Below are 72,089 nucleotides of genomic sequence, written 5' to 3' on the forward strand. Positions count from 1 at the left end.
GTGTTTTATCTTAATTTCTTGCCTGGAAGATCAAACCCACAGTCTTGTATGTCACTGCTGTAAATTTCCATCCATGGTTGTCCTGACGATTGAACCATAGTGCTCCATACCAGTTGTTGTAATTGTCCTTCCATCCTTACCCTGAAGATCTAACCACACCACGCCATTGTTAGTGTTCACACCTCTCAATCTCTTAGTGCAAACAATATTTGTGATGCACCACCACTGGACCAGTAATCAAGAAGCCTCAATCCTCAACACTGGCAACAGTGGGGGGCATACACACTGGGAGGATGACAAGTACACACACAGTATTTCCAGATGCAGCTCTCTGCATCAAGTGCAATTTCCCTTAAGAGCACACAGAGACCACAGTCAGTCCAGTGCTGGTTTCTCCCTCTTTCTTCAGATCCCCAGTAAGACTCCCCAGTGGCACAGCTATAGAGTTGAGATCTCAGCTAAGTGACCAAGCCAAGACCACCAGCACCCTCTCTGTCCAATCAGTGCTTTGTGTCCCTGCCCAACTGGCTAACACCCACAGACTTTGAGGTTTGATTTGCACACACACACCTGGGAAAGGCTTATTTGGCTTTTTCTGTCTTACAGTACCCCTGATACTCTGTACCAATTGGCTGCAGCCCCTCTGATTTTAGCTTTGACCTCTTCATTCAGACTTCCCTCCCAGTTACTTGAAGCTTTTAACTTGTTACACTATTTTACCTTCATATCAGTTCTCTGCTTCTACTGATTTCCCCAATTTGCTGCCAGTATAACTTTCTTATCTGTACTCAAGTTCACCCCATCTGCCTTTAGTTTTGCATTCCATTCTCCTATCCTTTGCTGAAGTTCTTGCTCAGACTGTACTTTGTTGGTGTGTCCCCTCCAACCTGTTTGCTTATGTAGTCCATTACCAGTATGAACAGTAGTGGACTCTGATGCACACCAACTCCTACTAGAAACCCTCTGTGAGGCCAAACAGTGTTCGTACTTGAGTCGTTGAGCTCTTCTATATAACCTGCACTCATTCTACTAATGTTTCTGGGATTTTGAACTACCACAAAACTTTCCAAATCAGCTTTCTTAGGACCTTGTTACATGCTTTTTCCCAAGTCTAGGAATGCCCAGTCAGACTCTATCCTCATGTCTAGCTTCTTCTCAATTATCACTGCAAGCACTGAATCATTTGTGCTGCATTCTGATCTGAATCGCAACTACTCATCTCCTATCTTACTTTCTACTGTACTACTTATTTATCAATCACCCTCTCCAGCACTTTCATGCAGTGTGACAGGAGTTTAATACCTCTGTACTGTCCACAGTTTTGGATGCCCCCTTTGTTCTAGTATACTGGGATACCTCTCTACTACCCACAGTTATGGATGCCCCCTTTGTTCTAGTACTTTGGGATACCTCTGTACTGCCCAGAGTAATGGATGTCCCCTTTGTTCTAGTACACTGGGATACTTCTGTACTGCCCACAGTTATGGATGTCCCCTTTGTTCTAGTACACTGGGATACTTCTGTACTGCCCATAGTTGTCGATGTCCCCTTTGTTCTAGTACACTGGGATACCTCTGTGCTGCCTATAGTTGTGGATGTCCCCTTTGTTCTAGTACACTGGAATACTTCTGTACTGCCCACAGTTGTGGATGCCCCCTTTGTTGTAGTACTCTGGGATACTCCTATACTGCCCAGAGTTATGGATGTCCCCTTTGTTCTAGTACACTGGGATACTTCTGTACTGTCCACAGTCATGGCTGTCCCCTTTGTTCAGGTGCAGTGGGACTAGTGCGCTTATACTCCAGTCATCTGGGACATGCCTTTCTCTCCATACTGCTATAAGTACCATCAGGAGCCCTTTCTCCCCTAACTCACCTAACATTTTTTAAACATCTTTATTGATTTATCACTTAAGACATAGGCAAACATAAATTTATATAAAAGGAAGCAACATATTCTTATTTGCAAACATTATACATCACATGTATTCTTTTGTATAGTTATCATCAATTCAACATTAGATAACTTGATCAAGTCCTGCCTTCATTTAAACCTCACTCCTCCTCTAAACATTATTCTGCATGTATTGCTCACACAATTTCCATTTGTTCCTATGTAATTTGCTCCTTCCCTTTTCTAAAGATCCCACTTGATGTTCTTTTATTGGTGTTACAACATTTAATACTTCCGATACACCTGGCTTAGACTTAGATTTCCATTTTCTAGTAATTGCCACCACAATTAAACTTAACAAGGCCTTACTATGTCTAGGCAACTCAGATCCTGTATCCCATCTAAAAAAATAAAGTAATTTTCTTATTTACACCTATTTAGTAACCCAATATGTCTGACAGAGCACTCTCTGCAGGGAGTCTGCCAACTCATTTCACTCACAAGCTATATGTTCCCAATTACGTGTTTCTTTCCCATCACCCCTTCAACATTTGCTATCTACATGAGGAAAATTATTTGGAGTCTGTTTGGGGTATACAGATACCAATGCAAACACTTTCAAGGAAAAATACTAAATATTCTAGACTTTGTTGCATATTTGGGAGCCATGCATATGTATTCCCATTGTTTCCTTGTGAATTGCTTATCCAGTCTCTCTTCCCGATCTTTTCTAACCTTCTGTGGTTCATTCGTATAGTTATCATGCAATCATTTATATGCCCTTCTAATTACACCGTTTTAACGGCAGCTTCTGTTCTAAATTCAACTAAAAATTCTACCAGAGCAGATCTTTTCCTTTGGATTCTCCTATCCCCTTCTCTTTTCCTATACTCTGATATCAATCCCTGATTAAGGAGGGCCATCTCTAGCCTGCAGGTCAAGTGTCTTCTTTGGTATTTTCCCATTCTTTTACCTATCCCTGTCTAATTATTTGCTCCCAAGACCTTTGTTTCTTTGCCAGTTTCTCCTGTATATTCCAGCCCTCTTGCCAATTGTCCGTACTCCTAATTGTGGTCATCCCTACTGGCAAAATCTCCTTTCTCTCACTTTCATGTTGGCTTAGTTCTTAGAATACATTCTGCTACTTTAGGAATATAATTTTATGTATGGCTGCTGTTATTTTTAAGGATCTGTATCCAAAATACCACTTACTCCTTATTTCTTGAATTTCCCCCCTTTCATCATCATCCCTTTCTAATTTGAATTATAGCCTTCTGCTTGTGTTTTGTATATGAGCCTTAACTATGTAGCTCTAAAATATCCATTCAAACCAGGTAATCCTAAATGTCCTTGTTCTCTTGGAAAGATCTTTTTATCCCACTTGACCTTTGCTTTTTTCCCTCCCAGATAAAATTTTTCAATTCTTTGTTACTGTCCACAACTTCTTCTCTGGTTGATAAAATTGTGCATGACCTGTAAACAAAACTAAAGGGACTAAAAACATTTTCACTGCTTGTTTCATGCTATCCATATCCAAAAACAAGAGCTTCCAGTTTGTCAGTGTTGCATTACATTTTGTTTAATATCTTCTTATATATCCTTAGCTACCCTAACGGGATACTTTTTAATCCATGCTTCTAAATACTTCATTTTATCATGTCCCCATAAATATTGGCATAGTTGAACCAACTCAAGTGTGGTCACATACTTTACAGCTATAGGCTTTGTATCATCTTCATTAATGTTATATCCTGGAAAGACTTGAAACTGTCTCAAAATGTTTCACAATACTGAGATGTCCTTTTCTAGTTTTATCAGATACAAAATAATATTGGCTGCAAATAAAGACAACTTCTTGATTACCATACCAATTATAACCTTGAATTTCTGAATCCCTTATTTTCTCTGCCAGTGGTATTCAATATTACACAAATAACAAAGGGGAAATAGGGCTTGCTTGGTTCCTCTCTTCAAACCCAACTTAGAAAGGAAACGTCCCACTTAAATTCTTCCGTCTGTACCCTCATATCTCCTGCTAATTAACTTTCTTGTTGTATCAGGGAATGCAAATGTTTCCATTACCCTATTAATTAAATCCATGCATACTCTGTTAAATGCTTTCTCTACATCAAGACCCACCAACAATAGTGATATTTTCTTACATTCTGCTTCTCTCCGGATCATCATTCTTCTGTTAATGTTGTTAAATGTTTGTCTCCCCTCCACAAAACCACATTGATCATCCATATCTATCAATTTTGAAAACTTGTTTGCTACTCTTTTAGCTACTATGGACATAAACACTTTAAAACTGAAATGGGCTTATGTGAAGTTGGATCTGATGGGTCCTTTCCACCTTACAGCCACCATAGCTTTCTTCCAGGATGTTCTTGCTTCACCTCCTTTTAAAATACTATAAAAAAAAAAGCTTCCAGATCTTTTATCACTTTCTTCCCTCTTAGCTTCCACATGATTACCGTCTATTCCTGGAGACTTTTCTTCTGATTGATTATACATCACTATTTTTATCTTATCTCCACCTATCTTAACTGTTAATTTTTGAGCCTCGTCTACCTCTATCCTGAGCATACTTAAGTGTTCCATAAATATTTTCGTTTGTGCTCTTTCCGGATTTCCACATTTCTCTGCTTTATACAAATTTTCATAAAATTTCTGAAATATCTCGAGTACCTCTATGGACTCTTGTTTTTTTTTCTTGTTATAGGCTCCCTGTGTTTGGCAACAACCCTGTTTACTTTCTGTTATCTAAGGCAATGTACTAGAAGTTTTTGTGCTCTGAAATTGTAAAAAAAAAAAAAAAAAAAAGAGAGAGTTGCTTAACAGCAATCTTTCTAAACTCATGCGTATTATCCAGGTTCTCCCTTATTTTCTCTTTAACAGTCTGCAATTGTGCCTCTTCTTGTTCTAGGAGACTCCCCTTATTCTGCAATATGTTAGCCTTTATCAGTCTCTTTATATACTTCTTAACCATATCCCCTTTTCTTTTATTTCTATCCTTTTTTTAAACTCCATTTTCATTTTATTATACTCACTAGCTAAAACTTCTGAAGAAATCTCTGGCTTCCATAATAACTCTCAAATAATTTTCAATACTCATTCCTTAAATGTTTCTCTTTTTAACATATAGGTGGGGAAGCACCAGTGTCTCACTTTTACTTCATTAACATGCATTTTTATATTAATTGTTTGTTACACGATCTGAAATAGTTATTGGATGTTTGTCAAAACTTTCAATAAAATCCACGTTCCTGTGAAATATAATTTCTGTCTAGTCTAGTCCAGTTACTGTACCTTGGGATATAATATGTACATTCTCTCAGAATTACTACTACTAAATTCACTTCTTCTATGTTAAAGATTTTCATAAATTTCTTCAGAAATCTGCCCTCTTTTCTTATATATTTTCCCTTCTAAATCAAATTCTAGTCTCTACTTATAAGTAATATTACCTGCTGAAAACTGTTTATTTCTCCCAATTGTTTTAATCCCAATAACAGCAGTTTTAGGTGGAATATAAATACATGCCAGAACAATCCTCCTCCCTTGCCCAGTAGTCCATTGCCACCACAAATCTACCATTATTATCTTTTTCTTCTTCAATCACTATTGGAGCGCCTCTAGCAAATTACTATAAGTAGCATTTATATCACGTTATCAAAAGATGAAAATAGCGAACCCTATTTCACCGGCCCCAAAACATCTAAACATGAAAATATCGAACATTCAGTACAGCAATTTTTTTCCCATGGAAAAAAAATCGCTGCTCCGAAACACATACACACAACACAAGCACATCAAATAAACAGCAACCACACACATACACTTAAATTCCTACATCTAATGCTACACTAAACTAAACATACACTACTATCTACCCACTTACCTTAACCAAACAACTAACCCTAAGGTCTGTCACTATCGCACACTCACCTAACCCGCGCCCTAACCCTAACTCACTTAAACCACCCCTAACCCTAAAGTCTGTCACTATCGCACACATGCCTAACCCACGCCCTAACCTTAACTCACTTAAACCGCCCCCTAACTCTAAAGTCTGTCACTGTCGCACACATGCCTAACCCACACCCTAACCCTAACTCACTTAACCCACCCCTAACCCTAACATACAAAAATCGCACACTTACCTGAACCCAACCCATAACTTTCCACCACAGCGCTAAGGATAGCAAAGCCACAGAAACGGCCAACCAAATTCTTTCCCGAGGAAATAATTTGCTGTTCTGCAGCTTCGCTGTTCTTAGTGTTCGCTGAATAGTGTTCGATATCAGAACATTCAAAGTTTTAATACTTTGATGTTCTGATATAGACCCATATAAGTACTCCCCTTTTCTTTTGTTCCTGATATTCTGCTGAATATCCACCTGAAATCCTTTCTTTATCAAATTCACATGTTCACTTCTTTTCAGATGTGTCTCCCGTAGCATTGCTATCTGCACTCTGCATTTCTTAATATAATTTAATGCTCTTTCCTTTTTTGTGTATACCTGTGAGAACATTCACATTCCAAAATAATATGGATAGTGTAGCCATTTTGGTAGGACATTATTATACCTACCTGTTATGTCAGTTTTTCTTTAATATCTGTTTCCAGCTTTGTGTTACATGCATCCACTAATGTTTGGCAGGTTGATCCTTTATACATTTTTTTTCAACTCCATTTGAACCTATATCATATTTTACAAGGTATTTTCTATTAATAAAAGCCCACAAAATACACCCCCAGTACACCCCCGTAACCTGTTAACTTAAAGCAAACACACAAAATTGTATACCTCTTCAAACAATGAAGCTTAACCCTCCTGATAGGAACAGTTGTCCTAAATCAACAACTGCAGCTACAGGCATTATCTAACCTTAAAATTAAGGTTATCCATGCTAAAGTGCATGTTGTAGCCTGTGATTCTACTTACACTAAGTGCTGACTCTTATTGCCTTATCTTTAGTCCCCTCCCAGATATGAAAAACAGCTTGTGTATGTTCAGAAAAAATAAACATTTAGCTGTAAGAAAAAGCATCCAGACAGTATGTAAATAAAACTAAATTATACACTGTTCTAGTAAATGCATTGAAGTGTTTAGGTGTTAGGAAAACTGCTTTTATTCACTTCCAATAATTTCAAACTTTATTTTTGAATAAGCTGTTTGCACTTGTACCTTTTATGTTTGTTTACATTTTTCTTGGCAAACAATGTCCAGAGCTCTTAAAATTTATTGCCTATAATCAGCCAACCAGTATTTCTGCTTGGCATGGTTTGCTTTTCTATCTCCCACTTTTTTCCTGCACTCTTTCTTTCTTTTGATGACTTTCAGGACTCCTGCATTCCATCACCAAGTTTCCTTATATGCCATATGTGAAGACTGGCAGAGAAGGGTGAAGGCTGCCCGCCAAGTCAAATAGAATTTGATACATTTGTTAATATAAATGTAAAATACAGGCTTGTTTCTTAAATGAAAGAAAACACTGTAAAATGTGAACTTCAAGATTGTAGCAACATTGCCATCTGCTGTAAGGAAAACTAAGCCAAGCATTTAAAATGTTGTTTGAAATTAAAATTATGTCTTGTGTGTTCTTTGATCTTTAGAGCTCGGAGTCATTTGGTCTGGGCTATCACATTCTTTTATTGTTTTAACTTAAGGAATAATTACTAGAATGTACATGTGAAATGTCTTTTATTGTTGTAGTTTCCTGAGCAGGTGTTAGCTTGCTAAAGAATGTAGCCTGTTAGTCTGGGAACTCCAGACTAAGTGTCATAATGATGTAATGTGTATACTGGGAAAACCTAAGTGTCAAAATGATGTTATCTGGGAGGGCCCAGCAAAGATGTTTGTGAGTGAGTTTAAAAACTATTGCTGAGAGAGAGACTGTAAGCATTTTGATCTTGATATCCAACTCTCAGCACTGCCTTATGCTTGCTCTATGAAAGTAAGTTACTTTAGAAGTATGTTTTCTTGTAGAAATAGCTTGGACTATAAAGATTAGACTTGTGTTTTTCTGTTATATCACAACTTTCCTACTGTATTGTTTTAAGTTTCTGTGTGATCTCTGAACTCTTGGATAGCACCATGGTGTAGTAGTATTGTCTTGTGTTTTAATTATTTATTATTAAATATTTTAAAAACCTTTTACCTGTGTCTGGTTTGTGTAGAGACAAGTTAAGCTCTAGAGTACATTGCATATTTATAGAGTTTATTGTACAAAGCCACTCTAATAAGCCTTAGACTGATTAGTCACACTTACCAATTAGATAACAATATTACACAGTAATAATTGGGCACCCTTTTTAGGGCCTTTGGGTAACTGATAAGTATTAGCTGGTAAAGGGGCACAGCTGGAGAATCTGTGTCAGCCTTTCCCAGGAGTTTCTGTGAAGTTGTATAAATACTTATCTCAAAGTATGTGTGTGTCAGCTACCTGGGCAGGGACATGAAGCACTGATGGGACAGATAGGGTACTGGAGGTTAGCTTGCCAGCTAGGCTGAGATCTGGACCCTATAGCTGTGCCAGTGGGAAGTCTTATTGGGGACTTGGGGAGCAACCAGCCCCAGACTGACTGTGATCTCTGTGTGCAATTAAGGGAAATTGTACTTTACTATGTGTATTAGCTATCCTTTCCTCTTATATGAGACGCCCTCCCTGGTGTTAGTGGTGAGGATTGAGGCTCCTTGATTGCTGGGCCAGGGCACAGTCATCACATTTGTGGTTTGCAGTGGTGGGTTCCACTTCACATACTAATTGGCATGTAGTGGTGTGGGTAGAGTGAATCCTGTAGCTTATGTACAATGATCTCTGAAGGTGTTTTGTACTCTAAAACAGCCACACAGTGAATACTCAGAGTTCAGATCACAATTGTTTTATTTCTTTTGTTAGCTTAGTTAGTCAGGGTGAGCAGGCAGCATGTCAGCAGAGGAGTATGGAAAGATGACAATGGGTCATCTAGTGGAGATGTGCCAAGCTAGGGGACTGGTGCATGGAAACCTGAATAAGGCAGACCTGATTGCAGCCTTAGTTACAGCTGCATCAGAAAACAGCATCCAGGAGGATGATCAGACTGGCATTGGAGATACAATATCCGCAGAGAATGGACAGCTCAACCTTTCTGCAGTGGACTTAAAAATACAGCTGGAGCTAATGAGACTTGAGTTGGAGGCCAGGCGTTTGGAGATAGAAGGCGAAGAAAAGGAGCGTCAGAGGAAGCATGAGAGGGAAATGCTGACTGTTTGCCAGAGTCATGGAGGTAATGGGGAAGGGAGTAACTGGACCCCAGAAGCACAACAGGTCAGTAAATTTCTTCTGCAATTTAAAGAGGGGGATAATTTTGATAGTTTCATTTATATGTTTGAGAGGGTATGCAAACAGTATAGTGTTAACCAAAGGCTCTGGGTACAGTTCCTGACCCCCTTACTCCATGGGAAGGCTGTAACTTGTATATCACAAATGCCTGACTCTGTCTGTTTTGATTATACTGCTGTAAAAAATGTATTTTAGAATGTCTTAAGCTAACACCTGAAATGTATAGGAAAAGGTTTCGTGAGCATAGATGCAAGGCAGATGAAAGTGTGTGTGAATATGTTGCTGAACTGAGCACTTATTTTCATAGCTGGGTGAGTGGATGTCAGTTCACCACTTTTGAAGGGCTGGCAGACCTTTTGGTGAGGGAACAAGCCCTTAGCACTTTGCCTGAGTACATGAGGATTTGGATAGCTGATAGACAATGTGCTACTTCAGATGAGTTGGGGAAGAAGGGAGACCTATACCTGGCCAGCAGGGCAGCCCTGCACAGGAAGGGGGCACCCAGTACTGCTGATGGGTCTAAAGGAACCCATGGTGGGTAGCACAGACTGCCCCAACAGAATCTGCCAGTAGTAGGGGAAGCCACTAGTCCAGGTACATATCCAGGACCTAGGGTGAAATGTTTTGAATGCAACCAGTGGGACCATATGGCATACATGTGTCCACGGAGCAAGGTGTGGAACCAAAGGTGAGGGAGCCAGTAAGTAGAAAAGACAAAATGCCAATAGTAGGTTGTCTTGAGACAACAGAGGTATGGAACTGTCATCTTGCAGATGCCCTGAGAGGGAAGGATTTGGATGAGGCAGTACCATGTACTTATGCAGTTACACACAGTGAGGCTAGGAGACAAGCATATGGGTCTGGTAGCCTGGAGGAGACCCAGACAGACTGCACACTTGCAGCCAGGACTGCTGAGGTGGTTACTTCAGGGAGGAAGCTACTCTGTAGCAGTGAGACTGAAGGTGAGCCACAGCTGCCTGTGGGTACTGATGGTCCCTTGGACAGAGTGAGTGCAAAGGTAGAGGTGAGTGTTAGTACCCAGGCTGACAGTGAGGCGCCACTATCAGAGGATGCCAGACTTCCTGTGGAAGGGGAGCTGGGAAGGGTTACAAGGACAGAGTTGAGACAGGCTCAGCTCTCAGACCCTACATTGCAAGGCCTGAGGCAGGTAGCTAGGGAGGCACCTTATTATTAAGGGAAGGGGAAATCTGTATACTGGGACAAAGGGGTTACTATATAGTGAATGGACCCCTGAGGGAGGGCTAGAAGGTGAGAGAGTACAGCAGTTGGTAGTGCCTAGTGCCTACCATCTGGCACTTCTAGCCATAGCCCATGATATTCCATTTGCCGGTCATATTAGCATAAAACGTACAAAGAGGCGTATTATTTAGAACTTCTATTGGCCTGGACTTTCCAGAGATGTAACAGGGTACTGCAGGACCTGTGAACAGCACCAAAAGGTAGGCAAGGCAGGAGACAAGGTGAGAGCTCCCTTGATGCCTTTGCCTGTGATTGAGGAGCCATTTCAGAGGGTAGCTATGGATATTGTGGGTCCTCTGAGTACCCCAAGTTCCACAGGGAAAAGGTATATCCTAGTGGTAGTGGATTATGCTACACGATACCCTGAGGCAGTGGCTTTGTCCTCCATTGAGGCAGAGAAGGTGGCAAATGCTTTGTTAGTGATTTTCAGCAGGGTAGGTTTTCCAAAAGAAATACTGACTGACCAAAGTGCCAGTTTCATGTCAGACCTGCTGGCTTGTCTATGGCAGTCCTGTGGGCTGAAGAACATGAAGACCACCCCCTACCATCCCCAGACTAATGGTCGTGTTGAGAGGTTAAACTCTGCAATTGAGTCCATGCTATGGGCATTTGCAGATCAGTTAAGTGTGAGTGGGACAAATATTTGCCCCATCTGTTGTTTGCTTAGAGAGGTTCCCCAGGAATCCACAGGTTTTTCACCCTTTGAGTTGCTGTATGGGCATAGAATGAGGGGGACCTCTAGATTTAATTCAAGATGAGTGGGAAGGTGAGTGTGAGACTCACAAGGAGTCTGTTGTGGCATATGTCCTAAAGCTCAGGACAATGCTCCGTGAACTCATGGGCTTGGCCCAGGAGAACCTGGCAGAAGCTCAGCAACAGAAAAAGGTGTGGTATGACAGGAATGCTTGAGCTAGAAAGTATGCTGTGGGGCAGCAGGTAATGGTTCTCATTCCTGTCAGACAAAACAAGTTGCAAGCAGCTTGGGAGGGACCCTACAAGGTGGTAAGAAAGGTAAGTGATGTTAACTATGTAGTGGAAGTGCTAGGCAGATGGCAGGGGCACAAATTGTACCATGTTAACAGGATGAAACCTTACCATGGCAAGGGAGGCCCTTGTTGCGAGCATTTGCAGTGGATTGCAGGAGGAGTCTGAGGGAGAGCCGGGGACTGATCTCCTCAGTGAGGCTCGGGCTGACACCTTGGTGGAAAGGGTAGCAATGTCCCAGCAGCTATCTCCTACTCAGGTTCGAGAAATCCAAGCAGAAGGATGGCAGCACCAGGTTCTGTGTGGATTACAGGAAATTAAATAGTCACACAGAGTTGGATGCTTACCCCATGCCTAGGACAGATGAGGCCCTAGAGCAGCTGGGTGGGGCTAAGTATCTTACAACCATTGATCATACCAAGGGTTACTGACAGGTGCCCTTGACTCCCAGTGCTAGAGAGAAGTCAGCCTTTGTGACTCCTTTTGGCTTATACGAGTTCTCAAAGATGCCCTTTGGGATGAAGAATGCCACAGCAACTTTCCAGAGGCTGGTGGATAATATCCTAGCAGGAGCAGGAGGATTTGCCCTTACTTACCTATATAATATTGCCATCTACAGCCATTCCTGGCCAGAGCACCTTCAGCATGTCAGAGAGGTGTTGGGCAGACTACAGAGGGCATGGTTGACCATTAAGTCGAGCAAATGTCAGGTGGGTATGGCAGAGGTCTCCTACCTAGGACATAGATTCGGGAGTGGTAAGATAAGGTTAGAACCTGCCAAAGTGGAAGCTATTCAGGTATGGCCAGCACCTGTTACTAAAAAGCAGGTGAGGGCATTCTTAGGGACAGCAGGGTACTACAGAAAGTTTGTCCCTAGTTATAGTACCATAACTGCTCCCCTCACAGACCTGACGAAGAACAGGCCAGATAAGGTAGTGTGGACCCCAGCATGTGAGCAGGCATTTCAGAAGTTTAAAAAGCTTTGGGAGGACCGCCTGTGTTAGCCAGTCCAGATTACAGCAAAGAATTTGTTGTGCAAGTGGATGCTTTGAACTATGGGATGGGGGTTGTACTTAGCCAGATTTCTTCAGAGGGAGAAGAGTACCCAATGGTTTATCTCAGTCGTAGGCTGCAACCCAGGGAGGAATGCTATGCAGCTGTAGAAAAGGAACGTTTAGCCATAGTGTGGGCACTGCAGAAACTTCAGCCTTATCTGTATGGAAGAAAATTAACTGTAATGACAGATCACAACCCCCAAATATGGAGCCAGTCAGCAAAATGCCAAGTTGATAAGATGGAGCCTGGGCTTGCAAACATATGATATGTCAGTGCAGCACCACAGTGGGATTAGCAATGGCAATGCAGATGGGCTTTCAAGAAAGGGAATGGGGTGAGGTACACTCAGATAGACCTAGCCCTCTCAAGCGGCGTTTCTCAAGGATCACTTGAAAAACTAGCTTGAGTTCTCCGGGGGGAGGGGGGATGTGAAGGCTGCCAGCCTAGTCAAATAGAATTTGATACATAATTCTATCCTTTGTAAATGTAAACTACAGGCTTGTTTCTTAAATGAAAGAAAATACTGTAAAATGTGAACTTCAAGATTGTAGCAACATTGCCATCTGCTGTAAGGAAAACTAAGGCAAGCATTTCAAATGTTCTTTGAAATTAAAATTATGTCTTGTATGTTCTTTGATCTGTAGAGCTTGGAGTCATTTGGTCTGGGCTATCACATTCTTTCTATTGTTTTAACGGGTCTATATTAGAACATCAAAGTTTCAAAACTTCGAATGTTCTAATATCGACCCCTATTCAGCAAAAGTTGAAAATATCAAAGCAACAGAAAACTTTTTCCTAGGGAAAGAATTCGGTTTTCCATTTCTGTTGCTTTGGTATTTTCAGCGCTGTGGTGGAAAGTTACAGGTCGGGTTCAGCTAAGTGTGCGATTGAGTGTGGGTTAGGTTAGTTAGGGTTAGGATGTGGGTTAGGCATGTGTGCGATTGTGTGTACTTGAGGGTTAGGACGGGTTAGGTTGGTTAGGGTGCAGGTTAGGTATGTGTGCGATTGTGTGGACATGAGGGTTAGGCGCGGGTCAGGTAAGTGTGTGATTGTGTGGATGTGAGGGTTAGAGTGGGGTAGGTGAGTTAGGGTTAGGGTGCTGGTGAGGTGAGTGTGGGATAGTGACGGATCTTAGGGTTAGGGTTTGGGTTAAGGTAAGTGGATAGTTAGTGGTGTGTGTATTGTTTAGTGTAGGGTTAGATGTAAGATTTTAGGTGTGTGTGTGTGTGTGGATTGCTGTTTGTTTGGTGTGCTTGTGTTGTGTGTATGTGTTTTGGAACAGCAAATTTTTTTCCTAGGAAAAAATTTGCTGTTCTGTATGTTCGATGTTTTCAGCTTTCGCTGAATAGGGGTCGATATTAGAACATTCGAAGTTTTGAAACTTCAGTGTTCTAATATAGACCCGTTTTAACTTAAGGAATAATTACTAGAGTGTACATGTGAAATGTCTTTTATTGTAGTAGTTTCCTGAGCAGGTGTTAGCTTGCTACATAATGTAGCCTGTTGACCTGGGAATTCCAGACTAAGTGTCAAAATGATGTAATGTGTATACTGGGAAAACCTAAGTGTCAAAATGATGCAATCTGGGAGGGCCCATCAGAGATGTTTGTGAGTGAGTTTAAAAACTATTGCTGAGAATGAGACTGTAAGCATTTTGATCTTGATATCCAACTTTCAGCAGTGCCTTATGCTTGCTCTATGAAAGTAAGTTACTTTAGAAGTATGTTTCCTTGTAGAAGTAGCTAGGACTATGAAAATTAGACTTAAGTGTTTTTCTGTTATATCACAACTTTCCTACTGTATTGTTTTAAGTTTCTGTGTGATCTCTGAAATCTTGGAGAGAACTGTGGTGTAGTAGTATTGTCTTGTGTTTTTAATTATTTATTATTAAATATTTTAAAAACTTTTACCTGTGTCTGTTTGTGTAGAGACAAGTTAAGCTCTAAAGTACATTGCATATTTATAGAGTTTATTGTGCAAAGCCACTCTAATAAGCCATAGACTGATTAGTCACACTTACCAATTGGATAATAATATTGCACAGTAATAATTGGGCACCCTTTTAAGGGCCTTTGGCTAGCTGATAAGTATTAGGTGGTGGTGGCAGTAATTACTACTGTATAGTCTGGGTAAAGGGGCACAGCTGGAGAATCTGTGTCAGCCTTTCCCAGGAGTGTCTGTGAAGTTGTATAAATACTTATGTCAAAGTGTGTGTGTGTGTGTGTGTGTGTGTGTGTGTGTGTGTGTGTGTGTGTGTGTGTGTGTGTGTGTGTGTGTCAGCTACCTGTGCAGGGACACGAAGCACTGGTGGTACAGAGAGGTTACTGGAGGTTAGCTTGCCAGCTAGGCTGAGATCTGGACCCTATAGCTGTGCCAGGGGGGAGTATTATTGGGGACCTGGGAAGCAAGAGAGCAACTAACCCCAGACTGGCTGTGATCTTTGTGTGCACTTAAGGGAAATTGTACTTTACTGTGTGTATTAGCTATCCTTTCCTCTTATATGAGACACCCTCCCTGGTGTTAGTGGTGAGGATTGAAGCTCCTTGATTGCTGGGCCAGGGCGCGGCCGTCATACCATATTTCCATGCCTTGCCCAGCCACATATCTGTTCTATGGTTCTCGCACATACGGTTTTGAAGCACTGTCATTCTTCTCCAGCTCCTCCTGTTTGCTGTTCTTCCTGATGTCCCAACCCCCTGAGTAATTTCTGGAATTTCTCTTCAGTCAACTTCCAGGTCTTCAGTCTAGTCTCTGTTGACCTTAGAGCTTTCTCTGACCACTGTTTGCAACTGATTGTGGCAACCAGTGGTTTATGCTGTGGGTCTACTGTTTCACTGTGGCTGATTTTGCAGTCACTTATTCTTTCCCAGTGCTCTTTCCTTACTAAGAGGAAGAGTCTGTCTGAGTTGCATGTTGGTCACTCTTGTAAGTCATCTTGTGATTGTCTCTCATGCAAAACCATGTGTTGGCCATCATCAGACCATTTGCCAAACAGAAGTCTAGAATGGTCTGTCCTCCTTTATTCCTCTTACCTCACCCGTGTGGACCCAGGCAGTCCTCCTATCCTGTTCTGTCAGTTTCTATATGTGCATTCAGGTCAACTATTATCAACACTAATTGACGCTGTGTTGCTTTATCAAGTAAGTCCTACAACTGCTGTTTTATTGCACTCTTTTTCTCAATATCACAATCCTGCTGTAGGGCATAGGCTGAAATTTGGAATAGTGCTCTGTCTTTACACTGTAGTCTGATTGCCATGAGTCTGTCACTAATTCTGATGACATCCCTCACTGTCTTCTGAAGCCTCTTCCTCACTGCAGTTTCTACAACATTACAAACAGCACCGAACATATGAAAGACTTCACCAGTATTATAAATAATTTAATGCGTAGCATATCTATACAAGACAAGTACATTTAATTGCTTAATTTCAACTTTAACAACTGTAGGTGGGTTAAATTGGAATTATTTAACAACTACATTAAAATGACTTTGAAAAAATTAAGTAAGAAATTTCTGAATATAAGGGGTATGTTATTTTTACCCTTTGTATGTTTTTTGGTTACACACCTGCTGACTATCAGCTTCTCTCAGAATCATTTCCTCTGAAGACAACATAATTTAAGCAAGTACCAAGTAGAAGAACCTGTCATCCAGGCACTTATAATGGTTTCTTGATTCTCTGTGCTCGTGAGGCAAGCCATCTGTTAATTTTTTTTTTTTTATCCCACAACCCTAACTTGACTATCACCTTAAAGCTCTACAGAATCTCCACAAACATAGTTGCTATTTCATGCTTCTCTGCCCTTGAAATTAACCCCGGTGGCAAAACACTTCATTGTGCCAACTGTCTCTATAAAGAAGCAAGCTGACTTACTACTTCTCTGCCCGATCCCACAAAACCCTATACATTGAATCATAACCCTCGCGGAGTAGCAAGCTAATCATACGAGGGAAACCTTATCCGCTATGGTCACAAGCTAATAATGCCCACGTTTACTAGCTAGCTAGACCTAGAATTATAATTTTTATTTCTTTCATAGAGCGTGCCTTTGCCATTCTTGTACAAAAAATATGGGAGTTACTGCTAGCTGATATTCATAACGTAACTAATTACACCTGGTTCAGGCACCTACTACTCTTCTGCCCACAGAACAGGTCTGTATATAAGTCCTTCAGTAACCCCAGACCACCCCCATAACATACATGAAGTCTTTGTGTGATCCGCCTGCCTCCCTCTCTTTACTTGGTCCTTAATTTTCATTCCCATTTTTCTCTTGCTACAGCTGACTGACTAGCATGCCTTTCCTGTCTTTTGCCCTCACACTTTTTCATTCTCTTTTCTGTATGTGTCTTAACTTTATTTTAATCCAGTTATGCATTGTTAAATTATGTATTTATATATATATATATATATATATATATATATATATATATATATATATATATATATATATATATGGGTGATGCAGTGGTGCAAAGGTTAAGATTGTCGCCTCAATACAAGAGGTTCTGTGGTTCAGTTCTCTGTGGGGTCTGCATGTCCTCCCTGTGTTCGCATGGGTTTCCTCCCACATTCCAAAGACATGCATCAGGTGCGTTTCTCCCCAGGTCTCTACAGAAAATGGGCTCTGGCCCAGTCAGACTTTCCCATTAAAAAAAATGTTAAATAAATATATATTAGTGTGTTCATTGTCTGCTTGTTTATATTAGTATATCCATGTCTTAATTGCTTAAATGTCTCCTTGTTATATTCACTATTCTCACTGAATATTTTTAGACCACCATTGTTTTGCAATTACATGTTGTGTTGTTTTATTATCATACATTGATGTATTGTGTGTGGCTGTTTGGTCCTTTGTGGATCAGTCCACTACCTCAACCAATAAACATAAATAAATATATAAAAATTCTGGTGGCTCAATTGGGAGGTTATTGTAAAGATAATGATTAGTACAGGACACAGAATGATGCCTTGTCGGGTGCCAGACATAAGAGCCATGAGGTGAAGAGTTGGTGCTACCAAAGTGAAAGATAATGATATGCCTTGTCGGGTACCAGACGTAAGAGCCGTGAAGTGAAGAGTTGGCGTGACCAAAGTGAAAGATAATGATTAGTGTGGGACACAGAATGATGCCTTGTCGGGTACCAGACGTAAGAGCCGTGAGGTGAAGAGATGGCGCTACCAAAGTGAAAGGTAATAATTAGTGTAGGACACAGAATGATGCCTTGTCGAGTACCAGACGTAAGAGTCATGAAGTGAAGAATTGGCGTTACCAAAGTGAAAGATAATGATTAGTGTAGGACACAGAATGATGCCTTGTCGTGTACCAAACGTAAGAGCCATGAGCTGAAGAGATGGCGCTACCAAAGTGAAAGATAATGATTAGTGTAGGACACAGAATGATGCCTTGTTGGGTACCAGATGTAAGAACCGTGAGGTGAAGAGATGGCGCTACCAAAGTAAAAGGTAATGATTAGTGTAGGACACAGAATGATGCCTTGTCGTGTACCAGACGTAAGAGCCATGAGCTGAAGAGATGGCGCTACCAAAGTGAAAGATAATGATTAGTGTAGGACACAGAATTGATGCCTTGTCGTGTACCAGACGTAAGAGCAGTGAAGTGAAGAGATGGCGCTACCAAAGTGAAAGATAATGATTAGTGTAGGACACAGAATGATGCCTTGTCGGGTACCAGACGTAAGAGCCATGAGCTGAAGAGATGGCGCTACCAAAGTGAAAGATAATGATTAGTGTAGGACACAGAATTGATGCCTTGTCGGGTACCAGATGTAAGAGCCATGAGCTGAAGAGATGGCGCTACCAAAGTGAAAGATAATGATTAGTGTAGGACACAGAATTGATGCCTTGTCGGGTACCAGACGTAAGAGTTGTGAAGTGAAGAGATGGCGCTACCAAAGTGAAAGATAATGATTAGTGTAGGACACAGAATTGATGCCTTGTCGTGTACCAGACGTAAGAGCCGTGAAGTGAAGAAATGGCGCTACCAAAGTGAAATATAATGATTAGTGTAGGACACAGAATTGATGCCTTGTCGGGTACCAGACGTAAGAGCCGTGAAGTGAAGAGATGGCGCTACCAAAGTGAAAGATAATGATTAGTGTAGGACACAGAATTGATGCCTTGTCGTGTACCAGATGTAAGAGCCGTGAAGTGAAGAGATGGCGCTACCAAAGTGAAAGATAATGATTAGTGTAGGACACAGAATTGATGCCTTGTCCGGTACCAGACATAAGTGCCATGAGCTGAAGAGATGGCGCTACCAAAATGAAAGATAATGATTAGTGTAGGACACAGAATTGATGCCTTGTTGGGTACCAGACGTAAGAGCCGTGAAGTGAAGAGATGGCACTACCAAAGTGAAAGATAATGATTAGTGTAGGACACAGAATTGATGCCTTGTCGGGTATCAGACGTAAGAGCCATGAGCTGAAGAGATGGCGCTACCAAAGTGAAAGATAATGATTAGTGTAGGACACAGAATTGATGCCTTGTCGGGTACCAGACGTAAGAGCCGTGAAGTGAAGAGTTAGTGCTACCAAAGTGAAAGATAATGATTAGTGTAGGACACAGAATGATGCCTTGTTGGGTACCAGATGTAAGAGCCGTGAAGTGAAGAGATGGCGCTACCAAAGTGTAGCCTCGTAGGGCTACTTATAGAATAGATTTGAACAAGACTAGAAGTTTTGAAGCAAAGCCAGTTCTAGTGATACAAGATAGAAGATGATTGAGATCAGCCAGATCAAAAGCTCCCTTTAGATGTACAAACATGTCTCCAGTGTGTAACCCATCACTGTTTTCACTCAATGTTTTTAGTATTAGCAATATTTCTGAAGTGGAGGAAGTCTAGCTGGGCAGGATATTTCATTGACTAGCAGGTGAGGTAGAGATGACCACATAAGAGCTGCTACAAGACTAAGTATGTGCCAGGACATTAGCTGTGGCTTCAGCAATTGAGTAACTAGCAAGGCTTAGTCTGGAGATCATTGCAGTGTTGGGTGTTGTCTCTAATATTTCTAATATAGTTGAAAAAGTTTTATTTTATAATTTTAAAATTTTGCACAAATTTTGGTTCTGCAAATACCCTAAAGCATTATGGTCAACTCTTTTCAAGAGAATTGAGTACACTATTCCTGAAACTAATATTTTTTTCTTTGGAGCTAGCCTTACTTCACATACTTTCTAATAACACACACAAAAATATTTATGCACTCTAATAACTTGCTTTTTCCTTTTCAAACTATATATTGTACAGAACTGGTTAGACTTCAAATCCTTAAACTGGGAACAATTTAGGAATATAGCATATAAGCATCTTAAGGCTTTTAAATTCAAATCCAGACTTTCTAAGCTTTTAAATTCATACCCAGACCTTCTAAGCATTATACTCAATATAACCATACTACTACTGTGAAATGATTCTTGCAAAGTTTAGGATAAATCAGCACTATCCTAACACCTATATATGCTAAAATGTTGCTTCCTATTTTTGATTTCTCTCTGTCACACTGTCACTGCAGTACCTCTGTCTACTTTTAACCTTTGCTTTTTCACACTGACTCATCCCATATTTCATAATTCCAAGTGATGCATTTTTCTTTGATATGTGTAGTGCGTAGAGGTTTTTATTGTTATAGTTATTTTGTGGTTAGGTTATTGGTATTTGTCAGTTGCTCAATGTCATCATTTTCTGCATACTTCTATTAATGTCTTATCATATGTCATGATTTTGTTGTTGGCTTATTCGAATGATAATTTCAGTACCCTGGTAGGCAGGAAGGGTTTGCTGTTAGTACACCGAAATCAAGTAATGACACTTACATTCAGTGCTTGAGTGATGAGAACGCCTTAAGACTGGGCATGTTTTTGACTCATAGCATTGAGCACTGATATCTTAAAGTAAGCCAGATGAAATTTGCTAGGTGGGAAAGTTCAAGAGACAGACTTTGCCGAAAAATAAAAAGGCGCTGTATGAGTAAAAAAGTGTTAGCCAGTATGTTAGAAGCCTTGAAGTGAGAAATGCTGGCCATCCCTGGTGAAACAGGCTGTCATTCATTACATCCCATGCTAACACAGATCAGATCCCCCTGAAATGACACAATTTAGTTAGCTACTTGTTGAAGTTTGTCAGTCATGATTTGCATATTCATCACAGCTCTGTTTAACTTAAGTGCCGTAATGTATTTTCAGTCTATTTTATACAAAATGCATAGTTAGTGTCTTTCTTAAAGCTGAGAGAACTTCTCATTAAGAATAAACCCACATAATTCTACTATATCCCTCACAGATGTCGCTTGAGGAATAGCATAGGTTACATCCATCCCTAGACTTTATTGGAGAGAAACCATTGCATGTGCTGTGGTGGGCCCATTGAAGTCTCTGGATGCACTCACATGCAGTGTCTATGTTGACATCACCAAGAGCAAAGATCTGTTAACTTTTGGTGATGTCACATAGGTGAAAATAAGAAGTTATGTACCTACCATAACGTTCCATGTTAGTTGTCTTCTTCTCGCCTTCTTTCTTGCTGGATGGGTTCGGAGCCGATCCTCGGCTCCGACTCGGCCAATACTAAAAAGCTCGAGAGCTAATTCCACCAGCTCGAGGCTCCTCTATATCCCACAATGCTAGGCGGTAACTACTCAGATCTCATTTGGTAGCTATACCAAGCAATATTAGTCTCCAAAAATGGAGTAACAAATTTCAGAAGAAGAAACACAAAGAAATCCGGTCGGTCTGTCCAGGCTTGGGGGAAGGAAGGAGGGACGCAAGAAAGAAGGCGAGAAGAAGACAACTAACATGGAACGTTATGGTAGGTACATAACTTCTTAATGTTAAGTTGTCAATCTCGCCTTCATTCTTGCTGGATGGGACCGCGTCCCTAGCACCTTATCTCGGGTGGCCTATCGGAACAGACTCTTGAGAACAGTGGAACCAAAATTGGCACGGCTTCTGGAAACCATGTCCAATTTGTAATGTGAAATGAATGTATGAGGAGAGGCCCATGTGGCTGCTGCACAGATTGAGTCTATTGGCAATCTGTCCTGAAAGGCTATGGATGTAGCTAATGCCCTGGTTGAATGAGCTCTAGGTCTTGAGGGTAATTTTTGATGTCTGATCTCATAGATGAAAGTAATTGTAGAAGTGAGCCATCTAGACAGAGATACTTTGGTAACTGGAAGGCCCATTCTTCCTTCTGCATATGACAGAAACAATTGATCAGATTTCCTGAGTTGTTTAGTTCTGTCTAAGTAATATCTCAGTTGGCGATGAACATCCAAAAATGCAGCTTTTGCTCTGATCTATTTGAATAGTTAGGGAAAAAAACGGGGAGATCAATAATCTGGTTTAGGTTAATTTGAGAAGAGATTTTTGGTAAAAAGGATGGGTTCGTCCGGAGAGATACTCTGTCTTTGTGAAAAACTAGGTAAGGAGGACGACTGCAGAGGGCTTGGAGTTCTGATACTCTTTTCGCTGAAGTTATAGCTACCAGAAAAAGTGTCTTCCAGGAAAGCAATTTCAGAGAACATGAAGCCGCTGGTTCGAAAGGGGGAAGAATTAAAGACGCCAGAACCAAGTTTAAATCCCATTGAGGCGGAGGGTCTTTGATTGGAGGTTTGAGAAGAAATATACCTCTTAAGAAGGCCTTACAAAGTTTGTGAGCCATAATGCTGGATTCTGAAACACCCACATGAAAATTTGAAATGGCAGCCAACTGAACTCTAATGGTTGATGCAGAAGATCCTAAATGAAATAGTTCCGCCAGGAAGTCTAAAATGGACTGGATAGGTGCAGTAAAAGGATCAATGTTTTTCGATGATGCCCAAAGGGAAAAACGTTTCCATTTACTAGTATAAATCTTCCGGGGTAGAGGATTTATGAGAGGCTATCAATATATCTCGGACCGAGCGAGATATTGAGGGAAGCCTGGCTAAGGTAGGAATTAGAGAAACCATGCTGTGAGGTTTAGGGAAGACAGAGATTGGTGCAGCTGACCCGACTGATGGGTAATGAGATCTGGTACTGGGTCCAGATGCCAAGGCTGCTCCAAAAGGTAACGATGAAGAAAGGGGAACCATATCTGTCGAGACCAGTAAGGGGCAATGAGGATCATAGTCACTCTCAAGGCGATGGCTTTCTGAATTAGTTGAGGTATAAGTGGAAAGGGGAAAGGCATACAGAAGTCCCCGGGGCCAATCGTGGACTAGAGCGTCTCTGGTGGGAAGGCCTGGTAACGGGAAGAGCATGAAGAAGTCTTGACACTTGCTGTTTTGGGGAGTAGCAAAAAGATCGCAGCAAGGATGGCCCCATCTTAGAAATACCTCTTCTAGAACTGATGTCTTTAGAGACCACTCGTGTGGCATGAGAATTGCTCTGCTCAACCTGTCTGCAATGACGTTGGATTTCCCGGGGATATGCGTCGCTGTCAGAAAACGTTGAGAAGAGATCGCCCATTGCCAAAGTCTGAGTGCTTCTCGACATAAAGGGTATGATCTGGTTCCGCCTTGTTTGTTGATGTACCACACCACGGACATGTTGTCCGTTTGGATTGCAATAGTCCCTTTGGGAAGAGAGTCGTGAAAGGCTTGCAACGCTAAAAGCACTGCTCTCATCTCTAGGACATTTATGTGCAAGTGGCACTCGAAGGGTTGCCACGTGCCCTGGACTGTCCTGCCCTGATAATGCCCCCCCCCACCCGATCAGGGAGGCATCTGTTGTCAACGTGGCAACTGGAGGGGGGAGAGTGAAGGGTCTTCCTTGGAGAAGTTGAGGTGACGTGACCCACCAAGATAGATGATTTTTGCATACTTGAGTTATCAGTATGGTATGGGACATTGGGAGTCGTTGAAAGGACCATTGGATAAAGAGCATCCACTGGAGGATCCTCATGTAAAAGTGAGCTAAGGGGAGAAGGGGAATAGCTGCTGCCATGAGTCCTAGTACCTTTAACACTAATCTGGCTTTGACTTTGACCAATTGCAACAGAAGGGATACTTGGTTCCGAATGTCTAAAACCCTCTGCTCTGTGAGTGTTGCTGAAAGAGTCTGTGTATCTAATTTGGCGCCTATGAAAGTAATAGACTGACAAGGCGACAAGGCAGATTTTTCGAAATTTATTGAGATGCCTAGAGCTTGACAGGTTTGCATGGTGAAATTACTGGATAGTAGAAGCTGATGCCTGGTGGTGGCCGTAAGGAGCCAATCATCCAGATATGGAAACACCTGGAATCCCTGGCGCCTCAAGTGAGCCGTGACCACTGCCATGCATTTGGTGAACACTTGGGGGGCTGTAGTGAGACCAAAGGGCAGGGCTCTGAACTGGTAGTGACTGGCTCCCAGCCTGAAGTGGAGATATCTCCTGGAGCGTCGGTTCATTTTGATGTGGTAGTACGCATCCTGAAGATCTATTGAGCACATCCAATTGTCCTGACCCAAGAAGGGTAGGATGGACTGTAGCGTGACCATCTGGAATTTTGTTTTCTTGACAAACTTGTTTAAGTGACTGAGATCTAGAATGGGCCTCCAGTCCCCTGTTTTTTTTTGGTACCAAAAAGAATTTGGAGTAGATTCCGGATCCTTGCTGGTCTGCTGGGACTGGTTGGATGACTCTTTTTAATAGCAGCTTTGAGACTTCCAATGCTGCTTTTTCCTTAGACCGGGTGGAACATCTGGAAGGGATTTTTTTGGTTGAGTTGGAATGTGAATAAAGGGAATTTTGTAACCCTCGGATATGATCGACTGTACCCATTTGTCTTGAGTTAGGGAAAGCCAGGCTTCTGGGTACAGTGATAATCTTCCCCCGACTGCCTCCGAAGGCGGACAGCCGGGCAGCCCCTCAGGGTGCTGAAAGGGTTTGTCAGAGAACACCTCTCTGCTATCCTGGTTTTGTGGACCTCCTCTGCCTCTGGGGCGGCGTCTATTATTATTCCCCCCTCTGCCTCTAGAGGGGAATCGGCCTTGTGCGTCAGATGAGACTCCCTGAGATTGTTTCCGGAACCACATCTTCCCTCCCCTCTGACCTTTGGGATAGGGTCTAGAAGGGGTGGAAAAACGGACTCCTACGGCAGAGAGAGTCTTACCTTCCACCTCACACCTGGTCAATGTATCCTTCACCTGTGGACCAAACAAAGATGATCCGTCAAAGGGGGAATTGGTGAAGGATGCCTTGAAAGGGTCCGCAAAGTTGCACAGTCGCATCCAGGCGTGCCTTCGTAAGGCAATGCCCGTGCCTGCAGATCTACTCGCTCCATCTGCTGCGTATGAAACCAGTCGCATGGAGGAGTTCACAATTGAATTTAGGGTTGCCAACTGGGAGTTCATAGTGTCTTTGAACCCCTCAGCTGTAGGATCCTTCATCAGTTCACCCATATCCTTGAGTAAATCTCTTTGGAGACGAGTGAAGTGGCATAAGTAGTTCAGCGACCGCATAGAAAAGGTCGCTGACGAAAACATCCGCTTACCGTATCTGTCCATGGTCCTAGACTCTTTATTAGGAGGATGGACAGGAACAGAAGGATCAGCTAATTCCTTCTTTGTGGCCGCAGCCACCACCATGGCATCAACCGGGACACCTTTGGATAGAAACTGTTTGTCTGAGGGAGCAGTGATAAATTTGGATGGTCTCCTCGGGGTGGGTTCCACTGAGTCAGGAGCCGTCCAAGCCTTCCTTGCCACCACTTCCATAAGGGGGTCAAAGGGAGGAGACACCCAGGAGGTAGAAGGGCGAGAACCAAACGCCTCAAGATACACTGACTCATCCTCCGAAGGGTTAAGGGCTGGCCAATTCCCCCTCTGTTTGAGGATTTCAAGGATGTCTGCAAAGGAGACATCCTCAGAGGGGGAACGAGGGGACCCTTCAGATTCCTCTAAGTCAGTGTCAGAGGTGATAGACTCAGGGGAGTCAATGTGCTTCCTCTTGCACTGCCTCTTCCTAGGGGGATCTCCTGCAGGGTCAGGAGAGACCTCGGAAGAGGAGGAAATTCCCAATGGGGAATCTTGAGGAGTTGGTTCTCTGCGGTGTGAGACAAAGGGGTGAGTAGAAATCACCGCAGGCACTGTAGATGGAGGGGCTGAGGGAGCCCACTGTGGGGCAGAACCTGGTTCTAGCACGCTCCGCATGACCTCAAAGGCATCTCTGTCAGGCAAGGCCCGAGGCCCTCGCTCCGAAGAGACAAGGACCCCTCCCGGCACCGACAGAGACGACTCCGAAGCCGATGTCGGAGCCGAGCTCACCAGCGCCGAAGCCCCGAGAGGGAGAGCGGGGTCGGACAAGGGTCCGATGCCACTCGCCCCCTCGGAGCCAACGAGGGAAGCCCGGCGCCGAGATCCCTCCAAAGAGGAGACTGGAGCAGACGACGGAGCCGAAAAAGATGGTATCGGATCCGACGCACCGACAGTGATGTCTCCAGCAAGCCCTGGCTCCGAACTCGAAGGAGTCGGAGGAGGAATGTAATGAGGGACGGAAATAGCCAACGACTGATGAGTCGGGCTATGGAGCATTTGGGCCAGTGCCTCGGACTTAAGAAGTCTACTCACCACCCTCTGCAAATCATGGTCTGACAACCTGGAAGACCGAGAGGAATGTGATTTGTGACTCCGCTCTGAAAGTAGAGGAGATCCTGGTGCCGAGTGTACAGAACCAATTGATGGGGACCTGGATCTCTTTCTATGAAATGGCTCCGATAATGGTATCAGAGCCGATGGGGACTTACTAGCTTCGGCTCCAGCCGGAGCCGAAGTAATAGTAAGAGTAGATCCTATAGAAGGGGATCTCGATCTCTTTTTAGAATGTGGCTCTGATAGTATCGGAGCCGATGAAGACTTAACAGCCTCGCCTCCAGCCGGAGCCGAGGTAATAGCTTGAGGCCCAAAAACATCGGCTCCGGCCGGAGCCGATGTCGGAGCCTGCTTCGACATTACTTCAGTCGACACAGGAGCAGGAGTCGACTGTTTTGAAGCCTTCGAAGGTTTTCCCGAACTAGACTGAGTCGGGGGGCCTTCAGGCTTTAACAAACCCCTTAGAATGAGTTTGTTCTTGCGCTCCTGCAGGACTCGAGGGCTGAAACCATGGCAGACAGCACATGAGTCCTGCAGGTGCACAGGCCCCAGGCAGTACACACAAGAAGTGTGACCGTCTGTCAGAGACATTTTCTGACAGCACGAGTCACACTTCTTGAAGCCTGAGACCTTTTCCTTAGACATTATAGGGAAAGTGCCTGACAACAGAAAAAAAAAAACACCACAGACACACCCTGTATAAAAAAGTTATTTTAAATTTAGCTAACAATAAACTATAAACTAAAGGCTAAAAAGCCACAGACACCCACACACACAAGCCCTTACTGACAAAAAGAAAAACTAAACTAGTCACTGAAGGACTGGGGGAAGGGAAGGGCCGAAGGCCTACAAGATAAGGGGAGAAGGTAAGGACTCGACAAAAAAGGGGTCGAGAGATCTAAATTTAAATTAAACTAAAATTAAACTAAAAGGGCTAAGATATGAACAACAAAAAGGGGGTTTAGAAGTACCTGAAAAGGTAAAAGTTAAACTAACCTGCCTGAGCCGGTAAAAGAGCACCTCGTCAGCTATAGCGGCAAACGAGATCTGAGTAGTTACCGTCTAGCATTGTGGGATATAGGGGAGCCTCGAGCCGGTGGAATTAGCTCTCGAGCTTTTTAGTATTGGCCGAGCCAGAGCCGAGGATCGGCTCCGAACCCATCCAGCAAGAATGAAGGCGAGATTGACAACTTAACATCAATATTTTTCAAAGGTTTTTATTTTAAATTTGGTCCAGCAAAACAGTCACCAATTGAAGAAAAATGCAGGGCATCTGTGCAGGCACCACACTGTGCTGTATAAGGTAATTTACAAACTTCAGCGGAACACTTTAGCTATTTTGTTTTGAAATTGCAACATCATTCTCAGGATGAAAAAAAGAACTAAAAGTTCAGAGGGTCATGCTGATAAGTCAAGACACTGGAATATGTTATGTTGTACAAAATTATGACTTTGTCCATGAGCCGTGTCTGTCACTTGAATGTCATGCTTGTGTTATATCAGACTTTAGTTTATATCAACATTACAGTTTACTTCTGTGAAAATTAGAGTGGTCTGCGATTTCTGGAAACAATCAGCTGCTACAAGTAACACAGTCAGGGCAGTTAATTATGTTTCTGTGTATACCATAATTATGTTAACATTGGTGAAAAGTACACAATAATCTGTTAATTGTAAATCTGCAGGGTGCTTATGCATTTTCTATGTGTATTTTTTTCAAATGCTATGGATGTACATTTTTTTAAGAGGGCATACAATGTGGAATAATTAAGGGTTTTGTTTTCCTGTAGTCGTGGCAGCTGTGGAATTCCCTGCTCATATGCTCCTTTGCCCTTATCCTGCTTAGCAGCTGTAAACTGGTATAATTTCCTTCTGACCATACAGATTGTTCAGTTATAAGAAACAGAAAAGAGATAGTTCTTGTATAAAATATTTTGTGGTATTTACGCAAGGATAATGATAGAAGGATGGAATAGCTATCTCTGAGACTTGAGCAGAAGGGCTCATCAGCTGTGATTAACATGACAGCTACAGAGTCTTGATTGTGAAGTCACTGGCCTTACTTTAAAAACTAGATGCACGTGATGCAGAAATGACCCACTGCACTGTTAATATTGTAACTGTGAACCCTCATATACTGTGAAATGTAGTGTTTCCAGATTATGTAACATTAAGAAGTAGTTAAAATTAATTCAGTGTGCACCTTCTCAAGGGGGAAGCAGCAGGGAACAAAAGTCAATAAATCTAGATCCAATTGAGATGAACGTCACTAAATCTTCTCCCCGACTGTTCGCTGGCAGTGTGTCACAGAGCTGCTCTGAAAGATGGATCTGAAGGGAGGCTGAGAAAAGGTGCTGTATTAAAGCACAACACTGATAACTTTAGTTAAGAGGCAGGAGACATGTCCTTGTACTGACATTCACTGGCCGATATTTGTTTCCCCTTAAATAATACGCTGTACATCTACAAGAGTGATGGTTTGGTGTTGGTGACATTGCGTCTTCTGCAAGGTTACTGACTCCAGGACAGACAGTTTCTCCGTCTCTCTCTCTCTCTCTCTCACACCCTGTCGATAAACATCCAGTTTTCTAAGGATGTGTGATTTTGCCATTATTGCCTGACAAGAGGACATCTTCATTTTCAGGATTTCTCATTTTTAACAGAGAAACAACAGCTACAGCTGGCAAAAGTGATAAAGAATGGATTGAGGGGGCAGCTGGGGGGTAATTCTCACTGTATTTATTGAAAGGTAGGGGGTGTTGACATGAAAAGCTATTCTTTGTTGGATGATAGCCTCTGGAAAAGTATTTCATTTTCCGAGAGTGTGGTATTTAAATCTGAAATGCAGAGCTGCAGAACAGTGTGTATGACCTCTTGAAGGTTTCATAATTTGCACACTGCTGCTGTCACTTTATTACATTTATGTTGCATTCAGGTTTAGCTCCACTTTTTTGTGCTTTTAAGATGAGCAGATTTCACAGATGTGTTTGTTTTTAAACTAATGTTTCTTACAGTTTAAATTGATCAGTCGTCCATTTGTTCTGTGGCGTCGTTAACTCGGACTGTCATGGCAGCCAAGCTCCAGTAATAAGCTGGGTACCATTATCATACAGCCCTGCATAAGGATGACAAGCTGTTCACCCACAGGGTGTACGTACGCTCTCTCTGCTCTTTTGATGCTTGTTGACCACTAGATACCAGAGCATACACACTTGCACTGACATTCAGGGCCCATTGTGAGATGTGGAATTATTGGTGATGTGGCGACAGCTGACCGAGCTATAGTGTCTGGAGCTTCTTGCATAATTGTTATGATGGGCGACATTTGGTCCTTTGCGAAACCTGAGGGGTATGGGTAACTGATAGCTGTTTTGGAACAGTAGGTTACTTCATACCTCTCAACTGGCCAGGTTTTTGCAGAATGTCCAGATTTTTGCCTGATTGTTGTTTGTTCCTTATTAAATTTATGGTAAATCACCAAGGATTGCATTCATTAAATAATGGCATAAATCTGAGTTTCAGAATTAATGTCCTTCAGAAAATGCATGCTAGCACAAATCCTGTTGTTCTATAAAATTTCTGTTTAGAAGAGCAATATTTAAAATCTGTCTCTATTTTTAGGCCTTTGTCCCTCCATTATTTTAGGTTTTGTCCAGATTTCATGCGCTAAGAGTTTGAGAGGTAGGGCTTGCTTGAAAAGGTATGCAATCAGAGCTGAGAAACGCATGTGGAGACAGTACTGCAAACAACAAAGCATAGCATGATGTAGTAAATTGGCTGTATAAACAAGTGTATTCTAAGATCCTGCCCAGCTCATTTTTGCTGCTTGCAGGGTTCGAATCTCAGTCTTCACTGTTGCCTGCAGAGTCTTGTGTTTGCATGCTTAAGCAGCATAACTGGATATGTGTGTGTCCTTCCAGTTACCAGCTATGACCCAGTTATGTTCGCACTGCATTATATAAGAATATGATCGTGACATCTGCTTTAAGTTGGATGTTCAGTTCAGCTAATTAACAGTGAAGAAGGAAAAAAGCTGTTTGCCTGCTTTGAGTCCAAGAAAATGACAGTGGCAGACAACAGTTTCCACAGAAGTCAGCGTTCGGATCTTTGTTGTAACACTAGGCATTAATCTGATGAGGCCTAGAATTGAACCTCCTTTGGGTAAGTCTGATATCTGGCTGCCCTCACCTCCTGTAAGTAACACGCTCACTCTCCACTAGTGAGAACTCTTAATCAAACCAGTTTCAGCTTTGGTTAATGGTAGATGGGCTGGAAGAAGGGCATCCGTGGCTCAAACACTGTAGAAATGTACCTGGGGTTCATGTGCTATCAGGTCACCAGGGTATGGCTCAGTGGGAGATCTGGCAGGGTCCCCAGTACCACATTGGCAGGCAAGACCTATTTGAGGAGGTCCATACATTTGGGAAACTAGCTTGTTGTCTATTAGCTTTCTGGAACCTTGATAGACACTATCTTGTGATGTAGATGTGAATTTATTGGTATCCATACAGTCAGCAGGATGTTTCTTGAATTTACAGATACAGCTGCGTTCTGTATAGTCAGGTATTTTTTTTTTCTAGACTTGGGACTTGCTGGATAATCTGCTGCACATTATTCTATTGTTAAATGTGATTTTAAGGATGACATTATTTGTAATTTCCAGTCACAAATTTTGAAAAGTAAAAATCTCATTCAGAGCCTGGAAATACAATACACAGATGAGTTTTGACTGCATACAAATGTGCTGAGGAGAGAGGAACAGTTTAGTAACATCTCAGTATTACATTTTCCCCTTCATAGACTTTTTGTGGTCAGCTGTAGCAGCCATCTCTTATCAGTGTACCCTATTTCTTAACTGCCTGAACCATTTTTAGTGCCTGACCCCCAGTGTAGTACTAAATTGGTACCACTTTCTCATCACAGGGCACAATACAATAGATTTTAACACTAAATGCAAAGCCATTGTTTAATACTAGGTGTGGTCTGTCCAGCTTATTCTACACGAATGAAATATGTTTTTGAGAAAGGGGCGATGGTCCCCAGCTTGCAGTCATCAGCAAACTTGCAAAACATATTTTATCCTCAATCTATATGTCTGAAAAAAAATGACAGATGATTAGGCTAGGAACTGAACCACGCAGTATCCTTATGGTAACTCTCGTAGGATGGTAGCTGACCATCTAGTTGTGTTTCACAATCCTGCAAGTTATCTGTCCATTGGTTTTTGTGCCGTCTGAGTTTGTTGATGACCCCAGCATGGGTATGAGTGTCAAGGACTTTGGCATGACCCAGGAGTGCAACATGTATAAGTCCTTCATCAATGATGCTGCTGCAAATCCTTCAAAAAAGTGACAAAATTAAAAAAAAAAAAAAAAAAAAAAAAAGAGGAGGACCACCCCTTCACAAAAGCTTATTGATTTTTGTCTGGTGCCTTTCTGTACCAGCTCTTTAATGAGTGCTTCTGTTAATTTACATAGTATACAAGTGATCTTAGTAGGTATAAGGGTCTAACACCAACCCCTTTGTGAACTGACCTCAGTGACAGTGCTGGCAGAGAAACACTTACTCACCTTTGATATGTAGGTGTTATGCCAGGTGCTACCTTAAGGCACAGGAAAGTTCTTAGGAATGCTATTAGGCTCATGTTAGATTTTGTTTAGTACTGACCCAGTACAGCCTAGTGGTATGTCTGTGATGGTTTATTGTCAAATGTACTTCATGTTAGCTTAAACCAATGTTTGCAAATTGTAGTCTTCTTGTAACGTTTTCATACAGTCTGTATTCAAATACAAAATGAAAAGAATAGCTGAGTAAGATTTATGATAAATAGCTTAGACTGTACTTCATTGTCCTGTTGTTCAGTTACTGTCTTACCACTTTTGATTTACTTTACATAATGTTTGTATGCTTTATTCCTTTTACATATTGAATGTGTCTTGTATATTTTACTGTATCCTACTGGACTTGACTATAGCTAGAAAGAGTCCTTGGACCAGTCTTCCTACCCATTTAACTAAGCCAAAAAAATCTAGGTACTGAATTTGCTGGCTAAGATATTGGAAATATCTTGTGGGTTAGAGAATGTGTTGTTATTGGACTAAAAAGTACTACAGACACCATTTTTTTATTTGTAAAATAATTATCCAAGGTGTTACTTTCAGATCTGGCTATCATGCTGAGCTTGGGGGAGGCTTTAACCTGTTGAATGCATTTGCATAATTATTTCTGTTCTTTATTCAACTTATATTTCTTTTTTTGTATGGTTTAAATATTTTTCTTTTATTCTTAATTGAAAATTCTGTCAAAGTGTTTTTATTTTAAACTTCTTAACCAGCATACTTATGGAAAAACATTTGACAATACATTAATTTAGGATACAATACACACTATTGGAACTTTTATCTGCATAGATATTTGGGGGGATTGGAATTCCAGTACCAAATTTATGATGCAAGCATATCATTTATCATGAGGTGTTTAATAGTAGAAGATTCCCATGGTGTTGTGATAAGAATTGTCTCGTGAGGATGTCGTGATGAGGCTTGTATGTCAAATTCATTATACTGGTCAGATTTAACAAGATAGAGGTAGCAGTGGAGGTGCAACACATGTTGTTATTGTTTGAGTAACACCAAGGATATTGCTACAGGGATATTTGTTATTATAATCAGTTGCTCCAGGTGATGATTTGAATAAAATTTAGTAAACATTATGTGCATCCAGTGTTGGTGATGTCATTACCCCATTAATAATAGGGTAATTTAAATCTCCCGTAATGATAGTATTATATTTCACCTCTAAGCTTATTTTTCTTGTCCACTTCTCCAGTAATTAGAAGTACCTATAGCATTTTAAGTACTACAAGTAAAGTGAAGTGTTATAGGTTCATAGGTTCATACTAGGCTATCTGCCCTAGGGCATTTATAAGCCTAGCCAGAGTGTGTTTGGCTTTCGCCACCCATTTTAAATTAATTTTGCTATGCCCTTTTTCGAGGTTAGTATACTGTGCCTCTGTCTAACAGTGACACAGAAGTGATACCCGGGGTAAACCTACAATCTCCCATCGACTCATCAAGATTCCTCTTGAAGAGAGTCAATGAGGGACTCTGCCTAACCTGGACTGGGATTTTATTCCAGAGTGAAGGGAGCCTCTGGGTTATGAATCTGTCCCTCCAGCATGTCCTATTTATTTCAGTGCTGAGGTTCAAGTCTCTCGGAGCGTAGCTCGATGGGATTTGGATTTTCTGAGGTGCAGCATGTCCATTAATTCTGGGTTGGACATGGCTTTATACGTCAGGCACAGATCGCCTCTGAGCAGGCGGTATGCCACTGAGTAGAGCTGGAGTTTCTTTAACCGGGCAGCATATGGCATCTGTTTGAGCCCTTTGATCCTCTTGGTGAGGTACTTTTGGGGTCTTTCCAGTTGCTGCAGGTGTCTGGTAAGGTACATCCCAAATGGGGCATTGTACTCAATTATGGGCCTGATGAGGGATGAGTAAAGAGGCACGATGACCTCCCCTGATCTAGATGTGAATCCCTTCATGATTAGGTGGGCTATATAAAATGATTCTCTAACCACTTTGGCCACGTGGTTGTCAAATGAGAGATTGCTATCAACTTGGGTCCCCAGGTCCCTAATTACTTCTTCTGTACTTAATGGATTACCACCTTTGTGGTAATTTGTGGGCACTTTGTTTTTGCCAAAGGGGATGACTATACACTTTTTGGCATTTAGCTTGAGGCCTTGGCTCTGGCACTAGTTGTCTGTTTCTATAAGGCCCTTTTGGAGGATGCTTGTGTCGGCTGGAGAGTCGATTATGGCGCCCAGTTTGCAGTCATCTGTGAACTTGGTCAGCCACAGTCCTTCCATGTTGGCCTGTACCTCAGAGAAATATATACTGAACAAGAGAGGTCCCAGGACTGAGCCTTGTGGGACGCCACTTGCAACTGGTTTGGAGTCTGACATGGCTCCAGCAATTCTAACCATGTGGGTTCTGTCCTTGAGCCAGTTTGCAACCCATCTAGTGGCATAGGGGTTTATATTTAAGCTGATGAGCTTATCTATAATGCTCAAGTGGGGTATTGTATCGAAGGCTTTTGCGAGGTCCAGGTAGGCTGTGTGGACCACCTTCCCCTCGTCAATAGCCTTGGTGACTGTTTCAAAGAAATCGACCAGGTTTAAGAGGCAGGATCTGCCCTTAACAAAGCCGAACTGGGTAGGATCCAGTGTCTGTAGGTCCCCAATATCTTTATTTATGAGGTCCATGATGATCCTTTCCATAGCTTTGCAGACCAAGCTAGTCAGGCTTATGGGGCGATAATTTCCAGGATCCGTTGAGGCACCACCTTTGTGGAGAGGGACCACTGTTGCTGTACGCCACTCTTTGGGTACATATCCTGTAGTAAGGCTGAGATTGAACAGTAGTTTTATGTTTGGGTTTAGCTCTTCTTGGAGTTCATGTAGGACGCAGCCCGGGACACCGTCTGGTCCCATTGATGCTGTGTTTTTTGCTTTGGAGAGGGCAGCTCTTACCTGAGCATCTGAGATGTCAGGGGGCAGCACTCTGCTGGGAGAGATATTTGCCCTTTTGGTGGGGGGGGGGAGGTTGCGCTGATGCGCTGAACCTGTCAGCTAGGATGTTGGCAATGTCTGTGGGTTCGGTGTATTTTTTGTCATTTTGGACTAATTCTGAGCATATCTGGGAATTCCCACCCAGGTTCCTAACATAACTAAAGAAAGCCTTGTGATTATCCTTAGTGTCCTGTGCAGTTTTTCTCCCGAAGCAGGCCTTAGACGATTTTATGAGTGCCCGTAGTTTTTTGCTAATACTGATCAGAGATGCCTTCCCTTTTTGGGATTTTGCTCTATCATGTAGTAGCTTCCTCCTTCTATTGTATAGTTTGTTTATGGCTGGGGTCCACCAGACATGACGTCTGCCTTTGGAGGATTGGGTCTTGGTTTTATTTGGGATTGCATGATCCATGCATTCCTGAAGGTGTTCATAGAATGCATTTATAAAGGATTCTGCGGTCTGGGCCGTATTTTCCACAGGCCCGGGGGCTTTGAAGGATTCCACCTCAGTTTTGAGGAGTGTGAAATTTGCTTTAGAGAAGTTTTTCACTGTGGTTTTCAGGGCAGGGGGTGGAGTCGGGATGTGAATATCCAGTGAGATTAGTTTATGGTCTGATCTTACCAGTGAGGGATACACTTCTGGTCTGGAGCATAGAGTCCCCATGTTGGTGATGATCAGGTCCGGTATGTTTTCCCCTCTTGTGGGAGTGGTAACAAGTTGTTCCATAGCATTTGAGTTTATAAATTCTAGGAACCTTTTGGCTAGGGTGTTGGAGCTAGAGTAATGCTCCCAGTCTATGTTTGGGTAGTTGAAGTCGCCCAGTATAATGGTGTTTGGAGAGACCTTCATATTTTCCAGTGTTCTCAGGAAGGCCGAGTGGGGTTCCTGGGTTTGGGAGGGTGGTCTGTAGCAGGCTATAAACTGGAAGGCAGTTTTACCCACAGTTAGTTGCACATGGATAGTCTCTGATGCTTCGTGCTGTGCCACCAACCTGGAGGTGTGGGTACCTTTGACGAATATTGATACTCCCCCTCCTTTTGTGGTTTGGTCCAAGTTTTGGGGCCGAAAAGCATGGTATGAGGTATAACCTGGTAGTGCTGGGGTGCTCTCGGGAGCCTTGAACCAGGTTTCTGTTACTGCACAGATATCGATGTTCTCCATGCTAAGGAGAGTTTCGAGTGCGTGCATCTTTAGGTTTAGACTACTGGCATTGAGTAGCATTACTCTTAGAAGAGGATAAGCATATTAATTGCTTTAAAAGGAGGTATGAAAAGGTGATAAAGGTTGTTAGGAGAAGCTATGTCCCAGGTGAGGAGAAGGGACAAAGTCTGGAGGAAGAGAGGAAGTGTTTTGTAATAGTTTGAAAAGACAAAGGTGTGAGATTGACCTGATTAATAAAAGAACTCTATTCCAAGCTCCAGCTACATTATTGGAGAAGAGGCTGACCTCAGCAGCCTTTTGTGGTTTGTAGATGGTAAACAGTTATATAGCCTTTGACTGAAGGGGATGTTTGGTAGATAGAATTGGAGTATGGGGCTAATTGCTGGCAGGCAAATGGGGCATAAATGAATTTGTGGATTAAGATGAGCTGGGTATAAAATAGGTGATGAGTAAGTTTGAGCCAGCTAAGTGTTTCTAATGCTAAAACAGTGGTGGGTTTGGCAAGTTTTTTGCAAGCAAATCTGCAACTTTGTTCAAGTTTAGAACAAAGTGAGGCTTGTAAATTGGTTGTGATAGGAGCTTCATATAAGAGAGAGGGTAAGAGGTAAGTGGTAGCTAGAGTTATACTGGTATAAGGAATTTCTTTACTCTTTGTAGGGTAAATAGTTTTTGATGGGTTTTCTTGATGCTTTTGTGGATATGTAAATCAAATTTAAGATGGTCATTTTTTTGTCATGCCAAGTAGTTTTGTATGTGAGGTAACTGTAATCATGGTATTATTTAAGGAAGAAATATTAAAAGTTTTTTTTTTTTCATGAAACTGGGATTTTGGAAAAAAAAAGAGAAGTAATTTAGTGTTTTGGGGATTAGTAGCAGGTGGTTATCCTGTACCCAACATGTAAAATTAGGTAAAAAGGGGCAAAGACTCAAAATATATTAAAGAAACTTATTTATATATATATATATATATATATATATATATATATATATATATATATATGGGTCTACTACCGTAGATCGAAATTACACTATTTCGAAATACGATAGTAGTGTCCCACTAACACGTAAGTGCACTTCAATGAAAGTGCACTTTCGCGAAAGTCACTGATGGGAAATTTCCTGCACTGTGGTGAGGTAGTGACGGACCTTAGGGTTAGGGCTTGGGTTAAGGATAGTGTATAGCTAGTAGTTCTATCCACTATCCTTAACCCAAGCCCTTACCCTAAGGTCCGTGACTACCTCACCACAGTACAGGAAATAGGTCCGTAACTTCTGCTCAGTGGAGGAAATACAATTTCCTGCACTGTGGTGTGGTAGTCACAGACCTGAGGGTTTGGGCTTGGGTTAATGATAGTGGATAATTCTACTAGCTATCCACTATCCATTACCCAAGCCCTAACCCTTCGTTCGTTCTAGTGACTTTTGCGAAAGTGCACTTTCCTTGAAGTGCACTTTTGCGTTTTTTTTTATATATATATATATATATATATATATATATATATATATATATATATATATATATATATAGATAGATAGATATTTGTTATTATGATGTATGCATTTATGGTATTTGTCATTGTTAGAATTCACGTCGAGCAACTAGACACCGCAAAGAAATAGGTTGATCAAATTATGGCACCTTCTCGACTGGAACCAGTCGTAGTGTGAAGGAGGGGGGATATATTGAGCTCTTGGTTGGTGAATGGGAGGTCCCATGCTGAACAAGGGAAACTGAAAATAATGAAGTATGTAGCTGAAGTCAGGGTTTTTAATTTGGCAACAAGTGAGCATGGGTGTTGATCTCTTATATGTTGTAAGTAATTTCAACTGTTTCCACTACTAGACTGCATACACATGAGGCTAAAGCAGGCAATAGTTATAGGACACTGTATTTGTTTAAACAGCAAAAGTGACTAAACAACTTTAGGTTGTGGGATTGTGTAAAGGCATGTAGGTAGGTGGGTGGATGGCAATACTCCTCACAGTTTGTGTTGCTAGCAGGATCTATTAAGAAAATGCTAGGGAATTTGGACATGTGGAGGCAAAGGCAGCCAAAAGAAGGTACACAGGCCAGCTGTACAAGGGAGGACAAACTCAGATATATACATAGAGAGGGTTTACTTACAAATTTCAAAAATCCAAAACTTTGAACCTCTAAATACTGAAGCTCAGAGGACCGAAGTTTTGGAATTTCAAAACTTAAAAAAAAAAAAAAGTGTAAAACAATAAAAGTTCAGAACTCATGTTTTCCCTGCTACTTAAATATACCAACTCCGAGATCGCACTACAGTGAAGAGAACGGTAAAGTTCCCATTCCGCACTGTATGGTGATCTCTATTGACAAGTTTCGAGATTCCAAAACTTCGATCCTCTGAGCTTCAGTATTTAGAGGTTCGAAGTTTTGGATTTTCGAAATTTGAAAGTGGACCCCATAGGGAAGGACTGAGCAAAGGTAGGTCTGTGTGTTCATTCAAAAAACAGGTCGATAGACTTAGTTAAACTGATGAGTTGTAAAAACAAGACTAGGAGGACTCAGTGGGAAATGACAATGTTATCTGTGGGGGGTGGTCGGTGGTAGGGGGGGTCATAGAAGATGTGTGACGAGGCTTGTTTGCAAAACAGCCTGAGAGGCACTATAAGGAAAATGATGTTTGCCTTATGGTTTGTTTGCTTCAAGTGAAGGACACTGGGAAATCACAAATACAGAGGCAGGACGGGAGGGTATATCCTAACAGTGCAGATGTCAGGTCAGGTAGAGTAGAGGGGCAGTCACAGATGGCAAAATGACACCAAAGATGATGTCATGGACTGTCTGTGGCCTCACAGGTAGGGAGTAAAGTGTGATGATGACACAGGAGACATACCTGTCTACCACAGGACATGAAGAGTTGACTAAGAGGGATTTTTAAGACAGGCTACTATGCGAGTGCCCAAGAGGAGAGGAAGAGGGAGGTTGTAATGTTATTGATAAAAGGTTTGCGTATTCAAATTATGGAGTGTAACAGGAATGAAAAAGGATGGTATGTGATGATTAGGGGATGAAAAAGGATGGTATGTGATGATTAGGGGGATGTGGCATCAGAGGAAAATTTCATTAGGTAATATTTATGTACCTTTGAGATCAACCATATTGGAAATGAAGGGTATTATGAGGATAGTTGTCTCATATATACAAGGAACTGGTGGAATAGGGGGTGACTGAAATATATTAGATAGCAAAGAGGATGCCAGCCAAGGTCTGGAAAGGCAGAGGATAAATCCAGAGAGTAAGGTGTTAAGAGCCCTGTTATTATTTACAGACAGTTTGGATCCCCCTTCCCCTCCTGTCTGTGTATTTGTGATTTCCCAGTCCTCCTTTTGAACCAAACAAACTATAGAGAGACAGATTTGTCTCACAGAGGTTACCTCTCCTCTGGAACAAACTTCTAATTCAGGTGAAACAGAGCCCCTTGCTGACCCTGTTTAAGTGTAATTTGAATGATTGGATGGGAAACCACAAATTCACCCCAGGAGTTTCACCTGTGTCTGTCTAGTACAGGGTCAGTAGTTGTTGACTTAGTTCCACTTATACCTTGATATTCTTTGAAGAGGGGTTGTACTTCACTAGGCTTGTAAGGACCCTAGGGCCGTTAGCGTAGTAACCTCCTATGAGTAGGATGCTGGAGATATGGTCCACTAGGTTAGGAACACAATCCAGGCTGGACAGGATCTGTATAACAAAAAACTATAACTGTACGGTCAGATTTTTGTGGACTTACCCAGTACTGCTGTCAGATCATAAACTTCTCGATCTGCAACTTCAGATCTGGGGAGGTGAACTTAGGAATAGAAACTGGTGGCTGCAGGTGGGATGGCTCAAAAATGCTAGCATGAAAAAAAAGGTAAAGGAAATAGTGTGTAGAACTGAAAATGAGGCAGTGAGAAATGAATTTGAGACAACTGATAGATGGGAAGACAATGAAGCAAGCACTGCGGAAAAAAATTATGAGGGAGACCTTGGATGTAACAAACAGTGAAAAACTTGATACGTTGGAAAGGGAGTGGCAAGAGAGGTTTAATTAGAATGAAAGAAAAAGGGTAGTAATTAAAACAGGGAGATGGTCCCAAGCAAGTGAGGAAGCTGGCATTAGGCCTGAGACAAAAAAAGTAAGAGATGGATTTGGAAGATGAGAGAGGAACACAGGCAGATTAGTTTTCAAGGGGGAAGAAGCAGAAAGGGTTTTTCTTGGCTATTTTTAAGTTCTTGTATAGAAGACAGGAAGTGGGAACAGATTGGCACCATAAGGCCATAGTTTTTATCGATGGATTAGATATTCTAGTACTATCAGATTAGGAGAAGGAATTGTTGGTAAAGGAGATATCTGAAGAGGAGATTAAGCAGTAGTTGGCTAAGCTGGCTATGGTTAAACCAACTAGGTCAGATGGATGCCCGATAAAATTGAGAAGAGAGTTTGAAGCTGTACTAGTCTCTAGATGGCACCAAATATTTTGAGCGGAGGTCCAGTTCTAGACTCATGGCATGGAGTAGAAATCACAGTTTTTCATTTGTCTTTGACCCAGGGGTAGAGTAGTGGAGCAGGTTGATAGGGCATTGTGTGAGATTCATATGGAAGAATAAGAGAGCAAAGGGTAGGATGGCAGAGATTGATAATAGCACAGGAACAAGGGGCAGCACAACTGAAAGGAGCTGCAAGCGTGATTAATAGTAATTCTACTTCTAAATGGAAAAATTATAGTCAGGAAGTGGTAAGATGGTGCAGGATTGGGAATGCTCAGTAGGGTTTGGGCTGAATGGCTTGAGGGATAAGAGTAAAGAGACTGTTAGCAACATGTATATGGTCTTCACAGATGCTTACTGATTACAGGAATACAAGGGGTGGAGATTTAAAATCTGGCCAGTAGGATTAGGGCAAGACCCATGATTTTAAAGACTGAAATTACCACAAAATAGTGGCGAAGGAAGAAAGCAATGTACTTCTGGGACACGTTGAGCTATAATGACTCGCGCGTGAAATCGGTAGAATTACAGGACAAATTCACGTAGAAAAGAGGGACCTGTTATTGTATACAGGGATCTATGATATTTATGTGGACTACCACCATCGGGAAGAGAGGATAGATAGACCAGAGCTGGTGATAATCTAAGCAAGTGGAAAGATGCAAGGAAGTAGGGAAAGACAGAATTATAGGTGAGGTCTACTAGGCACAGATCTCAGACAGGTGGGAGAGAAAATGTTCCCTGAGGTTAAATTGGGGAAAGTTCCTGCAGACTGACATAAGCAGTAAGGATTGAGTTGAAATATGCAGCATAACTAAAAGGGCCTCTAGACGTAGGAGATTTAGAATTTTTGATTGGAATTGTCAGTGCGGCACCTTTTTTAAGTAAGCAAAAGTACATCAGGTTGTGGTCCTTTGTCAGGGATGAGAGGCTTATCTGGCCATTGACTGTATGCAGGGACATCCTTCGATAAACAACCTACTGAGTGATCTGAGTATGCAGAGACATCCTTCGATAAACAAGCTGATGAGTGATCTGAGTCAGCCTTCCAGTCCTTTCCTGGAACTGCAAATTCAGAGACCACATCTGGCCAGTATGTGCCAGAAGTGTGGCAGCTGGGACTTTGTTCTGTTTGCCACAATGAAGAGCACAGTTCTCCCTCTCTAATGCTCTTTTTAGGAAGCCATGGGTGTGTTCTCTCTCCTATGATGTAGCGAAGGTTCCTGTAAAAAAAAAAATGTTATTCCTGCTGATTTCACAACTTATTGCAAAGTTTGTAGATGAAAGGGAGGCATTATAAATCACATATCCCGGCACAATAACCCTAACACTCCATCCCACAGGACTTCCAATGCGTCTGTTTATCCCATTTTTTTATTTCAGTTATTCCTGTCCACTAAAGCTACAGAATGCCTCACTACCTATTGGTACGTCCCACTGTATTAGAGTTCGTCCTTATTGTATTCTCCTTCAACAGCATGCAAGTTACAGTGTCATGCCAGTCATCTGCTCTCCCTGGCATTGGCAGCGTACCCCAGAGTTACAAATTACCTGTCCAGGCCCACTAAGCAGTACTCTCAGTACCTCCCAAGCACTTCAGCCCCCCCACCATTATCATTACTCTTCTTCTACCCATGTAGCCACACTTTCCCGCTAACAGTTTCTGTAAGCTCAAACTGAGAACTTAACAGCAAATGTTGGTAGCTGTCTGATTCATCCTGCCCCACTTAATGCAAGGCAGAGACAATGCAACATTCAATTCTGCAGTTAATGATGGCTGCCCCCCCCCCCCCCCCCACTGCAAATCGGTAACCTTCAGGCTTTTTCCTAAATGAGGACAGCCTCTTCAACAAAGTTTGCCTATTATATTCATAGCTAGGCTTAAATTCACTAGACCTCTATTTATCTTTATTGTATTTTCTTACAGGGCTACAGTACTGATTATTTATTTATTTTTTTTAACTTGAAATATACTTTATTGCACAAATTTCTGTTTAGCCACAACAATAAATAAAAACAGAAACATATACAAAAAACATAGAAGTTGTCAGTACTGTGCTATCATCATAACAACAATACCACAGACGACTAACATCCATCCAAAGTGTGACAGTTGTAGAATTAACAAATCCAATTTTCCATTAATAGAACTTCCTCACATTATCATTCCTCGCTTACGAATTGACTGCTTAAAAATGTTCTTATTCTCACACTTTGCTTTTTAACTCTCATCTTGTTTTCCTATTAACTTATTCCACTGCATCTATTTGTTAAAACTTTGCTGTCTCTTCTTATATGAAGTGTTATATAAATCCAACTTTACTTAATTTTGCAAATGTTGAAACAAATTCAGACATGTATGACTATTTAAAGAATATCAAAAACATACCTTCATAAGTATTTAGTAGGCATGCATTCCAGTATACCATTAATGAGCCTATCCCAAATTTCCAGTTACCCCAAAGCACTGTCTGGTTAAGTGAAAAAAAAAAAAAACAGTTGGCAAATGAAAACTAAAGGGAACCTAATCTTGCACCACAGGAAGTAGGTCTTTAACAGCTCACAACCCTAATCCTTTTCACCAGCTACCAGAATTCCTCTTTACCAACTGTCAACATCCATATTAGCCTTCACCCCAGGCAGATCCTGTTTTACACTACTGCTCCTTCCCTGCTACCACTTTACCTATCAAAATATTCTCCTCACTCTACTACTTATGTATTAGGGGATGTACCCTACCTCTCTTGTACTACTGTACCCTTCCTCCCTTCTAACTGAGCTTTCTTCTGTCTCCACTTTGAGTTCCCTTTCTTCTCTTTTCTTACAGGGACTCCATTTTGCTCTGTACCCCCCCCCCCCACACACACACACACACACACAGTCACACACTTCTTTGCATGCTAATCTTGACACTAAATGTTGTACATCCTTCATCTTTGTAGTTTCTTGGGATTTCCAATTTCTTGTGATCGCTTTCTTTCCTAATGTCATTATTACTCCTGCCAAATTTGTGGTCTCCTTTAAGATCTGACCACTCTTACCTAATAACATTACCTTGCTTAATGTAACCATTTCAGATAGTTGCTGTGGCTGTTCCTTAAATTTATCTAATTTCTGACGGTCTCAGAATATATGTGGCAAAGTTCCCAGCTGTTTAGTGTTACTCTTCTAACACTGATGTGTAATAGTATCTATGGCGGCATTGACATGCACAGATTCTACATGTCCAGGTTTTTGTTTCATACTTTGCAGTCAAATTTTCTGTGCCACCCTGTGCTTCTGCATCTCTCTTTTCCATACTTAGCACTGATCAGTTTTGACCAATTCCATTCTTAGCCCAGGAAAGACAGAGACATAGGTTAAAGAAAAAAAAACATTTTCCCCAGTTACAGATGTATTTTTTACGTTAATCTGGTCAAAAAGAGTAGGAAGCACTTTTCTGTTTTGTAAATTAAATCTTATCATCATCACTTAATCTGTTTCACCCTTTTAAATGTACCCAAACTGACTTAAAACTGACATGTTGCAGGAAAACACACAAGTTGTTTGTCTGGCGTCCCCCCACGACTAAAAATATTTAAACAACTTTTAAAAAGGAAAAAAATGCTGATTCTTGCATATTTCTTTTCTTTCTTTCTTTTTTTTTCTTGGGGGGGGGGGTGTTCCCTTCTCGTTACTTGTCAGTCATCAGCCCCCTCCCAGCCATTTGACCCATTCATTCCCCATCATTGAACCGAAGGTTGTTAAGGGACTATCATTTAGATAGGCATCATAATGGTTAATTTTTTTTCTGCTATACCCTATTTCCTTTTGCACATTTAGCAAAGTAACAGTGAGGGGATTGCAGTGGGTTGACAATGTATACCATCTCCTCACTTCCTCATGGGAGGGCCCCTCGATCTGAAGCACTTAAGACGTTGTTTTCCTGGTTCTAGCAGGGATATTGCACCACCTAGTTTTGGTCCCAAGTGCCCACATTGCCTCTGTCCCTTTGCAAGAAGTGAGGTCCCCATGCCACTTCATTCATCCGCTTCAGTAACTGGCTTCACTATTGCTAGGGCCACTAACGACACCAGGCTAAAGGCTGAGGGGTATTTTGTCCATAGAAGCACAACAACTTCAAAGCCATTATGTTTTCTTTTTATTTGCATGTGAGAGGCAGAGATGGCTGTATCTTTATTCATAGTGTCTGTGCAATGGACATGGAAGACCCAGCACAGCCATCTTGTTAGAACATTATTCCATTGACGATTCCCAGTGTTGACCTATGAAATCTAGCTGTGAGTAGTAAAACAGAAATAACTCCAAGAAGAGTTGTAATACATACTAAAATTCAACTCCTGGCAGTTGTTACAACTAAAGCCTGCTAAATGGAGGCCAAAAAGTCGTAGACATGTTTTGATCTGGCTGGTTTAAAAAACAAACAGTAATAGATTCCTTGTAGCACATATTCAGATGTTGTCTTGTCTGCAAGATCCTAGCACTTTTCCTTCTGGAGCACAAGAGTCAAAACTGGGTGGGGGTGACAAGATTGTAAAATGACCACCCACAGCCATTAATTAAGCATGTGCATGGATCAGTCTTTAATACATCCACCAGGTATGATGATTTCCAAGTCATGTCACTCAAAATGGAAAGCAGCCTGGTTTCATGCCAAATCAGCATATTAAACATTTTCTAGCATTCTGAAGGGGATAGCACACAACCTTTAAGTACCCCTTGGATGGTAGGAATGGATAAGGAGAGTGCAGTACCTATCTTAATACTTGGGATCTACGACATCGAAAGTTTGTCAACTTGTCTATTGACAATTTTACTTCAGACTACTAAATGCATGTATTTTTCAGTAAATGATTGAGGACTGTATGGACGGCTTCCAACAGACCAATAAAGGCAGCTCCTTTTAGATAGCTGTTCTCTATTATGAAAAATGCCATCTGTTAAGGACCAGAGTACAGTCATGGAGCTTCTCCTGGTCTACAGCTTCTGTTGGTAGTAAGATAGGATGCATTTCTTACGAATGAATTTGCATGTTTCGATATGTACAATTTATTCTAGCAGTTTAGTGAGGATGGGGTACACTGAAGTAGGTTGTAATCTAATGTGGCTATTTGAAGAGGTGTCATTTTGGTACTAGTTGAAATACCAGTGTTGTGGTTATCTCAGAAAAGCCTGTAAGAGAAACGCTGAGGATATGTGGCCTAGACAGTTAATGACACAGTCCTTGCATAGTTAGATGAATGAAGGACAGAGTTCTCCCAACTCATTACACTCCCAGAAAATATGTTCCCAATTATCACTTTCTTCCCCATCACCCCTCCAACATTTGCTGTCTACCCGAGGAAAAATTCTCTGGAGTCTATTTGGGATATAAACATACCTATGTAAACATTTCCAAGAAAAATTCTAAATCATCTTCATTTTGTTGCATGTTTGGGAGACATACATATATGTCCCATTGTTTCTTTGTGAATTGCTTATCCAATCTCTCTCCCCAATCCTTTCTAACTTCCTCTGATTAATTCTTATAGTTAACATGCAATATTTTATATGCTCTACTAATTATTCCTTTTTAACAGCAGCTTCTGTTCTAGATTCTACTAAAAACTCTAGCAGTGCTGGTCTTTTGTTTAGGACCCCCCTATTTTTCTGTCTTCAGCCTTTAATGACTTGCCAATAATTTGCAAGCAAACCACAATTTTATGAAAAACAGGCAAAAACTATCAGGCAAAATTCTGGACATTCTGCGAAAATCTGTAGAGTTGAGAGGTAGGTTGTCAGTCTGCTTCTCCTGGGAGTTGGGTAAGATTCTTTACCCCTGGGGGTACACAAGGTGTTGTGGTTTCCATGCTGGAGATAAAATAAACCACAGCTAAGTGCTTCAGGGTAGGGACATGACTGCTTGGATCCTGTTAACTCAAACATGCAGGGATACGTTTGCCTAACACAAAAAGACATTTGCCTTTGTAAAGCAGCAGTTCTATATGCAGCCTTTATACTCATTACATGCATTGATTTTAAAGAGGCAGTTCTATTTACACATAAATTTTACATTATTTGCATCATTCTGGTGAGAACCATCACACTAATGTATGTGTGTGAATATACATACAGACACACACACATGCGTGAGTGTGATATATATATATATATATATGTATATATATATATATATATATATATATATATGTATATGTATATAAAAGATATGGTAGACTTGTTTAGTCGAACATTTCTTTTCTCAATTCAAATAAGAGCCAACATGTATTATTGAGAGTAGCACATGCTGCCTTTTATTTTTGTGGGAGATTGTGGTACAGTGGAGATGAGGGAATTTGTCTTTTCCACACTGTAATGCAATTTCGGAACTGGTGTATATAATTATTGGGGAGGGGGCAAGGGGGCTTGCACCCTGCAAAAAAGCAGAGCAGTTTTATTTTCAAGCAGTTGTACTCGATAAGTTGTAGTTTGATATGTTCCTTCTTCGATGAAGCAACATGCACCTCTATATATATATATATATATATATATATATATATATATATATATATATATAGGTGTGTGTGTGTAAAGCTCAACTTTCATATGGCCGAGACCATACGATCAAACTTTTAAAAGTTTAAACAATCTGAATTGGGATCTCCATAGAGCACGGAACAGGAAGATTTCCCTTTACCACGATGTAGTATGATCTCGGAGTTGGTATATTTAAATACCAGTGGGTGTTGGGGGGGGTGAAGGGGGGCTTGACCCCTGCTAGCATTGTTTAGTTTTTTTTTTTTTTTCCACATTTCCGAACATTCTAATGTTTGATCATATGGTCTCGGCCATATGAAAGTCAAACATTTGGGTGTTTGATTATGTGTAGTAGACCCATATATATATATATATATATATATATATATATATATATATATATATATATATATATATGTTTGTGTGTGTGTATATATATATATATATATATATATATATATATATATATATATTTATATATATATATATATATATATATGGGTCTACTTCATATGATCGAAAATTCATTTGATAAAAACTCATTTGACTGATATCATAACACCGAAATTTCAAAACACTAAAAATTCGTAACACCTAAACATTATAGTGAATGATATATGCCCTTTTCTCTACTGTAGTGCGATCATGGAGTTAGAATATATAGTTGGGGGGTGTGGGGGGCACAGACCCCCAGATTGGGGTGTGTGTGGGGCGTAGCGCCCCACATAGATTAGGTAAATATTGTTTTTTGCAAAGAGTTATTCATTGCAGTTATAAGTATCCATGTATATGGTTTAAAATGTCTGAAATATATGGGGGCTCTGCCCCTCACACCCCCCATTGTGGGTGGCTGTGCCCCCCACACCCCCCTAACTATATATTCTAACTGTAGGATCGCACTACAGTGGGGAAAAGGGCATAATACTTGAAATTTCATGTTTAGGTGTTATGAGTTTTCAGTCAAATGGGTTTTCAGTGTTTTGAAATTTTGGTGTTATGGTCTCAGTCAAATGAGTTTCTATCAAATGAACTTTCAATCATATGAAGTAGACCCATATATATATATATATATATATATATATATATATATATATATATATATATATATATAAAATATATATACACACACACACACACACACACACACACACACACACACACACACACACACACACCTGGTAGCAGTTGACTTGCTCAAAGTCACATGTTATTGATGGGTAGGAAAGGTGTCCATCGACATTGCAGTTAATCAGTTTCCTGTTGTAGCTGACACAAAATTGATTGTAGCCTATTATAGAGTATTTGCCTCTCAGAGTGCTGGAATCCATACCGGAAATTTGAAGAAAAACACCAAGTAACTAAAAGCACGAAAATGGAGCAGGATACAGGAATAAATAAAATTTATTAAGCGCTTTCGTCAAATATTAGGATTGACTTCTTCAGAATACCCGACAGTCAGCAAGGCCATCCTTTTATACATACAACAATTAAGCCACTGATTAAATACAACTGAATAATTGAATAATTAAGCATGCAAATGTTTAAAGACGTAGACTCCCTTGTTTTCTGAATTGTTTCTTTACCAGTAAATTAAAATAATATAAACCATTACTTAGTACCCCTGTAAAATATGTATATGTGTGGTAAATGTGTCCCCTAACACTAAATTACAAAAAGTGCCAGCTTGTAGGTATAATACAAAACTATCAACTGTTTTTAGAGAAAATATGAACATCATATGTAATAAATCTGTGCAACAAGCAATATATACAATAAAATATGTCCAATAAAAACCCAAAATGTGTTGAAACAAACAATTAATGTCAGTACTATAAAAACATACATAGAAATGAAAAACAAGGTCATGTTTTGTGTGTAAGTTGTTTGTTAACTGTTTTAACAGAGCTGTTGTACAGAATGGTGTATTTCTTTGATTGTGCTTTGTATGTCTGTTTGGTACTTCCAGTTTAGTGACTACAAAAGGAAGCCCTTTATGTTTGAATTTGAGATTGGATGTATTTCAGTGTTGTAGATGGTTGGCCCTGCAGCTGGCATTTTCTTGTTGCAGGAGTGGATTTTGATTTTTGGGGGGGGGGGGGAGCTGACTGTAATTGTATATGAAACAAAGTTTCACAGCACACATGAATTGCTGGTTTGTCTGTCTCTTAACATTTCATTAGGCAGGGTATTAGATGTACTCAGTACTTCTATTTAAAATGTTTACACCCATATGAATCTTTGTGTAATTATATTCATTCATTCATTTCTTCCTTCCTTCCTTCCTTCATTCTTTCATTCCTTCATTCATTCCTTCCTTCATTCCTTCCTTCACTCATTCATTCGCTCATTCGTTCATTCCTTCATTCATTCATTCCTTCATTCCTTCCTTCAGTCATTCCTTCATTCATTCCTTCATTCAATCCTTCCTTCATTCATTCATTAATTCCTTCATTCATTAATTCATTCATTCCTTCCTTCATTAATTCATTCATTCATTCCTTCATTCATTCATTCATTCCTTCCTTCATTCATTCCTTCATTCCTTCATTCATTCATTCCTTCCTTCATTCATACATTCCTTCATTCATTCATCCCTTCATTCCTTCCTTCATTCATTCCTTCATTGATTGATTCATTCATTCATTCCTGCCTTCATACCTTCATTCATTCATTCCTTTCATTCATTCATTCATTCATTCCTACATTCCTCCTTCATTCATTCCTTCCTTCATTCATTCATTCATTCCTTCCTTCATTCATTCATTCCTTCATTCATTCATTCATTCATTCATTCATTAATTCCTCCTTCATTCATTCCTTCATTCATTCATTCTTTCCTTCATTCATTCATTCCTTCATTCTTTCCTTCATTCATTCCTTCATTAATTCATTCCTTCATTCCTTCCTTTATTCCTTCATTCCTTCATTCGTTCCTTTATTCCTTCATTCATTCCATCCTTCATTCATTCATTCCTTCCTTCCTTCATTCATTCATTCCTTCATTCCTTCATTCCTTCCTTCCTTCATTCCTTCATGCATTCATTCATTCCTTCATTCCTTCATTTATTCATTCATTCCTTCCTTCATTCCTTCATTCATTCCTTCCTTCATTCCTTCATTCATTCCTTCCTTTATTCCTTCATTCATATATTCCTTCATTCATTCATTCCTTCATTCATTCATTCCTTCCTTCATGCCTTCATTCCTTCATTCATTCATTCCTTCCTTCATTCATTCCTTCATTCCTTCTTCATTCATTCATTCATTCCTTCATTCATTCCTTCCTTCATTCCTTCATTCATTCATTCCTTCATTCATTCATTCATTCATTCCTAAATTCATTCCTTCCTTCATTCATTCATTTCTTCCTTCCTTCCTTTATTCTTCATTCATTCCTTCATTCCTTCATTCATTCCATCATTCATTCATTCCTTCCTTCATTCCTTCATTCCTTCAGTCCTTCATTCCTTCATTCCTTCCTTCATTCCTTCATTCATTCATTCCTTTATTCTTCATTCATTCCTTACTTCATTCCTTCTTTTATTCATTCATTCCTTCATTCCTTAATTCCTTCCTTCATTCCTTAAATCCTTCCTTCATTCCTTCATTCATTCATTAATTCATTCATTCCTTCCTGCTTTCATTCCTTCATTCATTCCTTCCATCATTCCTTCATTCCTTCCTTCACTCATTCATTCCTTCCTTCATTCAATCCTTCCTTCCTTCATTCATTAATTCCTTCATTCATTAATTAATTCATTCATTCCTTCATTAATTCATTCCTTCATTCATTCCTTCCTTCATTCATTCATTCATTCCTTCATTCATACATTCCTTCATTCATCCCTTCATTCCTTCCTTCATTCATTCCTTCATTGATTGATTGATTGATTAATTCATTCATTCCTGCCTTCATACCTTCATTCATTCCTTCCTTTCATTCATTCATCCATTCCTTCATTCCTTCATTCATTCATTCCTCATTCATTCATTCCTTCATTCCTTCCTTCATTCATTCATTCCTTCCTTCCTTCATTCATTCCTCCTTCATTCATTCATTCATTCCTTCATTCATTCATTCCTTCCTTCATTCTTTAATTCCTTCATTCCTTCCTTCATTCATTCATTCCTCTTTCATTCCTTCATTCCTTCATTCCTTCCTTCATTCCTTCATTCATTCCTTCTTCATTCATTCATTCCTTCCTTCATTCCTTCATTCATTCATTCATTCCTTCATTCGTTCATTCATTCCTTCCTTCATTCCTTTATTCTTCATTCATTCCTTCCTTCATTCCTTCATTCATTCCATCATTCATTCATTCCTTCCTTCATTCCTTCAGTCCTTCATTCCTTCATTCATTCATTTCTTCCTTCCTTCATTCCTTCATTCATTCATTCCTTTATTCTTCATTCATTCCTTACTTCATTCCTTCTTTTATTCATTCATTCCTTCCTTCTTTCCTTCCTTCATTCCTTAATTCCTTCCTTCATTCCTTCATTCATTCATTCTTTCCTTCATTCCTTCATTCATTCATTCCTTCATTCCTTCATTCATTCATTCCTTCATTCCTTCATTCCTTCCTTCCTTCCTTCCTTCACTCTTTCATTCGTTCATTCCTTCATTCATTCATTCCTTCATTCATTCATTGCTTCATTCATTCCTTCCTTCATTCATTCATCCCTTCATTCCTTCCTTCAGTCATTCCTTCATTCATTCATTAATTCCTTCATTCATTAATTCATTCATTCATTCCTTCATTAATTAATTCATTCATTCCTTCATTCATTCATTCCTTCCTTCATTCATTGCTTCATTCATTCCTTCCTTCATTCATTGCTTCATTCATTCATTCCTTCATTCATTCATTCATTCCTTCATTGATTGATTGATTCATTCATTCATTCCTGCCTTCATACCTTCATTCATTCATTCCTTTCATTCATTCATTCCTTCCTTCTTTCCCCTTCATTCATTCATTCCTTCATTCATTCCTTCAATCCTTCCTTCTTTCCCCTTCATTCATTCATTCCTTCATTCATTCCTTCAATCCTTCATTCATTCATTCATTCATTCATTCATTCCTTCATTCCTTCCTCCTTCATTCATTCCTTCATTCATTCCTTCATTCCTTCCTTCATTCCTTTATTCATTCATTCCTTAATTCCTTCATTCCTTCCTTCATTCATTCATTCCTCCTTCATTCATTCATTCATTCATTCTTTCCTTCATTCATTCCTTCATTCCTTCCTTCATTCATTCATTCATTCATTAATTCATTCCTTCCTTTATTCCTTCATTCATTCCTTCATTCCTTCATTCATTCATTCCTTCTTTCATTCATTCCTTCTTTCATTCCTTCATTCATTCATTCCTTCATTCCTTTCTTCATTCCTTCCTTCATTCCTTCATGCATACATTCATTCCTTCATTCCTTCATTAATTCATTCCTTCCTTCATTCATTCCTTCCTTCCTTCATTCATTCATTCCTTCATTCATTCCTTTATTCCTTCATTCATTCATTCCTTCATTCATTCATTCCTTCATTCATTTCCTTCATCCATTCCTTCATTCCTTCATTCATTCATTCCTTCATGCCTTCATTCATTCCTTCATGCCTTCCTTCATTCCTTAATTCCTTAATTCCTTCATTCATTCATTCCTCCATTCATTCATTCCTTCATTCATTCATTCTTTCCTTCATTCATTCCTTCATTCATTCATTCATTCCTTCATTCCTTCCTTCATTCATTCCTTCATTAATTCATTCCTTCATTCCTTCCTTCCTTTATTCCTTCATTCATTTCTTTATTCCTTCATTCATTCATTCCTTCATTCCTTCATTCATTCATTCCTTCCTTCATTCATTCCTTCATTCCTTCATTCATTCCTTCCTTTATTCCTTCATTCATTCATTACTTCATTCATTCATTCCTTCCTTCATTTTTTCCTTCATCCATTCCTTCATTCATTCATTCCTTCCTTCATTCATTCATTTCTTCATTCATTCCTTCCTTCCTTTATTCCTTCATTAATTCATTCTTCATTCCTTCATTCATTCCTTCATTCATTCCTTCCTTTATTCCTTCATTCATTCATTCATTCCTTCCTTCCTTCATTCATTCATTCCTTCATTCATTCATTCCTTCATTCATTCCTTTCTTCATTCATTCATTCCTTCAGTCCTTCACTCCTTCATTCCTTCATTCATTCATTCCTTCCTTCATTCCTTCATTCCTTCCTTTATTCTTCATTCATTCCTTACTTCAGTCCTTCTTTTATTCATTAATTCCTTCCTTCATTCCTTCATTCATTCATTAATTCATTCATTCATTCTTTCCTTCATTCCTTCATTCCTTCCTTCTTTCATTCCTTCATTCATTCCTTCCTTCATTCATTCATTCATTCCTTCATTCATTTATTCATTCCTTCATTCCTTCATTCATTTATTCATTCGCTCATTCATTCTTTCATTCATTCCTTCCTTCATTCATTCTTTCCTTCATTCATTCTTTCCTTCATTCATTCCTTCCTTTCTTCATTCCTTCATTCCTCATTCATTCCTTCCTTCATTCATTCATTCCTTCCTTCCTTCATTCCATCATTCATTCATTCCTTCATTCATTCTTTCATTCATTCATTCCTTCATTCCTTCCTTCATTCCTTCATTCCTTCATTCATTCATTCCATCATTCATTCCTTCCTTCATTCATTCATTCCTTCAGTCCTTCATTCCTTCCTTCATTCATTCCTTCCTTCGTTCCTTCATTCCTTCATTCATTCCTTTATTCTTCATTCATTCCTTCCTTCATTCCTTCCTTCATTCCTTTATTCTTCATTCATTCCTTCCTTCATTCCTTCCTTCCTTCATTCATTCCTTCAGTCCTTCATTCCTTCATTCATTCATTCCTTCCTTCATTCCTTCATTCATTCATTCATTCATTCCTTTATTCTTCATTCATTCCTTACTTCATTCCTTCTTTTATTCATTCATTCCTTCCTTCATTCCTTAATTCCTTCCTTCATTCATTCATTAATTAATTCATTCTTTCCTTCATTCCTTCCTTCCTTCATTCCTTCCTTCTTTCATTCCTTCATTCATTCCTTCCTTCACTCATTCATTCCTTCATTCATTTATTCATTCCTTCATTCTTTCATTCATTTATTCATTCGTTCATTCATTCTTTCATTCATTCCTTCCTTCCTTCATTCATTCCTTCATTCCTTCCTTCCTTCATTCCGTCATTCATTCATTCTTTCATTCATTCATTCCTTCATTCATTCCTTCCTTCATTCATTCATTCCTTCATTCATTCCTTCCTTCATTCATTCATTCCTTCATTCCTTCCTTCATTCCTTCCTTCATTCATTCATTCATTCCTCCTTCATTCATTCATTCATTCCTTCATTCCTTCATTCATTCATTCTTTCCTTCATTCATTCCTTCATTCATTCATTCATTCCTTCATTCCTTCCTTCATTAATTCATTCCTTCATTCCTTCCTTCATTCCTTCCTTCCTTTATTCCTTCATTCATTCCGTCCTTCATTCCTTCACTCATTCATTCCTTCTTTCATGCCTTCATTCATTCCTTCCTTCCTTCCTTCATTCATTCCTTCATGCATTCATTCATTCCTTCATTCCTTCATTTATTCATTCATTCATTCCTTCCTTCATTTCTTCATTCATTCCTTCCTTCATTCATTCATTCATTCATTCATTCCTTCATTCGTAAATTCATTTATTCATTCCTTCCTTCCTTCATTCTTTCCTTCATCCATTCCTTCATTCTTTCATTCATTCCTTCATGCCTTCATTCCTTCCTTCATTCATTCATTCCTTCCTTCCTTTATTCCTTCATTCATTCCTTCCTTCATTCCTTCATTCATTCCTTCCTTCCTTCATTCCTTCCTTCATTCCTTTATTCTTCATTCCTTCCTTCATTCCTTCATTCATTCATTCCTTCATTCATTCATTCCATCATTCATTCCTTCCTTCATTCATTCATTCCTTCAGTCCTTCATTCCTTCATTCATTCCTTCCTTCATTCCTTCATTCATTCATTCATTCCTTTATTCTTCATTCATTCCTTACTTCATTCCTTCTTTTATTCATTCATTCCTTCCTTCTTTCCTTCATTCATTCATTAATTCATTCATTCTTTCCTTCATTCCTTCATTCCTTCCTTCCTTCATTCCTTCATTCCTTCCTTCCTTCATTCATTCCTTCATTCCTTCATTCATTTATTCATTCGTTCATTCATTCTTTCATTCATTCCTTCCTTCATTCATTCTTTCCTTCATTCATTCCTTCCTTCCTTCATTCCTTCATTCCTTCATTCATTCCTTCATTCCTTCCTTTATTCTTCATTCCTTCATTCATTCATTCCTTCCTTCCTTCATTCCGTCATTCATTCATTCCTTCATTCATTCTTTCATTCATTCATTCCTTCCTTTCTTCCTTCATTCATTCCTTTATTCCTTCATTCATTCATTCCATCAATCATTCCTTCCTTCATTCATTCAGTCCTTCATTCCTTCATTCCTTCATTCATTCATTCCTTCCTTCGTTCCTTCATTCCTTTATTCTTCATTCCTTCCTTCCTTCAGTCCTTTTATCTTCATTCCTTCCTTCCTTCAGTCCTTCATTCCTTCATTCATTCCTTCCTTCATTCCTTCATTCATTCATTCATTCCTTTATTCTTCATTCATTCTTTACTTCATTCCTTCTTTTATTCATTCATTCCTTCCTTCATTCCTTCATTCCTTCATTCATTCATTAATTCATTCATTCATTCCTTCCTTCATTCCTTCCTTCTTTCATTCCTTTATTCATTCCTTCCTTTATTCATTCATTCATTCCTTCATTCATTTATTCATTCCTTCATTCATTCTTTCATTCATTCCTTCCTTCATTCATTCTTTCCTTCATTCATTCCTTCCTTCCTTCATTCCTTCATTCATTCCTTTATTCTTCATTCATTCCTTCCTTCATTTCTTCATTCCTTCCTTCCTTCATTCCGTCATTCATTCATTCCTTCATTCATTCTTTCATTCATTCATTCATTCATTCCTTCATTCCTTCCTTCATTCATTCCTTCCTTCATTCATTCATTCCTTCATTCATTTATTCATTCATTCCTTCTCTTATACTGACTTCATCCTCTTCATGGTTGTGAGGGAACTAGAGTCTGTCTGGTCTGATCAAACAATTGGTGCATGGCAGCAAATCATTCTCAAGTAATTATAGTAATATGTGGATATTAATGGTTCCTTGGAATGTGTAGATAAAGAACAGAAACCCTAAGGTTTTTATTAAAATCTCAAAACAAAAATCATACAGTATGAACCAAAAGGGGGAAACAGAGAAAATGAAGGAAATAAATAGAAGCAGATAAAGTACTTGAGTCAGTAAATACAACATGAAGTATACTTGTCGCCTCACAGCTAGAGATTCTCCCATTCGATTCTCCTCTGGAGCGCCTTCTGTGTGGAGTCTGCATGTCCTCTCCGTGGTCGAGTGGCGTTCAAAAGACATGTGTGAATGGGTGTGCCTTCATTGAAGGTTGGGCATCGGGCTTGCACCTCGGCACCGTAAAAATCGACTGCCAATCATTAGCGGACCAGAGTTCCGCTGTGGCGACCCCTAACTGGGAAAAGCCGAAAGAAAAACAACTTATCCCTACCTGCTGGACTTCATGTCTCTTTCATAACTAAAAAACAGTGTTTACTGTTTCCGCGAACCCAGGTGCATGTTAAGTGGGCAAGTCTAAACTCTTCAGTTTGCAACTCCATCATCACTTTTTATGTAGAAAATAAATGCTGGTGTGATTTTTGAGTGCTAGTTGTTTACAATTGATTGGCTCTTTTCTCCTTTGTGAGATTATTGTCTTAGATTACAATCCTTCTAACTGCCTTTTCACTGAATCATGAAGCACTGAAAAAAAAATCTTTGAAAAATCATTTTACTGAATGCACATTTGGTTGAATCACAATTCACAGAAAACTACAGGAGACTATAAACAGTTATTGCAAGTATGGTTTAGGATCTTAATATCTTAAGAATTACAAGGCAAATTCGTTTAGGACACCATTTGTACTTTGCCAGTGCCCATCCCATCTTTAGAAGTTTGTGTACTAGCCGTGATCCACTGTTTATGTTCTGGCTCTTTTTGGTGCCTCTCCCACCCTTGAGTTAGTATACACAAGTAAAAGGGTGTGGGAACAAAACCTTCCACATTGCAGGGGGTGGGTGCTTTTGGAGGTATATTTGCTGTATATGGAATGTTCTATGAAATGTGATTCAAAGGTATGTGTTTTCACTGAAATGTGGTTTTCAGTTAATATTTTCACTGATTTGTGATTCAGTTAAAGTGGTTTCACACCATGCAAATTCTGTCGAGAAATTTAATTGATGTGAAGTTGGTTAAATTATGCTACAGTCAAACTTCAGGAGGTCGACTGTAGCATAATTGAAATTTTTTCATTGTTGTGGGACCTTGGAGTGAGTTTATTTAATCTCCCCATATAAAATAAATTGTTTTCAGGTTTGTTGGTGATCAGAAATGTAATCCTGGTTTTTACATTTGCAGTTACTTTGTTTAGATGATTTTTTGATTGTTTTTATCACTGAGGAGAATGTTTGATGCTTTATGGGTAACTCATTACATATTCTGTTATTTGCAATAGGGAAGCTTATACTGTAAAAAAAAATCTCATTCCAGTACTAGAGATTACATTCCTCCAATTATTTTTATCGAAAAAAAACTACAGTTTTAACTTGTTCCATCAACAATTTTTTTCCATTGGTCGAAAGATTACCTTTATATTCCCTTTGCTAATGTCCAACAATTTCCTGTTCTTACTGTTATGTCCAGACTCTGCATTTGTTTTATCTATTAATGCCCCCAGATACTTTCTGTTTTGTTCATTTCCCATGTCTCCTGACTGCCTGCTGTGCCATAATATCCTTCTGTGTCTTTCAGCTGTGTCCAAATCTTCCATTTGTTACTGACACCAGAACTGCTCTTTTTAGAGACACTGTTCATCTCCATTGTATTCAGTTCCTTTATAGTCATGCACATATCCACCACCATTTTAAATGTTTTGTCTGTTTTTTTTTTCATTTTCTTGGTTTTGCCTTTTTGGCTACCTGCATGACCAAACCAGCAAATGTCGTATAATGTTTTATGCATTTTTGAAGTAATCTCATCCCCAGCAAAAAAATAATTTTTCAGTTAAAGTGAATGAGATCCCAATTTCTTAATATCTCCTGCAGCTCTACATTGGACCTTTCTAATGCTGGATGACACCAAAAAATATGATCACAGTCACCTTTTACTTCTTACTTTATACCTGTAGCCATACCTCTCAACGGTCCAGATTTTTGGCTCATATTTTTGCTCCATTCCTCATAAAATTTGTGGTTTTCTGGCAAATCACTGGGATGATTTGAGGATTGAAGTCATTAAATAATGACATACTTTTGAGTTTAAGATGTCAGATCCTTCAGAAAAGGTATGATAAAACAAACCCTGTTACTCTAGCAACTTTTTGAGTTTATAAGAGCAAGATTTTGAAATATGCCCCTATTTTTGGGCCTTTGTCTCAACCCATTTTGTCGGGCTTTATCCAGATTTCTTGCATTAAGAGGTTGACAGGTATGCCTGTAACATGTGTTATCTGTGGAAACATCTTGCTTTATTTATCTTAAGTATTTGTGTAAGTAGTTTCATGCAAGTATCTAAATCTCAGATCTCTTTGCTTCACAAACCTTCTGCCATCGCACCTCAGTGTTTTGCTTGTTTAGCTTCCTTTCCCATCTTGTTTTGCACTTCTCTCCTTGAGTTTGATAATTATCATTCATTCTGTTTATATTATCAAAAGTTAGCTTCTCTTCTACTTAACCAGACTTGTCCGGGTTAGTCAATTTCAGAGGTAATTGTGTCAGTCTTTGTGCTGTAATTCCAATAAATGTTTTATAATCACAATTTAATATTGATATTGGCCTGAATGAGCCAGAGGCTGTGGAATCCTTCCCTTCTTTACAAATCAGAGTTATCACTGCCCCTCAATAAGTACATATTATTTATTTTATGATTTGATAACTGGGTAAGTGTAATGACCCAGGTACAATTTTAAAGTACAATAATTTGAACAAAGACATAAAAATAACATGAACCGCTAAGAGTTGTTGTTAAGCATTTACATTACGTAGTATGGACTGCGAAATGATGTGTTGTAAGTATTCTTTACAAAGTGCACTGGATTCAGATTTACAAAACTGGGAAATAAACAGTAGATGCTGAGAGTAATAGCTGTTGATATCTGCATTACTCAGAGCTAGCCAGAAGTTACATGTGGTTTGTGAGTCATGGTTGATCTTTCATTTTCTAGAATGTCCCGGTTATTTCTTGTTCCTTAATTTCCCTTCCTTAAATCTGTGCTGTCCCAGAATGCAACATCAACCTTTGTTTCCCCTGCTGAGACACATTTCTGAAGTGCGGTAGTTAATGTGGATATTAACTTGGAAGTTGTAGATAAAGAACAGAGACTCAGAGGCTTTTTTTTTAAATGTCAAAATGAAACTCAAACAGTCCAAACCAAAAGTGGGGGATACAGAAGGAAATGAAAGAAGTAAATACATGTTAAATGCATTTTACAGTTTTTGTAAAGAAATAGAAGCATATAAAGTACCAGACACTTTAGTCAATAAACAGGACATGAGGTGCAGTTACATAAAACATCAGTATTTATTTCTTCCTATTGTACGTTATGTCCCTTTCATATTTACAGAAATGTGTAATTTAATTTTGTAGTATTTCCACTCTGCGCTGTATGTAGTTTGTAAAAAAACAGAAGGGTCATGTTAAATTTTGTACAAGTCATTTCACCATGCAGAAGATTTAGCTTCCTTCGGAAAATGAGCATTTATGTCTAGAGGGCCCTACCTTGTTAAATAAAAATTATGAAAACTTCTTCTGCATCTCACTAAGTTATGGAAATTCCTGCTCATATCATCTTTATAACACCCCTGTCTATTCACCACCCTTTCTGCTTCTGTTGCCCCCTCTCATTTCCTTAACCAGTCCCACAGATCTCTCAGAGATAGAGCAGGATCCTTGTAACCCCTCTCTGGTATAGCATGGCAAACATTATCAAATTAAAATACTCACACTTACTTACAAAGGCAAAATGTATATATATACCTACCTACAGAGCATGTAGCACTTAAATACAACTGAAGAATATTTTTATAGATGCACCTATTACAAACAAGGCGACATAAAAATTAAGTCACATGCATTAGTTGCCTCTAGGATACAAAGTAAAAATGCATTCATCCATTGTACCTGTACAGCTTCAATCTATAGCTGTCAGCTAAGTTTTCTGGAAAGGATAAAGCAGGTGTTAGGAAATGATTGAATGAATGTGAGACTTACCTGTATTATGCAACACAGTTAAGTATTGCTTAGAAATCAGACTGTGGCAGAGAGTATTTTTTAAAATACTTAAGCACTGTAGTAACCTCCACTGAATGGGCTGTCTCTGATTGTGGCTGTACTTGCTGAAAACCAGGAAGAGAGGTGAGATGGAGCAGAGTGTGTTTAATTAGATAAAACAAGATGTTTGTGTCAACTTATTTCAGACTAGGTGGCACAATAGTTAGCTTTGCTAACTCGCAGAGCATTGTCCTTCGCTACAGTTCTTAGCTGTGGCGCCTTCTGTATGGCGTTCATACATCCTTCCTATGTCCATGTAGGTTTTCAACAGGTACTCCTGTTTCTTCTCACATCCCAAATGCAGGCCTTTTTAACAATGATCCAGGACAGGCTGTGGGTAATGCAGGATTTACACATGGTTGGCATTGTTTGATCACAAGGGCGAAGCTCGAGTGATTAAACAAAGCCAACCATGGCTAAATCCCACGTTACCCACACTCAGAAGTGGATTATTGATATTATACAATGATATTATTCTTGAAAAAAAAAATGGTTACCTTTTCTTAATAATGCTATTGTATAAAACTGAGTTCAGTGTGTATGTGCATGTATTTATATGCATGTCTGAGTCTGTAGTGAGGAGTCTGGTGTGTTATCTTCGTTGCAATTTATCATTGTTCCATTTTATGTTAACGCATTGTGGAGACTAGAGAGGTGGTTGTTTTGCAGAGTCTGTCAATTGCAGAGAAGTTCTGGGAGGTACCTTCTGAACAATGTCCATGAGGCTGCTTGGAGGGGGGGCTTTGAGTATCAAAACCTGCAAGGTTCTTTTTCGATTTTTTTTTTAACTGACGGTTTTGTGTATAGTAGCAGAGTTATAAAGTGTTTTTTTAGTTGTTGAATTGTCCACTTAGCAATGTGGAGAAAGTGAATTAAAAAGGACTGTTTTCTGTTTGGGAATGTTCGATTTACAGTGGGCATGCTGATTGGTCTTTCCAATCACCGTACATGTTTTTCAATAATCAGGGCCATTTATTGTATAATTCACAATAGTCATTCTTCTAAGATGCTGCAGATGAAACTAAATAAGCGGATGCTGAATAGTTCATAGAGGGACAAGAAGAGATGGACACAAAGCTAAGGTTGACTATGTGGAATCAGTAAAGTGTTTTGTCATTTTTTTGCCTAGATGGCCTTGTTTTTCTTTGTAGCATGTACTTTATTTAGCTTGTTATTTAAACTCTTTCAACATTAATTGAAAGGAAGAACCAGCATGAGGACTGTAGATGTTCAGAAGTAGTCGAATGGAGTCTGATGTAAGGCCTGCTGGGGAATATTGGGTGACATCTGCTGCTATGCACACAGCAAATCATTTTTTTTACTACTGTAATTTTACCATTATTACAACTTACTAAATATTTTAAGGCTACTCACATACTTAGTATAAAATACTAAGCTGTCATAGGTACATCTTTAATTTTAATAGTATTCTCTGCAGACTGTTTCATCCCAGCTTGTTCCTGCAGCTTATTACAAACTATGAAACATGTAAGGGAGTATGAGATGTAGCAGCAGCCGTTAAGAATCTGTATGTGTCAACTGACGTCAGCTTTTAAACATATACTTTGATTTACTTAATTCTTGCCAAGGGTAGATGGTATCACTTCACATTAGACGAAATGTATTAGAAGCTGTCAGTTAGAGAGCAGAGAATGTAGGTGATGCCAAGAAAAAACTGCAGGTTCTTTATGGAGTCTGTATTCTGGCACTGAAAGAAAAGGAACTGTAGGCGGCATAAAGTTAATTCTTTTATAGGCATAGTCAGATGAGGAAGCAAAGAATGAAAGAGAGAGAGAGGAAATGAAGAAAGAAGAAACTATATTGCAAACCCCAAACCCACTTTTGAATTTATTGTGATATTGAGCATTTTATTTCATTTTTCTGAGATGCTAGAATTGATGTGAAAATGTACTTTGCATCATTGGTAGCCTCCTGACTAAACATTTTAACATTAAAAGCAACAAGTGACCAGACTGCTTGCATGAGCGCTGGGTCGATGTGGCTGACATTGGTGACCTTAGTGCAGTGGTTTCATTTGTCGATAGTGATATTGGTGACCACAGTAGGCTGAAGGGTAATCCACTGATGCCGCATTCAGCTTCACATACGGAATACAAGAGTTCTGTTGTCTAAGCATCTGCTCAGATAATCTCTGACATGTTCTGTGTTACTGTGGCGTGTGGGCTTGGTTTGTGCTCCCTAATGTCCGTGCATTGCCTTCCCCACTCGGACCAACCTGTTTCCAAAGAAGGCACTTCCATGACATCCTCCCTTCCTTTTCCTTCATGAAGATTGAGGTAAAATATTTCATTCAGTAAGTCTACTTTTTTCTTGCCTTCCATAATCTCCCTAGATGTGTAGCATTACTGTTATAACAGAGACATTCTGTATAAGAGGTATAGAGTGTGAACACTACTCTTACAACAGAGACTTTTGATGTTAGATAAATAGTATGTGAATGCTTTACTCTTACAGCAGAGATATTCTATATTAGATGAATAGTTTGTGAACACTTTACTCTTATACCAGACATATTCCATATTAGATGAATAGTTTGTGAGCACTTTACTATTCCAGTAGGGATATTTGATATTAGACTAATAGTTTGTGAGCTCTTCACTTGTACAGCAGAGGCAGCTGATATTAGAGTATGACCACATAAGTCTAATAGTAGAATATTCACTACTAGAGGTATAGTGTGTGAGCGTGTTACTCTTGTGGCAGAGCATTCGGTACTAGAAGTATAGTGTGTAAGCATGTTACTCTTGTAGCAGAACATTCATTGCTAGAGGCATAGTGTGTGAGTATGTTACTGTTGTACTTTTGTAGCAAAGTATTTGGTACTAGAGGTATAGTATGTGAGCATGTTACTCTTGTAGCAGAGCATTCGGTACTAGAGGTATAGTGTGTGAGCATGTTACTCTTGTAGCAGAACATTCAGTACTAGAGGTATAGTGTGTGAGCATGTTACTCTTGTAGCAGAACATTCAGTACTAGAGTTCTAGTGTGTGAGCATGTTACTCTTGTAGCAGAGCATTCGGTACTAGAGGTATAGTGTGTGAGCATGTTACTCTTGTAGCAGAACATTCAGTACTAGAGGTATAGTGTGTCAGCATGCAACTCTTACAGCAGAGTATTCATTACTAGCAATATAGTATGTGAGCATGTTAAAGATCTTAGCAGCATACATTGCTAATACAACTCTCAGGTTGCACGTAATGCATCCCCGAATATTCAGGTTAGGCAGCTCACTTCTTTATCCTTCTGTTGCCTTCATTTGTAATTTTTCTATCACATGTGGCTGTGTACCACACAGACTTAAGCAAGCTTTGATTATATCATTTCCGAGAATCAGCACACAAACCATTGGTTCTGACTTCAAACCTGTTGCTAACCTCTGGCCCCTCACTAAAGTACTTGAAAAGATACCTTGCAACTAACTCTTACATTTCAAAATGTGATAAACACCATGATAAACAATGTAGGTTTATGCCTCTGTACAGTACAATCAGTGCATTCTATCAATTCACCAACAGCATTTATACCAGTAACTGCAGCCATTTTCTTGGACATAAGACATGCCTTTGATATAGTTGACCACACATTGCTTCTGAACAAACTGGTGCAATTTGGTTTTCTAATAATGTTACTTCTTGGGTCAAAAACTATAGCACAGGAAGAACTTTCCATGTATAAGGTCCAACATTCATTCTAGAACTGTAAATATAAACCCAGGAGTTCCACAGGGTCTATATTGGAACTTTTCTTATTTTGCCTGTTTATCAAGAACTTGCCCTGGGATCTCCCTCAGCTAAATTGTATGCTGTACTCTGAAGGTATAGTCATCACAAAATCAGGTAAGGACACTAGACATTTTGCCTGCAAATGTCAAGTGGACTTCTCACATCTTTGGAGCAGTTTATTCACCAATAAATTAGTCAGAAACTAACATTATGCTATTCTGTACTGCACAGTGTCTTAGCAGTGCATCAAAAATTATGGAAGAGAGCAAGAGTTAAGTGGGAGAAGTTGATTCTCCCTGTAGAACACGTTTGTTTAAGATTACCTGATTTGAAGGGATATTTTTGAGCCATGTAATTAAGGCTATATATATATACACCTATATGTGTGTGTGCCTGTATGTTTGCATGTGTGTGTGTGTGTATTTATATTACAAGCAGAAAGTTATAAGTCAAACTGGAAAAGGATGATGAAATGGGCGGAGTTTGTGACTTGAGGACAGTAGGAGTTTGGATGCAGATCCTTAAGGGAATAACAACCACTATATAGAACATTATGTTTATAAAGTAGAAGAAAGTATTATAAGAATTAAGCCAACACAGGGACAGAGAAAGAAGATGTCGCCTCACAGTTAGACGTTGCCTGTTCGATTCTCAGTTAGAGCGTCTTCTGTGTGGCGACATGCGTGAATGGGCGTTCCTTCATTGAAGGTTGTGCGTTAGGCCCGGCAAGCCAGCACGTAAAAATCTACTGCCAATCATTAGCGGACCGGAGTTCCACTGTGGCGACCCCTAACCGGGAAAAGCCGAAAGAAAGACAGAAAAGAGGCAAGAGAGGGTTGGAATTTACTGGAGAAAATTAGGAAAGGACCAAAGTTTTGGGAGCAAATAGCTAGAAAGAGAAACGTGAAAAGAGTGGGAGGAGGCTAAGTAAAAGTCTGAACTGTAGTTTAGAGACTGCCTTCCCTACCTAGGATCGATATCGGAGTATAGCTAAAGAGAGGGGGACAGGGAATTGTTAGATAAAAGACCAGCCAGCACTGGAAGTGTTTTAGTTGAATCTACAACACAAGTTGTTAATAAAGGGATAAATAGTAGAACATATAAAATATTGTATGAATAGCGTAAGAATCAGTTAGAGGATATTTACAAAAGTTTGGGAAAAGAGAAAGGGAAGGCACTATGCAAAGGAGTAATGGAAGGCATCTGTTCAGCTCTCAGGTATACAACAGAGTCCAAAATATTTAGGATTTTTGCTTGGAAGTGTTTGCTTAGACTTCAGATAATTATTTCCTCGGGTAAATAGCAAATGCTTATGATGGGAAAGAGAGAAGTAATTGGTAGCATGTTTTTGGGGAAAGCACTGAGTTGGCAGATTTTAAAAAATCCCTACAGAATAGTTTGTCAGAAATATTGAGGGGAGCAAGTGGTTGTAACTAAGGAAATGGTTCTTCTGAGTTGGAATATAGCATCTGAATTGCCCAAACATAGAAAGGCCTTACTAAGTTTAATGCTGTTGGCTGCAGACAAAGCAATTACTAGAAAGGTGAAATCAAAGTCTAAGGCAGCTGTAACTGAAGTACTGAATATTGTAAAGGAGATAAAAGAACTGAAATATCCGTGTAGCTAAATGGGTAGAGTTATGGCCTCCTGTGCAGTGTTTGAATACATGAAAGGGCAAGTTAGCATTTTAGGCTTATATTTACCAGGCTGTGGATTGTGATTCATTACTGAGACTAAGCAGAAATTCCTTAAGATTCCAAGAGCAGGATAAGTTATTTCTTACACTTATCTCATTGAATTGCACTTCTGAAACGCTTAAAATTGTGCTCTACAGTTAATCTACTACATTTTGCACTGTTATAATGCTTTTTTTACTGTTTCACTACATTTATGTACTGTTTTATACTGTCTTAACTGTATTTTTCATTGCTAGATACTGTTTCATTACTCTAATTGCATGTTTACTGAATTACTTAACTTTAAACTGCTTTTTCATACTGAGAGTTGTATTTTCTGTTTGTGAGTGCTCTATCCGTGCTTTTCTGTGCATTTTTGATTTTTTGAGGTTTCCTTGTTCTAGTCATGTCATTATATATCTGCTTTGTTTGCAGTTAAAAGCATTCTATAGAGTCTCCTTGCTCCTTTATCTGTTTAAAACTTTCATTTAGTGGCTACAGCTAGTAGTTGTAATAGTTTCCTACCCCCCCTCCCTATTGTTGTCTTGTTCTTATACTTGGTGGCTTTGCAGTTGCCCACCCATACTGTATATTTGATCTGGGACACTCCTCCCAGTCTGGTGTCATTAGTTCATTCTATCTAATAGAGAGACAACATTTGTGAAGACAAACCCACTTAGATTATTAGCCTTGAATTAACTTCTGTTCCAGCTTTCTCCTTTTCCACTTTACTAAAAAAAAAAAAAATTCTAAGCTTGTTTCCTGCCTTTCCTGTAACTAGTCTAGTCCAGATACATATTTGCTATATCCAGGACTGTTTGTAAGCTTTTGAGCCCCCAAACCTTTCTGTGTTGGAGGGAAGCCTTCTAGCTTATCAGTGGGAGTGGTAATCACTAGGTAAACTGTCTACCAAATAAGGAGTGGTTTCTGGGCCCAGAAATTGTAGTTATTGGCCGTTTCGGCAGTTTTTCCAGCTCTCTCAACTTTCTGATTTAAAAGCCTGCATTTGCACTTGTATCCCCCCTTTCCTGTAACTAGTTTAGTCCAGATACAGATTTGCTGTATCCAGGACTTGTTTGTAAGCTCTTGAGCCCTCCCAAGCCTTTCTGTGTTGGAGGGAAGCCTTTTAGCTTATCACTGGGAATAGTAAGAACTAGGTAGCCTATCTACCACAAGAGGAGTGGTTTCTGGCCCGGATTTGTGGTTTATTGACCTTTTGAGCAGTTTCTTCCATCTCTTTTAACTTTTTGGCTTAAAAGCCTGTGTTTGTGCTTGTTTCCCCCCTTTCCTGTAACTAGCCTAGTCCAGATACAGATTTGCTGTATCCAAGACTGTAAGCGTCTGAGCCCCCAAGCCTTTCTGTGTTAGATGGATGCCTTCTAGCTTATCAGTGGGAGTGGTAAGCACTAGGTAGCCTATCTACCACAAGAGGAGTGGTTCCTGGCCCAGAAAGTGTAGTTTATTGGCCGTTTGGACAGTTTTTCCATCTCTCTCAACTTTCCGGTTTAAAAGCCCACGTTTGCTGTTGTTTCCTGCCTTTCCTGTAACTAGTCTACTCCAGATACAGACTTGCTGTATCCAGGATTGTTTGAAAGCTTCTGAGTGGTGACAGAGCCAGCTCTTCAATTTTTCCCTTAGATCTAGTAGTTCTCTCATCTCCTGCACTTATATTAACTTATTAGTCTATCACTTTACCAGACTTCTTTTAGCAATTATTGTAGCACACAAGTGCTACCAGCACTAAACATTCTACAAGGAAACAGATCTAGTACTTATTATCAATGCCCACCCTGTCAGGCATATCTAAAGGTCAGTTCCCCGTGCTTTCTCCTATTAACCTGGTGAACTTGGGCATCCTGAGGCAATGTAGCAACTGCCTCATGTACACCGACAACCCTCTCCTCTTACCATCCAACACTCAGACTTGCGAGAGGTGCACTTATATATCCAAATTGGAAGCCACGCACTCTCCAGCCAAGACTGGAATAGCTGGTCAAGAGGAGAAGGTCAACACTTGCATCACACCACATGGAACACAGAGCCCTCTGGAACATGCATCAACACTGGCTTCACATAAAAACACAAACCACACACCCACCTTTGCAGAGGCTCTCAATAAAAATCTATCCAAGCAGCAGAGACTTCCAAGGCAGAAATGCACTCAACCACCACAACTCAACACTAATCACGAGACACACAACTCTCCTAAACAGAGTGCCACTCAACATAAGGCCCTAAGGCAAAACAGCATGCCCAACACACTAGTCATAGATGACTCGATAGTGAGACACACTGATGTCCCACTCGCTAGGTTGAATAAGGAAAAAGTAACAGTCAGCTGCCTGTCAGGTGCCAGGATCTGACACATAACGGATGCACTCAGGTCACTCAACAACAGGTACAAATATGACTCTGTCATTGTACATCTGGGTGTGAATGACCTGAGACATACCTCCCTGGACTACATGAAAAGAGACATGGAGAAGCTCTCGGATTATGTATCCCAGGTGGGTATGACCCTAACCCTGAGCAGCATCCTACCATCACCCAGAATGATACCACACTATAAACAGAAAATTATTGATTTCAACAATTGGCTAAGTTTCTGGTGTCATTCTAAGGGGATCCAGTATCTGTCTGCCTGGGATGACATGATTGACAGACCTCGATGCTTTGCCAGAGATGGCCTGCATCTGTCACCCCTGGGCTTCCGGATACTGGCCAAGGATCATGCCAGTATCTGCAAGCCCAGGGGTGACAGATGCAGGCCAGTATCTGGAAGCCTTGGGGTGACAGGATACTGGCCAAGGCTCTTCCCACCCCTACAGTGCCTTTTGTAGGTATTGTTCCAAAGCACAAATTACCACCATAACAGCTCCAAACAAATGCAGTCTGAAGGTCATGTTGCTCAACGCTAGAAGTCTAAATCTCAAAATGCACTTGCTCGAGGCACTCCTTAAAATGGAGAACATTGACATTTGTGCTGTAACAGAGAGCTGGTTCAAGGCAGCAGAAAGCACCCCTGCACTACCAGGCTATAACTCATTCTACACCTTTCGACCCCAGAACTTAGACCAAAGCTCCAAAGGTGGTGGTGTTTCCATATTCATAAAGGATGTGCACACCTCCAGACAAGTAGCCCAACATAACACATCAGAGATACTTCAGGTGCAGCTAACAGTGGGTAAGACAGAGATTCAGGTCATAGCCTGCTATAGGTCCCCAACCATGTCCCAAGACTCGCACTCCACGTTCCTAAGCATCCTGGAGAATATTAGGGTCCAACCTAACACTGTCATACTAGCTGACTACAGCTACAGCTCCATTAACTGGGTAAACTACTTATGTACCAATACACTTGCCCAACATTTCCTGGAGTTCATTAATTCCACTGCCCTGGACCAGCTCGTTCTTACCCCCCACTAGAGGTAGCAGCATCATTGACCTGGTCATTACTAACATTGACGACCGTTGCTCTACACCAATAGTCAGCTGCTCCCTGGTTAGATCCGACCACAAACTAATCACCTTGGAAATCCACATCCCCCCACCCCCCAGCAAAGGTAACCACCATGAAAAACTTCTCCAAAGCTAACTTTGGGATCCTAAAAACAGAGGTGGTTAACTTAATGGCACCCAAGCAAATGGAGAATAGTTGCGTGACTGCAGAATCATACACCAGTGCACTGTACAAACACGTACACAAATGCATGGATCTCGCCATACCCAATAGAACCAAGACACTCTCCTCCAAAAAAAGGAAGACAATCTGGTGGTCCCCCTGCCATAAACAAACTCTACAACAGAAGGGGGAAACTGATGCGGAATAAGGTGAATTCCCAAGACTGGAAAAACTCCCTTATCTGCCTCAAGAGAAAGTTGAGATCCCTCATCAAATTCTCTAAATCTAGGTATGAAAACAGAATTGCAGCAGATAGTAAAGAGAACCACAAGACCTTCTATTGTTATGTAAAGAATCTCCATGGCAATACCCAGATTTGGTGTGAGCTACTGCACAATGGTCCTCCTATACCGAGTCAACAGATATTGCCAGTATACTGGGCGACAGATTCATTGCCAACTTTACCCCCCCCCCCTTCAAGGACCAATCACAATACCAGTAGGTTCCCAGGCACCCAGTATTACTTCTGCACAGGTTAAAACTGCACTGTCCAAGGCCAAGAATACAGCTTCTATGGGACCTGACAATATCCCTGTTTGTGTTCTACATGAACTACAGAGTGAACTGGCACCTCACCTGTGTGCCCTGTTCAGTCACAGACTCACCTCAGGTTTTGTCCCTACCAAATGATGCACTGCTACAGTCATCCCTCTCCACAAAGGAGGAGAGACTACAGACCGTGGGAACTATCGCCCCATTAGCCTGACAAGTTTGATATGCAAAGCTATGGAACGCATCATCCTGGACGTAATAAACAAGGAGATAAGGAATCTCCAAACTCTGGATCCCACACAGTTTGGTTTTGTGAAGGGTAGATCATGCCTGCTCAACTTGGTCGACTTCTCTGAGTCAGTCACCAGAGCTGTGGATGAAGGCAAGGTGGCTCATACAGCCTGGCCAAGGCTTTTGATACCATTCCCAACTCAGGAATCATAAAAAAACTCACTAAGCTTGGCATAAACCCTTATATCACTAGGTGGGTTGCAAACTGGCTCACAGATAGAACTACAGTGTGAAAGTAGCTGACTCCAATTCAGACTGCCGATTAGTCACGAGTGGAGTCCCACAGGGTTCGGTCCTAGGTCCTCTCCTGTTTGGTATCTACTCTGACATCCAGGCCAACACAACGAGACTCTGGCTGACAAAGTTCGCAGACGATTGCAAGTTGGGAGCTATTATTAACTCCCCAAGTGATGTTGACATCCTACAGAATGGACTCACTGTGACCAACGACTGGTGTCAGAACCATGGCCTTAAGTTCAATGCCAAAAAATGTGTTGTCATCCCCTTTGGGAAAAAGCTGGTTCCCATGAATTACCACATTGATAGTAGTCCACTGAATACAGAAAGTGTTATAAGAGATCTGGGAACACAGATTGACAGCAACCTCTCTTTTGATCACCACATTGCCACTGTGGTCAAAAAGTCCTTCTTTGTGGCACATCTCATTACTAAGAGTTTTGCATCCAGGAAAGAAAGAGGTCATTGTTTCCCTCTACTCTTCCCTCATTAGGCCAATCATCGAGTACAATGCCCCATTTGGCATGTACCTCACTAGACACCTGCAACAACTGGAGAGGCCGGGAAAGTACCTCACAAAGAGGATACTAGGCCTTAAACACTTGTCCTATATGGACAGACCCAAAAAAACTCCAACTATTCTCTGCCTCATATCGCCTACTTAGAGGTGATCTCTGCTTGACTTACAAAGCCATGTCTGACACAGCTCTGTTAGAAATGCTACATCTAAAGAAATCCAACTCCCTCCGCGCCACACGCTCCGGAGACCTCAACCTCATTACCACAATTAACAGAACATGCTGGAGAGACAGGTTCATAACTCAGAGACTGCCCATGGGACAGACTTCCCATACATGTCAAGCAGAGCACCTCGCTGACCCTCTTCAAGAGAAATCTTGATGAGTGGATGAGAAACAGAAAATTTACCCCGAGGATAACACCAGTGGCTCTAGTTGGCAGAGGCACTGGGAACTAAGGTCGGGTGGCACTATGCCAGGGTAATCCTATGGCTAGGCTTGTAATGGACCCATGGGCCATTAGCCTAGCACACACCTATGAATCTATGAAAGTGGAATCTTTAGAAAAGCAAAGGATTGAGTTATGTAGAAATAAATGGAGCTTGTGAGAACAATGTATTCATAATAAAAGGAGGAGCAAAATTTAAGGTAAGGCAGGAATTGAGCAATTTATGTAATGTTCATAGGTAGGTACTAGGCTATCTGCCTGAGGGCATTTATAAGCCTAGCCAGAGTGTGTCAGCTTTCGCCAGCCCATTGATTAATTAACTGATCCTCTGTCAAGCAGAGCCAATGAAGTAATCCCAGGGGTGTATTTTCTGTTACCCATCCACTCGTCAAGGTTTCTCTTGAAGAGTGTTAGTGAGGGGCTCTGCCTGATGTAGTTTGGAATTTTGTTCCAAAGCATGGGGAGTCTCTGTGACAGAAATCTATCCCTCCAGCATGTTCTATTTATTGTTGTGGCGAGGTTTAGCTCATTAGAGTGCGTGGCTCGCAGTGACTTGGATTTCTTTAGGTGGAGCATGTCCATCAATTCTGAGTTGGACATGGCTTTGTAAGTCAGGCAGAGATCACCTCTGAGTAAGCGATATGCCACCG

Source organism: Protopterus annectens, chromosome 14.part0, assembly GCF_019279795.1.
Source record: "Protopterus annectens isolate FY-2018-M chromosome 14.part0, PAN1.0, whole genome shotgun sequence".
Taxonomy (NCBI): domain Eukaryota; kingdom Metazoa; phylum Chordata; order Ceratodontiformes; family Protopteridae; genus Protopterus; species Protopterus annectens.